Genomic DNA, 72,089 nt, shown 5'->3' on the forward strand with positions numbered 1-72,089 from the left:
TTTTTACTTTATTTTGAGAGTATGATATTATGAGTGTGGAAGGACATCACTCACCCTTGGCAGAGAAGAAGTGGCCTTTGGGTGAAGGGGTTGGTTAGGCCCATCCTTGGAGTGCAAAGTCTCTTCCCTAGAAGGAAGAGGGATAAGCATGTAGTATGGGTTGCATGTGTCAATACATTGTTATGCACTTTGTGGGTGATAAAGGGAGAAATTGTATAAGAGTTGGTATTTATTTTGTATGCCTTGTGAATGCAAATTTGGTTTTCTATATTTGGCTTCTCCTCGGGGTTTTTAGGCACAGCTTCACCCATTCTATTGGTTTCTCTAGTAACCTACTGTGTAAACTCAAAAAAAGTTAAATATTATATCATGTATTGTTGATTTATGTGTTTGTGCTTGATTGTTACCCAGTTGGTTTTGGTTCCACAAGCTTGATGGGTGGTCTCATAAAGACCTAGGCTAGGAGGTGAGCTCTCCATGGTTTTCAGAGTTTTTTTGTATAGGTTTCTAAATGGATATGTATTGAAAAAAAGCTTGGAAGATTTTCTTTTTCTATTGGAGATTTGAAGATGATTTATTATGAACATTTGTAAAAGTTATGTATTGTAAAAAAATCAAAAGCAGAGCTTCATGTAATTTTTTGTTGTAAGGATCCAATTATGACTGTAATATTTGAAACAACTTTTCAATACTATGAATATATTTTAGTTTAAATATTTCTTGAAAATGAGTAAAAATATTTGTAAAATTGTAGCAAAATAATAGCTTAATAATTTGATATGATTTATTAAATTGTTTTCAAGAATTAGAAATTGAATATTATGTATGTGTCTATGCATGGGTCTTGTTCAAATTTTGGGCATGACACAAGGTCACTTCTAATAGGGTGAACTAAATTTTTTAACAGAGTCCCACCTAACAGTGTATTTTGTAACGTTTATCAAGGTTGGCTCCTAACAAGGCTCACTTTAAAAGAGTGAAAAACAATAATTAGTTGCAATTTGTGATTTTTTCCAAATTGGTTTTCCAACGTTAAATCATGGTGTCTCTTATGTTCATGTTTTTTTTTTAATGATTTTGCAACTAATTTAATTAAGGTTAATCACACTAAACATCTTAAAGAGCAATTATTCTAATGTTTGTCAAATGGATAGTAAATCTTATTGTTGAGTGTTCTTGTGCTAACCAAGTTACAACAGTATTTCAGTTTTAGCAGAGTTTGGTTATGAATTGTATTGACATCTTAAGGGATCTTGAATTTATTTTTGTAGTAATTGATTCACCCCTCCCCTCTCAGTTACTCCTCTTATATTTCCAACACCATGGACGTGAAGGAAGAAACCAACGAGGCTCAGGGTATACAATCAATCAACAAAATAGACTTCTACCCGATACCGAAATGAAAGGAATACTTAGATGTTCATGCTACTCATGCCTCTGCATGCTCAAGTAACAGAATCAATTGGTTCTATATCAACTAAAACAGCTACCCCTGATCCCGGATCAACTACCTATACTTGGGGGTAATCAATCAACGAGCGGGAAGAGGTGCATGCAAAAGCACGCACGTTAAGTAATGTTCAGAGCAAATAGGAAAAGCTAACGCCAATAGTGAAAAGAAGAATAATGATCCAAGTGTAGGAGATAGGAAGATAGATACCAGTTACGACCAAGTCAAACTTCAACGATTACTGTGATTAGACACATAGACTACAAGACGGGAGTATTAAATAGCAACGATTCCTCCCAAAATCTACAGACATCCGTAGAGGATTTTCTCCCTAGCACAAAGACAGCGACGAAGATTAGTGAGGAAGTTCATAAATAAAGTATGATCTAGGGTGCTATTCTCAAATCCTGTATGAACCAGAATATCACGTGATCTAGGGTAAATACTCTATTTAATATACCCTAGGTAAAGACTACTATATTAAAGAGAATATCAGGTGAGAATGTTGAAGCCAAAAATTCGTCAAAAATTTGGCCAAACAGATAAATTCTTGATTTGAGTTTCAATCAAGAAGAATGGTTGGTTTATTTTTCTCACCAGTTCTCTCTTGTGAGCAGCCTCCCTTCTAGAAAATGAAAATTTGAAGAACTATTAGTGAATAGTTATCAATTGGGTACCGAGCAAACACGATTAGGTAAGTATGAAGGTATGAGTTCTAAATATTGATATTATATTTGATTATTTTGAAATATTTGTCAATGCAAAGGGATAAATATCTAATAAATATAAAATGCATATATATGTGGAAATATCTTTTAATTCAATAATTTGACATTATTAAATATAAAAGGATTAGTTGATATGCAACAATATAGTAATATAAACTTTATTTTGTGAATATAAGTGAATATAGATTAAAGTATATCTTTAATTAGATATTTATCTATTTTGCAACTTATATTATTATGCAAAATTATTTGGTATCCTTGAGTATTTTATTTAACAAATCAATGAAGTCTCTCTCTTAGTTGTATTTTTTATTACTATTTTTTATAAAAGCTATGTGCCTTGATTTTTTCCTTTGAGAAATTTTGTGTATGAAAAGAGGGAGATTGAGATTCAAAAGGACACTGGCATTCTAGGCAATCTTGAAAGAGAGGAAACATATAGATAATATGATTGAGTCAACCTCTGGAGATCTTGATCATATTAATTCAAAGGTAGTAAACCACGTTGTGATAGATTCACTAATGATATAAATTTGGAATACATAGATCGCAAGATGTTCACTCATGTGGCACAATCATACTTAATCAAGATATTGGCATATTGTGGATGAGTTAGATAAAATAGAAGAACATGTTCACTTGTATTGTTAAACTAAATGAATGTTTGAACCTTATATGGATGAAAAGAGTAGAATGGAACTTAAAAGGGAGTTGTCATATTTGATACAAAATTGTTCAACAATATAAGAAATTTTACATTATGTGGGCAATGATAGTCAACGTTCCTTTCCTGCTTGAACCTTATTTAGAGGGGAGATGTTTCATTCTCAAATAATCTAAAAAAATAATTTTTAAATCTTCATGTGTAGATAAGTATTTTTATTTGCTTTAATCTTTTCCTTTATATTGAGGATATTCTTACAGGAAAAGAAGGTTGGTACTTGGCATATGCTACCAAATATTGTGCAGACTCAATCTTATGATAGTACCTCTAAAGACCCTGATGATAAAGATTGATAAAGTGTGGCTCTTAAAGCAAACATCACTGATGATTGAGATTATGAATCATTAACAATTGAGATTATGAGATTCTTCTACATTAAGAGGGAGTATGACACTTTTTCTAATACAATGCACGAGCTTAGAAGATTGATACTCAGAGGGGATCTAGAAATACGTGTCTAACTACATGATTTTGATGGAGCCGCTCCTATGTATCATGAGGAAGTAATGATTTATCACCAAAATAAATTATTAATTAATTAAATAAAAATAATAATTAGACATCATATTCAAAGTGAGTCTGACAAGAATCCTTGGGTGAAAAGAGTTTCTGAGGAAATAACTAAAGGACCTAACTTCCTAGGATCAATGTTCAGATGGAGAAATTTTGAGATGCAATCCTTTGTGGATGATATATTTTCTATGAGGAGAAGTTCTAAGAGAATTTCTTTGTAATGTGCTCTCCTCTGTGAGAGAGAAGTTTGAGGTGAAAACCCTTGTTCCACCCTCTAATTGCAACTATGGTGGGTCCACCCTCTATTCTGGTTCATGGTGGATATCATGTGAGTTACTAATTGGTGATGTTGTGATTATGTCATGAAAGGTGACGATTTTTCATTGATGTATATATTTAGAGGGGAGCTATTGAAAGGTGACGATCTTATCAATAGTTGAGCTTGTTATCATTATTGACTACAATAAGTTGTTGTCCTGGAATGCCAAAAGTTTTGATAATGAACAGAAGGTAACTCTTGAAAGGTGATGATCTTATCAATAGTAGACCTATATCCTAACACCAAAGGGTGTTGGAGCAAGTGTTTTGGTTAAGGAAAAACTGGTTTTGAAAGGACCCAAAACCTTGTACAAAGAGACACCAAAGATATAGTAGTGAATGATCTTAACACAACTGTGGAACACCACCCAACAAACTAGAGGGACACACCATAGTTACCAAGAAGCATTTTTATCCTGGTTCTTTGGGCCAAATTTTACCGAACACCTTGATAACCAACTTATCATGATTCTTCAGAGCGGATTTTGCCGGACACTATGAAAGTTGTTATGGTTCTTTGGACCAGATCTTGGCAAACACCATAACTTAAATCTATCATAGACCACACTTAAGGTGGTGTTCAAATCTTGTAATCAAATTGCTTTAAATCTCTCTTTGTTAAAGAGGGAGTATTGAGAAATTTAGCCTCATGGTGAATTGAAACAAATTCCATATGTAATATATGTTAAAATATGTGTGTTGATAAATTTATGTTGATATTTATAAATATGTCATTCCAGGAAATGATATCTCCTCATATACTTAAGAGCATAATGTGTTCTATATCAATCCTCCCTGACTAAGAGGGAATGTTAATGAAACCCACAATAAAATTCATAATTTTGCAATAAATAGACAACTAACAATACCATATTATCATCAACTAGATAGGAGGGCAAGGATTAAGGCGTCCAATTTATCAGGCTTATTATATGAGGATTACATTCCAGCCAAAAGCAAGAGCCACTACTTTACATGCTACCTTTCAAGGGTAACAAATAGCTTTAAGTGGTAGACTTCTCAAGTTTTTTTGTGGATTACTTTATTGGGAATAGTAATTAATCCAATTGTTGCAATTGCTCAGGATACCTTTTTCTAACTGGAAAAAGTAAGTGCCTTGTATTCTTAAAATCACTGGGAATAGGCTGAAATTATCAGATGAACTTATAATCCAGACAAACACAAGGCAAACTCAGAATGGCTCATGAGGAACACCTGGAACAGAGGTTTCTCTAATCAAACAGCAGACATAAATGTCTAAGCCTATGACATTTTTGCTTTTTCACTTGTTTTAACATTTGGTACGTAGTAGAATGTATGAAACCAGCTCATCTTAGAGCCTCGCAGATTTTAACTCTGCTCATATTACACATCTCCCCATTTGTTCTCAAAAAAATCATAGCTAGCAATGTAAGTTGTCATCTGTGTGTTACATTAACATAGCACATATTTGAGCTATTTCACCTGCAACAAAGTAATAAAATTACAGTCATCAAAATATTAAAGAGATACAACTTACTTCCCCTAACATTGCTTAGTGGTTTGCACTTGCATCGTATCCAGTTCCAAACAGTAACACACTAATCTAGACAATGTTCAATCTTAACATAATGTTGTGTGCTTCATACACAGTAGACAGATAAAAAATACTTTAAACACGCAGAGTTGCATTCTTCATTTACCGGGATTTTTAAAGAACTTAAAACATATAAATCTAAGAAATTCTTATCGGCAATGTGATGTATGATTATTTTGGATGATAATATTGATGCTCTTGAATCCCCTATCTTGAAACTTTCATCCAGCAAAGCAGTTATAGTAAAACAAACAAAGGATGATTGTTATCATGGAAACTGCTGAATAAAGTATTAATGAAGTTGGTCTTTCTCAAACAAAAATACAAGTCATTGACAAAGTCATCATTATTGAAGTCTTCTCATTTAGTGATGAACTAGAAAATGTATCGATTAGAATATGACAAAATCAGTAATGCATATTAGCAAAGCAAAGCCCAGCAAATTTAAATAATTTATTGGCACTCTTGAATTCCCCATTACTTCTGTCTAATGAGCCAAACAAGCAAATATTGTAGTGTACACCAAACAATTAAAGACTAGTCGCACAAGACAATTATTGAAGCAATTCATGAAGCATATCACTCTTGTCCAAAACAATTAAGAATTTGTGTTCAGTTTGACCAAAGGTTATGTCCTAGGCTAGCTCATCTTATAGCTCAACAGGTCCTGAGATGCAAGCCCATCAAGATCACACATCAACCCAATGAATCTGTCCAATAAATACTTAATAAACATGGATAATCTCATTATCTTTTGATAAGTGGGAGATATTTTCCACAGCAAGTCAAATAGTGATATTGCTATCATGATTCAAATGTGTAGTTTTCTGAGTCAAGCTCATTGCCCCATGTTTCATGAGTTCGTTCACTTGAACCCATCTCTCATGAGAATGAATGGAGCACTTATCACTCATTACATCTAGGTGATACCCATTATCTTTGAAAAGTTTTGCAAGGATGTTGCTTGAAAGAACAGCTGAAGGGATGCAAGACAGGAGGAAAAGCATGTAAAAATTCCTTTTTTTCCAAAATTAAGCCAGGTCAAAATGCAAATCACTCATCATACATTTTACATGGGCTCCAATTGTACACAAAGGAAATATAATTAAAATTATATTAAAAGGGCCTGGAGTAAAATTAAAATATAAAGGTCCCTTGCAATTGAAGTTTACTTTTAACAATTCCTGTAAGGTCATGAAGGAAATTTAAAAAAGATGTCCTGTGAAAGAAAATAATTCCTCTTCAATATCAATCAAAGGTCATGAAAGATGATTTAATATTTTAGGAGTCAGCGGAAAATAAAACCTCAAATATCAATCAAAGGTCATGAAAGATAAGTTAATATTGTAGGAGTCAGCAGAAAATAACACCTCAAATATCAATCAAAGATCATTAAGGAAATTTACTATGTATTTTGGAGGAAATCTCTATTTTAAGCAAGGTCAAGCAAAGAGGGGCCATGTATTGCTAAACCATTCTATTTTCTGATCTCTACTCCTTGCTGGAGCATTCGACTTTTGTTCAATTAACCTTGGGATGAAACCACTCTGTCTAAAATTGGAAGAAGAAAAAACCATGATTACTTGGAGTTATTTCACACATATCAACATTGTGTGGATTTGATTGATCTTCAATTTTTAATTTAAAAACCTATATCAACTGCTGCAGCACTTTAAAGGAGTTGTCACATATTTCTGTTGGTATATCATCTGTCTTGTATCCCTTCGCCTTTACGAGGCTTTTCCTATAGTTTTCATACAATTCTGGGAGAATTATCTTTATTATTTCGTAGGATATTGTACACTATTCAAAGTGAAATCCTATTGGATCGCAGTATGTTGAGGGATTACTACTTAATGTTGGATCGCAGTATTGCTGCTGAACGATAAGCCTACTTATAATTGCAGCCTGAGATACATGAATTGTATAAAATCAAGGAGGACTTGGATTGGTGTTGTTTGCTGGCCATGCATAAATAACATATGATGCAACATTGTTTGGCTCTTTGAGCACTGTCAATCCATACTTACTGGAACATCATTGCATTTTAGTGACATTACTGCAGCACCATACACATTTAAATGTTGATCAGGTTGTGTGAAAGCAGCAGTATGTCACCTTTTAATTTCAATAAAATTTGATGAGATTATTTAATATATATCAGCATGGATGTAAGTGCAAACATTGGTTATTTTATTGAATAATATTTAATCGTGTTATTGTGTGATCTCAATCATACAGGCAATGGAATACATTCAGTATTTGTTGACAGCGGATGATACGTTTGCATTTGTAATTGGCTTGTGTACATTTAATGGGGATATGAGAATCGTCAGATAATTATCTGCTATGAATACATTCACTCGGCACATTATTATTTTTGGATTGCATCAGTAAACAATAAACACCTTGATAACATGGTGATATTATATATAAACGAATGTGCAGTTGTAATTCTCAGTGCAACTAGCTTTAAGAAATATTACAGTTCACAGGTCTGATTGGCAAAGAAATGCTTATCTGTTTGCAAATACAGGTTGATTATTCAAGGATTGATTCTACAATTATGTGCCTTGCCACCATTACTCATAACTTGATTAAATCTGATTGTGACTTCATTTCTGATTCATGAGACTAGTTACTGAATGTCAGTGAAAAGAATTTGACTAAATCAGGAGAAGATCAAAATATTCCATTCAGGATTCTACATAAAATAAATTACATCAGGAGTAGATCAAAATATTGATATTCGATCTGGAATATTAAAAAGTCACAACATTCTTTACAACCCACTTAAGATGTTCAGCTTCATTCCAGTTTCAATAGGCAAAAAGTCCCTAGAAATCCCAAACAATCTCAGAAATGAATAATAGGCCACTTCAAGTCTCAAATACTTCCTCCCACAGCAACAGAACTGTTGCAGCAGTTCCTTTCCCACATGAGGAGCATGGAAGCCAGAGCCTTTCATTCCAGATCAAAACCCACTTCCAATTATCTGTACATCATCTTCACAGAAATTTAAAATCATTCAACTCTTCTCACGTGAATGGTTATTCAGAAGCATCAGCAAGCTCCCCAAAAACTTTGATCAGAGGTGTAAATGCACTCTCCAGCTCAAATTCTTTAAACACACCACACTATCCACAGCCAGTTTCAATTTTCCAATCCAGAATACATATATTGAACAACAAAATCCAGAGGGAATGCCAAAGAAAATGCTAGTTTTGGTCACACATGGATGCTCAGACAAGCACAATGAAATGTTTTAGCTAGATCTCGATTCTTTCTCGTGCAATGGGCATCAGATAGTCAACTTTGAATGTCCTAAGAACCTCTCAGAACCCTTCTCCTCAGTCAACTTTGAATGTCCTATGAACATCTCAGAACCCTTCTCCTCCTCCCTGGGCTGCAGAGGGATATCTTGTTCAGCTGACTTTAACAAGACTTTATGCTACACCACCTTGTTTGCAAATTATATTTTGACCACTATGCAGATGTCCAAATCAGCCACTGTTGACCTCAGAACTCGGAACCAAATACTGTGAATTTGACAATTAATGTCAACCAAACACAATCATCTCTTCCTTGGTCACTGTCAATTGCTCTAGAAAAGACTCACGGGTTAAAGTGTTAAGAGGATAAGAAGAATATGGTCATGTGAATGGCTATCAAGAATACTTCAGATTTCTTTACATCCACCAGCGAGGTCAACTACAGAAATTCTGAAATATACCGAACTAGAATATTATTTCAATCTGATTTGGGTTTTCAAGTTTTTTCATGTTTTGCTTAATTTCATCGCAAAATAACATGCAAAGGAAAGGATATAGATTTCCAAGGAAATAGGCAATTACAAACACAAATCTATTGATAATGTTTTGATATAAACATGCATGGCTGTTACATCAAATATATTGTTGTTACAATGCTAAAACATGCATGAATTTTCCTCCAAAAAATGTTTAAAACGATGCAAATCTGCTCAATGATGAACCTTGAGTGAGCGCACCTCTCAAGTAGTGTTGGGTTTCCATCCAACCTACAAAAATCCAAGGGTTTCCATCCTCAAATATGGCTGCTACTGTCAAACAAGCAAGAATGGACAAATTATTCAAGTATCAAATTAACATATCGTAATAGAATTAGACTCAAATCCCCAATCGAACCTTTCATAAAAATCCTTAGCCGAAAAGCTATCATTTCCTTGCTCTCATTCTTTTATTTAGCAACTTAGGCAAATAATAATAATTGCCTCGTTTAATAATTCACCTCAATCTATGTCATAAAGTTCAAATTTGACAACAATGAAATTCAGATCAAGTTAGACGAGGAAAAAAAAAATTTCAATAAAAATTGCCCTACATAATTTTTTGAGTATTAAAAATATAATATTAATACATTCAATTTTTTTGATTTAAATATTATAAATACTAAATATATTCAATTAGATATATTAATAATTAATAGTGCAAATTAAGCATTTCAAAATGTTAAATTTTTACTATATTAAAATTTAAAACAAAAAATATTTTAATATGTTAAACTTGTAAATCAATAAATTAATAAAGGGGAAAGAACAAAACATAAAAATGAATTGAAGATTACTTAATGCCTATCGAGTCATGGAAGCAACTCTGATCTCTGGGCTTTATTCAACTGCCGGATGGGCACATATGTATTCTTTTTATTTTCAGGAATGTTAGAACAAAACATGAGAGGCATATGCATCATTGAGAATCTACCTAACACCTAAGAACGCAGAGTCATGGCCAACGTTTATAATCGAGAATTGCAGAAGTCCATAGGATGAATTGTGGAAAATCCCAAAAAAAGCCAGCAATGCATTTTTAAACCTGAAAAATATAGCTTCAAGCATTTTCTTAAAATATATTCTGTTAAAAATCCCCAACCCATTTAACTGTATGAATTTTAGGCAAACAGGAACAAATTTTGGGGGGTTTTTGAAATCTGTTTGATTTCAAATTTCATCCATGAAATTTGTCAAACCCCTGTGACATAGACCCCCATGACCTAAGAAGAATTTAAGTCATAACTTAAGTTGGCCCTTTTTTAATAAATTAGCAATAACTATAGCTTTTTCCTCCTTTTATTTAATTATACACTTAGAACCCTCTATAAGCATAATGCTTTAGCTTGTGGAGAGAATGGATAATAGGCTAACATTAGTTTTCATTTGTTTATTGACGTGCTAGGCAAAAAGAGAACATTACAATCCTCCCTTCTAGGAGATTGTTTGCCCTCAAGCAATCTGCACTTGCATGTTGAAACCAAATGCATGGATCACATATCAACTTCAAGAACACTGCTCCAACAGTTCTGAAATATCCCAAATGGATACTGACCCAATTTTCTTTCTCAAGATAACATTCAGAACATAAACATATGAAGTTGCATTATAAAAACCAGTAATATAAACCTTAGGAAATATCCCCAATAGATATTTACCTGGTTTCTTCTTGAATATAATATTCAGAACTCAAACATATGAAATCATGTTAGAAACCAACAGTATAAAACCAGTAAGTTCTCATAAAAGTCCTCAAAGCATGTTATTGCATTATACAACAGCAATACAATAACCAGTATTCAGAGTCCAATCTTAAACACAGTTTAACAGTCAGATTGGCACACTAAGAAAAGAACCTGTAAGCACATGTGAGACACCTGACATGACGTCTCCACGGACAATGGGTTTGCGTCCACTGCCTGCCGACACGAGCGGCTACGTCCTCACACTGGCTCTAAGCTGAAGCTTTATGAATAACTCTCACAAGAGAGAAACTGAAATCTGAATCATAAACCCACAATGTCAAATGAATGAGTCTCTTCTTTTATCCTCACAGTTACTCTTCAACTCCCTTCCTAAATTTTCATCTTATTAGCCCACTTTATAATATTAAATTGACTTTTTATAATTTGAATCTACACTCTCATAGTCAATTTTAGTATCATATGAATATGTACTTGAATTTTCTAGTGTCCAAAAAGGGGACATTACAAGTTCATTGCACTACTCTCATAATAATGTCAATACACCACAAACCTTGAAGCAACCTAATGGAATCCATGTGAAACAATACACCCAACCAATCAATACCTGGATCCCAAATATAGAACCTATGGTATGAGATAAAGTAGAAATCATATACCAAGGAATCACATCAGTCATCCAACTGTACATGTAGACCAACCAAAGGATGTGATAGGCAACTCTCACATATCTAAAAATCAATAGACTAGACCACCACATATCGCACTTATATCTCAGACTAGCAACAAATAGGATGACAACATTGTCATCATACCAAGGCAAAAGTAAAAGCCTTGTCACATGAGACTTTCCCATCAAGTAATCGTGTCTGTGGTTCCAATGCATACCTGAAGCTGATGTAGACCTAAATGAACAGACATGTAGGGTAGTCAATTGTCACTAAACAACCTGTCATTCAGCTCAAATGCCGACCAATATGCAGCTGAATTGTCACAAGAACTAGGTGCCAATATCAAATTTGGAATGTAGATGACATTTCCAACACCCAAAGTCAACTCATGAGTGGCTAGTTCACTAATGATAACTTCCATAGAATCATTATGTCCACCAATAATAATAATTTGTTGTAGGGGAAACTTGCCATGTTGGGCTATCAAATCAGCTTCCTTTGCCTTCTCAATCCAACTCTTCAACATTTCTTGGAACTGATTTAGTGTTGTTGTTCCAAGGTCCGCAAATTCAGTCCTCTTGGAGGATGCATCATCAACCCATGTCTCATGACAATCTGCCCAAATTTGAATGCCAAAATTAGGTGACTCCATAACATTGTCTTCTCTATAATTATGGGCTGCTGTAATGGACACCCTTGGATGTCCCAACTAACTAAACCAAATTGCTAAAAGGAATTATGTCAAACAGTTTGCATTCAACTTCTTAAAACCCCTTATAACTCCGGAAATCAAAAGTTTATTTGTTTGTTGTGTTTCATGCATGGAATTGGTATCATACAACATAAACAAGAAAGAAACTACAATAATATGCAAAGTGGAAATGAACTGCTGCTAATAAAATGTTATTTTCAGAATTCATAAAACCAAATACATGGCAGATTTATCAACTCACTAATTACTTCAGCAATATTGTCATAATACTCCAGCCCATGCTTACGAACTTGCTGCTACAATACTTTGTCCTCCAATCAGTCCACTACCTTCATAATACCATTCCCTCCAAGCGGCATAAGCGTCGGACAAGTAGTGAAGAAGATATGAGCAAAATATCAAATCTGCCTGTAGCCGGAAATGCAACTAAACTGCCTGATAATGAAGCCAATAAGAAAGAATTCCAAAGGCCAAACCCCAAGGGAATGACGTCTAGAATGTTACAAGAGAGGATAGACGTCCTCCAATGCCAAGAACAAAGCTGCAACTCACACACCAATTTCTTCTCATATTCAACCTCTCTAATGAAGCCACAAATGCTTCCTTTCTTCTATTTCCAAGGGTCCACTCAACTCATATGGGCAATGTGGGATAAAAGATGTGTAATATATAAAACATATATTAAAATACCCCTTATGTCTCCCTTGGGTACACATCACCATAAAATAAATATTAAAGTAACACTTTAATATTTTACAATTAAATTAGACGTTACTTTAATAAAACTTCAGGCATTAAAATGTATTAGCAATCGAACTCCGAATAATGTGAGTGATAGCTCATCGGAAAGCTCTCACCGAGGAGTATCGAATCCAATCGCCAAAATTGACCTGCACTGTGTCCTGCTGACTTACTAAAAATAGTAAGTATGCCTGAAACTAAGTAAATCAACTTCGTTTTGGCCCTAATTTTTTCTTATCCTCCACTTAGACTTTGGAGAACGTGAAGGCCAAAAGATGGGATCATTACAGCTGCATTACCTTGAGGATGATGAGATATACCACTGATGTTATAACAATCAACACAACTATCATGCATTTGTGCAGTGCCTTCAACTCTTACAAGCACCTCTTTATTGGAAACTTCATTCTCAACATTTGAGCTTTGAATGCCATGCTCTGATTTTTCTTCATTTTTATGAATTGTGTCATCATTGGAATCAACAAAAACACAAGAAAATACATTGTGGTCACCCAAAGAATCCATATCATCATTATCCATATCAATCTCATGCTTAACATCAAGAGAAATCAGGTTAATCTATCTTCTCGAATCCTCTTTACTATGGCTGAAATGAACTTCTGGGTTCTTCTCCAAATAAAATATCAGCATTGGAATGATATATATGCTCATCATCATTGACTTCAATGTGCTCATTATTATTATGCGTCTTATCCAACTTTTAGGCTTCTTCCAAAAGCAATTTCTCTTACAGTAATAACACATCCAATTGATATATTTGAGATGCTTCAAAGAAGTCATTCGTACTATTCATAAGTCTTTCCATATGTTGATCATTTCTTCGTGAACTTTCACTATTTTTTCTATCCCTTTTTATAGTTGGTAAGGCAAGAAGAAAAGTAGGTAACAATCTCCCATTTCTCACTTTAACCATTTATGTAACCTTCTATACGCCTGTTGTACATGGCTAAAATTCATAGTTACAGGACTCAGACTCGCCTCTGACTCAAAAAGTCAAAATCCAACTCGGACTCGAACTCGGCGACTGGATTCGGCAAGGACTCGGAAAATCGAAAAACCCATGAAATTCAAAGATTTTTAAGGATTTAACGATTTTCAGAATTAATATACACTGAAAAAAAACACCTTCCAAAAATTTTATCTTTTTAAATTTTGAAAAAGAAAAAAAATTTGGAGAGTCCTGGGCTCAGGACTCGGCAGAGTCCCTGGACTCGGCGAGTCCACGTGGACTCTGCCAGGACTCGGCCGAGTCAGAATCCAGAGGCCATTTGCCTCGGAAAGGCTGCCTCTGCCTCGGACTCGCAGAGTCCCGTTACACTGCAGTAAAATTACACTAAATTTGTTGTTTCCTCTGCTCCTTGCAATATACCTCTGAGTTCATTCACTATCATGCATGAGTCAAAATATTAACATGCAAAAGTAAACCCACCTTCTGTAACTGATCAAAACTAACATGCAATCAAACCCAACAATCTGTATTGCATGAAAACAGCATGCAAAAGAAACCCATTTCATTAAACTAATTTAAAAGTAATATGCAACCATCTGGGTATCCACCAAATTGTCATGCAACACAAATCCACTAACTAGGACTGCTCAGAAATAACAAGCAATGGTAACCCCCTTCAAAACTTGCTCCTAAACTAACATGCAATCATCTGAGTATTCACTAAATCTGTGCAATAACAGCCGTCACATGCAGTTGCAAACCTGATATGGAATTGAAAAAAGTTGACATGCAAATGAAAAGCTTGGCATGCAACTTGTTCAGATTTTAGAAGCAAAACAAAATAGCAGATATCAAAACAATGCTTCCAAAATCAAATTAAGTTTTCACCCGAACTGGGCAGAGCGGTGGTACACAGAGATGGATGTTTTGTTTCCAACCAAGCAGCGGAAACAATTCAAATGGAGACAATAAAATAGTGCTGAAATATGCAAGAAATTCTTGCTTTCTATTCAATAACTGTATTCAATAACTGAAACTAAACAAAATACAACTGACAAACATCTACAGCCAGTACTCTACCACTGTTACAAATCAAAAGACTACAGCTATACAGGGCTTATACCAAACTGTACTTGCCTGGAGCAATCACTGCTCTACAGGGCAATACATTCAACTAAGTTCAATACCAAAATCTCTGATAAAACAGAGTATACAAAAGAAGGGCTATTTGCTGCTGCAAATCTGACTGCTGTATATGCCCTGTAACAAGCTTTGTTCTGAGCTCTGACTTAGATTACATATGCATCACTTTCTGCTTGTGTCTCAAACTGAAAAACATTCCTTCCTATTATATATTAGGAAACTTAACTACTGAGTTAATGACAGAGCAGCTTCAAAGACTCAACCACTAAGTTACGGAGGAATAGAAGATGAGATTTCTGGACAGGAATAAAGATTATCCTGCTGACAACCTTCAGCTGCTCAAGCTACTGGAAGCGCCTGAATAGTCAATGAGCTGCTTGGAATGAGTCTTACAGATCTGGGCAAATATGATTGACAGAATCAATAATTCCAACACAGCTGACATCATTGACATGCAAGTGAAATCCTCACAAGCTGGCAGATCACAGTGCTCTGATACCACTGAAATATCCCAAACTAGGATATTATTTCAAGCTGCTTAGGGTTAACAATTTTTCACATGTTTTGATCATTTCGTTGCAAAATAACACACAAATATGCAAACTAAACATAGAAAGGAAAGGATATAGGTTTCCAAGGAAGTAAGCAATTACAAACACAAATCTATTGATAGTGATTTTGATATAAAACATGCATGGCTGTTAAATCAAATATATCGTTGTTACAATACTAGAACATGCATAAGTTTTTCTCCAAAAAAATGTTTAGAACAATGCAAATCTGCTCAATGATGAACCCTGAGTGAGCTCATCTCTCAAGTAGTGTTGGGTTTCCGTCCAACCTACGAATATCCAAAGGTTTCAAGTAGTGTTAGGTTTTCCGTCCAACCTACGAATATCCAAAGGTTCCCATCCTCAAATATGGCTGCTACTGTCAAACCAGCAACAATGGATAAAATATCACGTATCAAATCAACATATTATAATAGAATTGGACTCAAATCCCCAATTGAACCTTTTATAAAAATCATCACTCAAAAAGCTATCAATTTACTTGTTCTAATTCTTTTATTTAGCAACATAGGCGAATAACTCAGATACTGATGCGACCTCTTGAAGGCTGGAGGCTGGAGGCTGGACGCAGAAGCGGATATAGACGAGTGTTGGATGTGACCAAAAGCCCTATGGATGCTTGCCAGAAGCCATCCATACGCTCTCAAATGAGTCTGGAAGCCAATGCATCCGAGAGCCTATGGATGGCTTTCAGGAAGCATCCACAGGGCTTTCGGTCACATTTGGCTTCCTGATGCATCCGGGAGCCTATGGATGGCTTCTAGGAAGCACCCACAGGGCTTCTGACCATATCTGGCTTCCTGACGCATCTAGGAGCCTATGGATGGCTTCCAAGAAGCATCCACAGGGCTTCTATTCGCATCCGGAGGCACCCGTGGGCCCAACACCCAAAAAAGTTTTTAAAAAAATAGCAAACAACTTAAAGTTTTTAATTTGCATGTGCTATAAAGTGTTTTTTAGGTCTTTTTTTTGCAAGGAAACCCTAAAATGACCCTAAAAATGAATGTTGAAGCATTCACAAGTCATTTTGTAACTTTGTTTGCACCTACTTCTCATTTGGTCTCCATTTTGCATTGTAAAGGCAAGTTGAGCATTTTCGATGAGGATTGATCGTAGGGCGAGAGATAGCTTCCTCAAAGGAGTTTTAAGCATTTAAGGTAAGTGTTTGATCCCATTTGAGTATTTTGATGATTTTATTTGAGTTTTTAACTTTTCAATGAATTTTTTCATGTTTTTGAAGAAATCTTCAAGTTTTTTTCCAAAAAAAATTTAAAGAAATAAAGAAGCAAGTTTGGGTATGTATTTAGTAGTTTTTTCACTTGTTTGCACTTGTATGCTTGATGTTCATAGTTGTTTTCCTAATTAAAATTTATTTATTTTCTTATTATAGGTTGCAAATAACTAGATTTTATTGTACTAGAATGGTCACCAGTGCTAGTCAAAGGTTCAATGGGGGGTAAGGAAGGCAAGTGACTAATAATTTCAAAATTGATATAGGATCTCCTCTGTGGAGACATACAACAAGGGTATCACAGGTTTCAAGAGGTGGCTCATACTATTGGAAGTGCAATTATTGTGAAAGTAACAAAGGAAAACTTTTCAATAGCTCATATTCTCAGGTGAAACTCATTTTATGGGCCCTGCTAGCAACAGATTTGGAATGTGCAAAGACAAAAATGGTACTAGGATGACTAGTGCAAAAATAGCTTCATCTGTACGAGAACAACAAGTTGTTGATGCATTGGTCAAAAGATCCAAAAAAAGCTACTATCAACCTCCATCCTCAAAGAGCAAGATGTGTGCACCCACTGAATCAATTGTATCCTCCCAACACCCATTCTTGCAAGTAACTATACAAGGAGAGGATGAGGAAGAAGTGGGAATTTCAACCCGGAAAAGAGGCCCATTGCACACCGCATTTAAAATGGAGTCAAGAGACTGTGTTGATGAAACTAGTGCATGTTGCCTCTATGTTAATGGGCTTCATTTCAACTTGGTGAGATCACCATATTGGAACGAAATGGTGGCAGCAATTAAAGAAGCACTAGCTGATTAAACAAGCTCGGAGTATGAAAAGGTGTGTATGACTCTATCACAACAAGAGAAGACACATATAGAGAAAGACCAACCAATCATATAATCTTGGGAAACTTCGAGAGTAACTATTGTGTGAGATAGTTGGAAGGATACAAAAAACCGACCATTAATTAATTTGATTGCAGTGTCCCCCAAAGGGGCAATGTTTTTGAAGGTGGTTGATTGTGAGGGGGATGTAAAGGATTCCCAATTCATTTCTAGAATACTCATCAAGTCTGTCGAGATGGTGGGTAGTGAGACTGTGGTATAGGTGGTCACAAACAATGCCAAAAATTGCAAGGGTGTCGATGCTTTGGTTGATAGTAGGTATGACCATATTTTTTGGACCCCATGCACCGTATACTCCCTTAAGTTGATCATGCAAAAGATTGGCACTCAAATAGATTGGGTAAAGAAAATATACCAAGAGGGAGAGCAGATACAATGTTTGTGACGAACCACCACATGTCACAATCCATTTTTAGGACATACTCCAAATTGGAGTTGCTTAAGGTAAATTTATTTTTTTGAAATTACTAAATTTTGAATATTTGTAGTTTTGTTAAAATATTAAATTTATAATTTTATTATCAATTGTCAATTGACAAATTGTTAACTTGCTTAGGTTGTTGAGACCCATTTTACATCTCATACAATTGTTATAAGATAGCTCCTCAAGGTGCAAGATGCATTGAGCCAAATGATCATCTCTACTCAATGGGGCATATAAAAGGCCTCAAATTCAAAAAGAGCCAAAAGGTGAGAGCTTTGGTCTTGAATGACAATTGGTGGGTTTGTGTAGCATATGTATTGGATTTCATCGAGCCCATCATGACTATGCTCAGCTTCTTGAGAAGGTAAAACATTTTATACAAGCACATGAGAGTGACTCCACAGAAAGCGAAGCCTTATGCAATCAAGTAGAAGCAATAATCCACCATCATTGGGAGAAGATGACTACCCCATTGCACCTCCTTGCATATGCCTTATCTCCTAGATACAGTAGCAAGGAAGTACTTGGTTTGTCGAGTAGGGTTGCACTATTTTCGGATGAGGACGTTGCTGATGGGTGTCATAAAGCTCTTACAAGACTCTTCCCAATAGAAGAAATGCATGAAAAAGAGGCTAGAATCAGGGCTATTTGCTTTGAGAGTAAAGCATTCTCCATTTACAGTAAAAGACCATAATAGAATGGGAGCTATCACGTGGTGGTACATGTATTGTCATCCTTTCAAGCTTCAAACTCTTGCAATCAAGTTCCTATCACAAGTTTTTAATTTTTTTTGTTTTAAGTTTACGATTTGCATTCTAGAATTTAGTGTTTCACACATTCCTTAAAAATTAAAACTAATTTGCTTTTAATTTGTATGTTTTGTGATCACTATCTAGGTTGCTACTTCTTTTGTTCCTAAAAAGAATTGGAGTACATAATCCTTTATCCATTCAATGAAGCGCAACCGGTTGGGCTCCAAGAAAGCTGAGGACTTGGTCTTTGTCTACACTAACTTGCATCTTTTGTCACGTAAGAATGATCATTACAAGGAAGGGGCAACAAAGCTTTAGGATGTAACCCCTGAGAGTGAATTTATATGCAACATTTCATGATCTTACTATACTCGAAGATGGTGATAATGATGATGATAGTGTGGCACATATTGCATCTAGCACAACTAGAACCATTTATGGTTAAAATGATCTTTCAGCAATTGGAAGAGATGATAATAATGTGGATTTTCTTGCAAATCCTTATGATTCAGACTCTGATTGAGATTAGTTGATTGAATCTTCAATCATTAAGTAAGTTTTTATTTTGTTGGAAACTTGAACAAAACTAATTGGTTATAACTTATTGTCTAAAGTCTAATGTTGAACAAGCACATATTGATATGAATTTTGATAAAGGGTGAAGTATCATAGTCATACTATCAAATGATCTTTTTTTGTATATTTCTTGCATTTCTTTGCACATATATATATATATATATATTCATGCTTCCTCCTGCATCAGCATCCAAAACAAATTTGTTTACCCGAATCCTGCATCTACTTCTCGAATCCGCATTTGAATTGATAACGTAGGAAAATAATAATATTTGCCTTATTTAATAATTCAACACTAACCTACGAAAGAATTAAGTCATAATTGAAGTTTGTCACTTTTTAAAAATTGTCAAAGAATAAGTAAATTTAGATTAGCAATAACTATAGCATTTTCTTCCTTTTATTTAATTAAACACTTAACCTCCTTTGGTAACTTAATGCTTTAGCCCATGGAGAGAATAAATAACAGGCTAGCATTAGTATTTATTTATTTATTGACATGCTAAGCAAAAAGGGGATATTACAAATTATAATCAGAAAAGGACACCATAGGACACAATTCCCAAAGTCTATGATATGTGAGACATGGAACTGGTCCACACCAAAGAGTATAGGAAGGGATAAATTTTGTTCACCCTGTGCTCAACAAGTCAAAAATTAAACTTTTATATATGATTCATTATTTGGCTAATCAAGATGAGCGTTTTGTAAAAAGCATTTTCTAGATTGGTCATCATGTGATTTCAGTCAAAGGACTTCCTTATAATTCTTGTGGTGAGTTGGTTCTTCCTTACGAATGTCGTGGTGAGTTGGTTGACATGTCTCTCATCGTCACAAGCCATGAAGTTCATCACGAACACCCAAGTCTAATTGGCCAGTGCAACTTGATGATGTTGAATTGAATCTCAAGTGTTAGATTTACAAATCACCCATGTCCTATTTTGATTGTGTAATATTTTTGAGATTGCCCTAATCTTTGCCTAAATATTGCAAATAATCTATTCTTATGAATGTTGTTTTGAGGAAACCTGAAACAATACATGTAGTGGTTGTATGGGTGTGTGCTCTTGATGCATGATGAACATAGTCTTATTAACCCTTTTATATTGTTTGGCAAGTTTCCTCTAAGTACCAATGCATCTTGTTAGGTATATTTCAAATGTTGATAAAAGGAATAAAAATTATCATCACTTGCTTTGTACAATACTGCCATCATACACACAATGCTGATAGTTTAAGTTTTATATAACCAGAGGAGAAAAATCAATCAGGAGTTTAGTTTATTTTCTGAAGTCACTTGAAACACCAATAGCAAAGGAAAATTAAATATGAATCGGTATTTTGTGCAACTTAATAGAGTTGCTGATTTAAGTTATGAAGAACCTCCAAATTATACACGCATAAAAGGAAATCAAATTTTGTGATAATATTGTTTCACATTTTCTATTTTAATGGGTATTTGGCCAAGTAAAGTTGTTCAAAACACCGACAGAACAAAACTAAATAGAATGTAACAGTTTGGGATAAGTCAGCATTTTCGATATTTTACCCAACAAGGAAAACTTACCGAAGGGGAAAATGTTATGTAAGATTTGATATCTTCATCTGCAATTTCAACAAGTTTGGTAGCTCCCCAAACGGCCCAATAGCAAAAAAAAGCTTGGTAAATTCAAGCTTCTCAGCAACTTCAGGTAGTTTGGAAAGCCTTACGAAAGACCTAAAGCTGAAGCAACAAGGTAGTCATCCGAACTACCCAAAGAAACTAACACCCGGGAGAAAGATAAGATGCAATGAAACATAAAGCAGCAGCATAGATAAAACAAAATGTCTGACAGAATGCCTTTTAAGTAGTGTCGCTTCATGGAATGCATGATTGCATGGGGTGTACAAAATACATCTGGTGAAAATGTGATTGAAATTTCCAAGCAAATTCAATGGTGGGAGTGAAGATAAATTCCACCACCTTTGTTGTCACCTTCCCTAATTGTGCCCATGACAAGAATATTGTTTCAGCTTATTGGTGACTGTTGAAAGTACAAAGGATTAGAGGTTTTCGTCAGAGTACAGCAAGCATCAACACACATTCAAAGTGTGGAAGCCTAGATACAGCACCTAAACTATTAAACAGTGCGGCCTCAAGGGAATAGCATCCCATATAATGAAATGATTGCAAGATTTGCAGAAAATAATTTGTTGATGAGCTTTAGAAACTTTCAAGAAAATGTAATTTGCAGATTTAAACTGAACTACACAACCACCCGCATACTTTCTACGTGTGATAATATGAGAGCTTCAAACAAATCTCTTCATTTAATGTTATCTCAAATATTATCATAAATATGTTCCTGGCTATAAACACAATACATAGGTATTATCTCAATTTCAACATATAGCAAAATCAGACATAAAGATCTCTTTCGCAGCTACAATCTTCAACAACTTGGTTTGAATCATGAATGTGATATGATAATGTTGAGGCTTGTTGTCCTTCCATTATTGCATACCTAAACTCATCTTGTTCTCAAACCCCTTTGCAATTACTATCAATCATGAAATCTTACTAGCGTATGTATGTCTACCAATAAGGATTCCACTATCTATTTCTTTTAGTTTTGTCTTGTCTCTTTTTTGTATTTTTAGGTGAAGAGTATGCAAACACTATGAATACCCCTGTCATACAAGGAAGATTATGATATGATTGCAATCTCTCCAACTGTTGGTGTGTTTGTCACTGTTCTTTGGGAAAACAGAGTCAATTTCAAAGAAACAATCACAGTGACAGATGTTTACCAACAAGTTCAAGCTTCATACTGATGATCCTTCCCTAGGTTTGGATACTGCAGATAAGAAACAGCATCAACTAGGATGAGGGTCTTGGATGACCAGCTTAAATCTTCTTCTTCTCATCCACTGTCATCTAAATTTTTCCATAGAGGAAGAAAATCTCAATCATCGACACAAAATGATCATTCTAGCATGCACAGAGTCCTTTAAAATTTGTACTCAATTCAACAAGAACTCAAACTATAATTATTAACCAGAAAATATTGAGAAGTCAGGTAAATATATGCACAGGAAAAATATTAGAAATGCTTGGAGACATGCTGAACATAATGCTAATGGGTTCGTCTGGGTGACCAAGACATCAACAGTAGAAATGCATGGCTGGAAGATGTTTCGTGCATGGCTGAAAGCTAACTTAAAGAAGAATATCAACCTGACTCAGGAGACAGAGACCTGCCGGAAGAAATTATGAGCTGTCTGCATCTGAGGAACAGGCAAAACAGCCTGCAACCAGGTCCTGAAGATGTCAATCAAATTTTCCCCTAATAAGATCTCCCAAGATATCATGGTGTATTGCGAGTGTGTCATTACTTCCTATTCTATTCATATTGCATTTAAGACTCTGCTACCATTGTTTGTACAGCATAGTTTTACCAGAACCATTTTCCCTTCAGAAAAGGCAATCTCTCCATAAGGTAGTTCTCTTGTTGACATTTTCATGGATGATTTTTCTGATCTATTTTCTAGTTTCAGGAAGATTTCTTTTCTTATCAAAAGTATTATATTATGGCAAGAGTGTGTATCAGAGTTCCAAAGGATTTGTTTGAGAACCAACCCTCTCAAGCAAACAATTTGTAGTGTAAAAATATGCGGTTGGTTTGAGCAGTATAGTATTGATCCTACATCAATAGTGTGGCTTTAAATGAAGTAATTTAATTACATTTCCTGATAAAAGTATAACTGCATATTTTACCTCTTAAGGCCTTAATTTGAAGACTATTTCAATTCCAGATGTCCTTTATACTATGAGATACATGGAAGATGCTATTGCCTGTTTAAAGACTTTCATGTATCCTTAACAGACTGTTATCCATATGATATCAACTTGGTGTTGCTTTGTTTGTGTGAAAATTTTCTACTTCAACAAAGAAATTCTGAGATTGATACAACTTACATTGCCTGTCCTAAGCTTGTCACCTACCACCATAGTCTCTGAGAGCCTCAAGCTGCAAGAGATTTTTAAAACAAGCTTTAAGATTATTCAGACTAGGTGCATCATCCCAGATTGAACCTGCTACCAATTTATTGTCAACTTTACATAGTAAGGGAGCAGATGGTGCAATAGCTTTGGCATTGGAGGTAATTCAACTAATACTCCCTGTTCTGGTTTCTTAGAATATATATATCTTTACAACAGGTCTTTGTCTCTGTAAAGAACTGTCCACCTTGGTAGTTTAACTAACCAAAAGGATATTTTCCACAAAAGCTTTACAATGCTGCAACTAGATGCATTGTGCGTTAAAGAAAAATATGTGCTAAAAGACTCATTGAGTCAATCAAGAAGCTGTGTATCAACTAGATTGAGAAAACAAAACTCTACTTACGATATTGCTATTAGGATTCAACTATGTAATTTTTTAGTCAAACTCATTGACCGATGTTCATGAGTAGTGGTTCGCATGAACGCATATCTCATGAGAATGAATGGAACACTTAGCACTCATCAGATCTAGGTGGTGCTCACCTAAGTTACCAATGCGTCTGGGAATAGGGGGATGCGGATGCAAATGTGTTCTAGTGCGTAGAGGCGGTAGGATGTGCAGGAGATGCTGCCAGGAATCACACCCTTCTCTTGCAGATGCGCGCAAGGTACTTGGGAGAACATCCTGAGAGCACTGGTTGAGCATCCGAGCACATCCTATGAGCATCTGGATGATTTGAGTGCCCAATCACTTAAGTGACTTATTAAAAATGTGTTTAATAGGTTTTTTATTATATATTTTTCTCTTATTTGCCTCAACCCTAAAACTGGCCTAAAAGAGGCCAATCATTGCCCATTCTTCCCATTTTGTTTACAGCTGGGCTCTCTTCTCATTTGGTCTCCATTGCGGCATTTTAAAAGCAAGGTCATTAGTTTTGAAGAGGATCATTCGTAGGGTGTCTATTGAGCTTCCACAAAGGACAATTAAGCATCTAAGGTAGGCATTTGATCCATTTCATGAACTTTTTTAGTGATTATTTTTAGATCTTCATGAATTTTCCAAGTTTTGGAAGAATTTTTTTCAAGTTTTTTCATTTTTTTTAAGAAATGAAGGAACAAGTGTAGCCATCTTTTTTTAGTATTTTTGTATTGTATATTTGCACTCGTATGTTTCATGTTCATAGTTTATTTAAACATTTCTAAGTTAATTTTTTTCTATTTTCTTATTAGATTCGTAGTTTCTATTGTGCAAGAATGGCCACTACTAGTAGTCAAAGTTCAGCAGTAGGACAAGCTGAACGAAGTGATAACTTCAATATTGATGTGGCATCTTTGTTATGGAGACACACTACAAGATCATCACAGGTTTCTGGAGGTGGGTCATACATTGGGAAATTGTATGTCATAGTAAACCATTCAACAACTCATATTCTCAAGTCAAAGCTCGTTTTATGGGCCCTACTGGTAAAGGAATAGCATTGTGCAAGGGAAGTAAAGATGGAAAAGGGTTGAGTGATGCACAGCTAGCCGAATTTATAAAAGAACAAGAGGTTGTTGATCGTTTAGTGAGCAAATCAAAAACAAGTTTGTACAAACCTTCATCTATAAAGAGCAAAGTGAATGTGTCCACCGATCATGTTGCATCCTCCAAACATCCATTCTTGGAAGTGGGAGAGGAGGATGATGAAGTAGAAGTTATTATCCACGAAAGAGGTCCGTTGGATCAAGCATTCAAAATGGAGGCAAGAGAGATTGTTGATGAAGCAATTGCACATTGTCTTTATGCCAACGGTCTTCCTTTCAATTTTGTAAGATCGCCATATTGGAAGGAAATGGTTGCAGCCATCCTTACAGCGCCAGCTGATTACATTAGTTCCGGGTTTGAAAAGGTGCATACTACTCTTTTGCAAAAAGAAAAGATTTCTATAGACAAAGCTCTTCAACCAATTAGGACATCTTGGAAAACTTCTGGCATTACTATTGTGTCTGATGGATGGAAAAACACAAGAAACTGACCATTGTTAAATGTGATTGCAATGTCCCCCCAATGGGCAATGTTTTTGAGGGCTAATGATTGTGAAGGACAATATAAGGATTCACAATTCATTTCTTGAGTTCTCATTGAGGCAATAGAGATGGTGGGTAGTGAGAATGTGGTCCAAGTGGTCACAGATAATGCCACGAATTGTAGGGGTGCAAGTGCTTTGGTTGAGTCTCGACACAACCACATTTTTTGGACACCATGTACTGTACGCTCTCTCAACTTGTTCATGCAACAAATTGGCGCCCAAATAGATTGGGTGAAGCAAATATACGAAGAGGGAGAGGAGATACAAATGTTTGTGACAAACCACCACATGTCACAATCTATATTCAAATCATTCTCCAAGTTGGAGTTGTTGAAGGTAGATTTAAAATTGTAATTTGGTAATTGAACATGAATATAAAACTTATTCAAAATAAATAAATAAATGAAACTAAGAGAATGACCTGAATATTGTCAACTTGCTTCTAGGTTGTTGAGACTAGATTTGCATCTCATATTGTTGTTCTGCAACGACTCCTCAAGGTGCGATAGGCATTGGATCAAATGGTTATTTGTAACTAATGGGCTACATAGAAGGCTTCAACGTCAAAGAGAGCCTTGAAGGTCAGTGGTATGATCTTGGATGAGCATTGGTGGACTCGTGCAATTTGTATTGGATTTCCCCGAACCTATCACGACTATGCTACACTTTGCCGATATAGATGCACCTTGCTTGGGGGATGTGTACGATGGCATGGACACCATGGTAGAAAAGGTAAAGCTTTCCATACAAGCACATGAGAGTAACCCCAATCAGTCTTCCTGGATCCCAAATGTAAATCTGTGTATTATCCCAATCCGCATCATACTTCCGTGGAGAAATCATCAATACCAGTAGCTGAGGAACTGTACTCAACATCCAAACAACTGACAACTCTGATGAAATCATCTGAAAACCAACTGTAGATATCAGTAGAAGAAACCATTCTGCGGAACTCAAGCCAACTGAAACATCAACTCTATCAAAACTCAAACCCCTGTCAAAATGACACTTGCACCCAACTGCACTGTAGATATGACAGCAGCCATAGGTACCCGAATCACTACCATCAAATCCAATCTCTGAAAAACTGCTCCAGGTGTGTTGATGCTGCAGGCTGAGTAACTTGCTACTACCAATTTTATTTTCAAAAGATGGTGCCAATCTATCCCCTAATGGATGGTAAGAAACTGGAGCCAATCTACATCTGCGTGAAATAAAATCTTCTACCTCTGTGTCAAAAGAGAAATGATGAGCGTACCCTACCGTATAATGCCAGTAAGAACCTCCAAACTCTGCTGCTGGCTCATCATCACTAAACTGGGAATCAACAGATGGCTCCATTTTCTGACTCCAAGTGACTGTAGGCTGGCTAGGATCCCGTGCATTCTGCTCAACAAACCCCTCCTCAAGGTCCTTGTGAGGTAGCATAGTAGAAAGGACCCCTATAATCTTTTCAACCAATCCGCGAATAACACTAGTATCTCGGACAAGAACACCTTCTGTCACCTTATGCGAGTCTAACTGAACACATGCACTATCCAGCAAATACTCCATGAACGGTTCAGTGCAGTAAAAATTATATGAGGAAACATTAACATACTTCCCTTTACACCACAACTTGTCCTCCTGTAAGGGTGGCATATTCAACTGTACCACACTATCAACTATCTGAGAAGAATCAATCTGAAAACTTGACTCTACCGATATCCCAAACTCATTAAGACCAACTTCCTCCAAACCCCGAACATGTGTGTCAGTCTCAACAATAAGCTCCTCAAAAGCAACTGTAGGAGTGTACTTACCGTCATCTACCTCAGTAGTCAAATGAACTGGGTCTGGGGCTGGTTTTGACCGCAAATGCTCCAACTCCACGGTCACCTCCTTCAACTGAAACTGCGACTTCTGTAGATCTCGCTGTGTGTCCTCTAATGCCTCAGTAGTCGCTATGAGCTCCTGGGAAAGTTCACTCACCTCCTCTTCACGATCCAAAAGTGCCTCATATGCTGTACTTCCCCACTCAACCAAGTGATCACGGTCGGCTACCAATCGTAAATAATCCTGCTTCAAAATCCGAACAGCTTCACGCAAGGCATGAATCTCTGCCAAAGAAAAGTAACCACCGCTGGACTCATCTGTCATAGCCGTACCCCAACCAGTAACAGCCAGCAACTGACGAGCATTATCAAAATGCTCACAAGCGATAGCAATGTCTCGCTCACTAACTTTCAACTGGCTAACCACATGATGGCTCTGGCTAGATTGTCTTCTATAAACTCCTCTTGACACATTGTCTGGAGGAATGTCTTCAAAGTTACTGGTCTCTGGATTATTACCATCTATATTTTTCGAATCAACCTCGGAACTCATATCAACATCCAGAGTGTCAAAATCTGTAGTTCTGCTGTCAAGCTCTTCTGTACCCCAAGAAACCGTCAAAGAAGCTGTGTCTTCAAAACTGTCCATTTCATCCTCCTGGATGTCATCAAGGCCAAAATGATCCTGGGACTCATCCGTACACACTGGCGAATATGAAAAATCTTCAACACCTTTCAGCAAGAAGGGTCGTCTACATATATGAACCAAGCCCAATACCGGTGTATAAAAACTAATACCAACATCGGATGTTCTGCTGGCACAAGGAAAGATAAAACCGAATATTCTGCTAATCAAATCCATGATAGTACTCAAACAATCATAGTTATCATAAAGTGCTAAAGATCTTCGGTTGACTGAATCCCAGCTGCTGAAACATTCCCGAATCCATATGCAAGAAACAACTGGTAACTCAAGCAAACTACTTACCTGAGTAATGTGACCAATACCAGCTAACTTCACATACCTGTCTGCCATTGTCCTTGTATCCTGGATGTGAATGCAAGATGAACTCATAACATTATCAGCTACCATATATGATCCATCTGCTGCAGGGAGCTGAATGTCAGGCATGTAAGATGAAACTAAGCCCAGCTCCATGCCATGCTTATGTCTCTCCCAATCCTGTAATGCCAAAATTGCTCGAGTGTCCTCAAGCTCGCAAGAAAGCTTGACAACTTCCTCCTCCTTCCTCCTCAAGGCATCTGAATAATCTTTGGTAAGGCTTAGAAGATGATCACGGTCTGATAGAAGATGCAAATAGCTCAACTTCGTCGTTCCCATTCCTTCACCAATTGCATGTAAGTCAAAGCAAGAAGAATTCGCCTGAACTCCCTTATGTCTTCCTTGTAACTGAATCATCTGGATGTGCTCTTCTAACATCTCCCGCATCCTGTCATGATGAGATAAAGAAGCCACAATACTATCTTTGCTTACCTTCAGCTGGCTGGACAAATCATGTGAAGTACTGCCATTCTCATCCGCATGTGACGAAGCATCTAACTGAGCCTGGTACTCTCTCTCAACAAAGTCATAAATGCTCGATGTCTGCTCATTTTCACCAGGTATCTCATCACCATGCACAATGACATCATCATCATCTGAACTCACCTTACTGTAATCATTGCTTGTCAGAACCAAACTACCTTGAGTATCTGAGACATCACCCTTGGAAAGCTCGTATTCAACTGTCTCAACTTGAGTGTCAGGTTGACAGTTACTATCCATCAGAGTAATGTCCTTCACCGCTTCTTCCTGTGACCGAACTGAAGCTTCTGACTGGTTGCACACTTGTTTCTCGAACTCCTCATTAAGGTTCCTCGTAACATCTCTCATTGTATCTGTCAACTCTTCGTGAGAAGATCTGCCAAAACGAAATCCAGTTGATTTATTCACCTTAGCTGGGACGGACAGCCTGTCAAGCATACGGTGGTGTTTAACCAACAGTTCAGACATGTTATGTTTGATCTTTCTGAGCTCATCCTGAATACCTGAATAGTCCTCCTTTCCACATTTCCGACTCTGAATACTCTGTCTATTACTTGTCCGAGATTGTGTCCTTGGAGACTTTGTGCTGTACCTGTCCATCTTGTTTGAAGTAAAGCGCTGATCACCCATGTAATTCGGTTCTCACCCCACAGGATGGCAAGAAAACCGCTCTGATACCACTGAAATATCCCCGACAGGATTATTGCTTTCTCCAGCACCAAAAAAAAAAAACTAAATCCCAATATTGTACTGTGGCAATTCGTCAAATAATTTGCAAGGACAGAAATGATGATACCAAAACTCACCCGTTGGACTAATGGAACTAATTCAATAGGAAGAAGAATTTCTATTTAGAATAGACCTGAATAACCAATTCCCCTTGTTTCAATGACAATCCATCTTGGAATGAATACTACAAATTAGTTTGGAAGAGGCATTTCCTATTTTTTAAAAATAATCAGAGGAAACATCAAAAGAACCTGAAACTCGAGCTATATCTGGAGCGTTGTCAGCAACCTTTCTCCCTTAAATCGGATTCAGATTATATAGTGACTAAATCAGAATGGGGAAGTCAATGCTTCTGCTTATTAGTATTGGTTGATAGATGGAAGAACTAGTCTGCAGATTTCACAGTCTGTCCTTGACTAGTTCCATCATTCCTTCACACTGCGATCTCCTGCAAATTCACACCTTCTCCTGACGTGGCAGAGCATAGATTGGATTGGCAATGATCTGATAATCGCCTTTTCCTTTAATTCTTGATATATGTTTGAAACTACCGTGGCCTGAATTCGGAGGATATCAGATGCGAAATTTTGATGTGATTCGCAACCTGTACTGCAGATTATAATGCTTGAGGTTAGTATTATCCGCTGCTTCCTGTTTCGATATCCTCTACGTGCTCTTCTTCAATCCTATGCTTAAAGTCGGTTTCTGCACTTGCAATTACTTCACCTTTTTTGATACCCGTTTGCACGATTTCCGCTAGATCCAAAGAACTCGTATTTATTCCCTTAACCTACAGAATGTTCCTGCGATTTCCGATTAATATTTTAACTCCCAAAGGGTAATCGGATACTGACGACCTTGATTAGTCTTCTGTCCCGCTTCCAATCCGTCCATCCTTGTGCGGTGATCTCTATCCTTCAAGCGGCGCCCCATCGAATCCAACTGTAAGGGATGGCGCTATGATTCTTATGAAAAAAACGGCGAGGTAATTGGTATTGTTTAAAGTGCCTTCACTGCCCGGATGCTCCTCTTAACCCGTCGTACGGACCGGTGCGATTTAAATACTTTCAGATTTCCAAAACAGAGCCCCCAACCTCTGAAATAATCGAATTTGCAGAATCGTGTCCCTAGAATGAATGCTTCAAATTGCTACATGGAACACCCTTGCGATATTCTCTTGCTACCAAACAATGACGGAATAGAAGAGTCGCCTAAACCAGATGGCCCGAAACTTGCTTGCTGGAGATGTATCGCTGCTTGTAATCCCTTTTCAAAATTCGAACCCTCTGCCCTGATGATCAAATCCTTGCTTGACGTTAATTGAATCCACCCTCACTGATCCTTGCAAGAACCACAACTTTGGCCTTAAGCCACAAATATTCACCCTGATGAAATGACTGAATGTCACCTCCAATCTGCAATGATTCAGATGATATTTCACACCCTCAAAATTGCGTACCGATTGAGAGTTATCGTTCTCAATGGCCAACTGTGACAATTGCGAAAACCCTAGGTTTCACAATGCACCTGTGATTGAATCACGACCTGAAAAACAAAGAGAGATAATCAACTGCCTGATTCGAATGGAGCCCCGGGGTGCCTATTTATTCTTTTTCCTCCATCCTCTCCAGAGACTTATAGAACCTTTTTGATCTTATCCCTCTAGTGACTTTATTAAATATTTTCCAAGTCACTTTATTAAATACAAGGTCATCTTTTAATATTTATTTATTTAATTAAAATAACTAATTAGTCGTCCTTGGACAACCATTAATTAAATTAATTAAATCGAACTGTCACCAGAAAATTGGGGACATGACACTTATCTTCAAGGTACTAGCCAGGAAATACTTGCTATGTCGGATAGAATTGCACCATATGTGGATGAAGAAGTTACTACTGGGTGCTATTATGCATTTCCAAGACTCTTCCTAGATGACGAACTGCACAAAAAGGTGAGGCTAGAATTTGGCTTATTTGCTTCGAGATCAAAACTTAGGCTAGAATTTGGCTTATTTGCTTCAAGATCAAAACTTACTCCATATGCAATAAAGGACCAAAATGACATGGGAGCTATCACATGATGCTACATGTATGGTCAACCATTCAAGCATCTACAACCTCTTGCAATCAAGATACTCTCACAAGTAAGTTTTCAATTATTTATTTATTTAGCAATTGTATTCTACACTTTAGTGTTTAACATTCTCTAATTTGCTTTTCATTTGTATGTTTAATTTTATGAACACTATCCAAGTTGCAAGTTCTTCTACTGCTGAACGGAATTGGAGTACATACTCCTATATCCATTCAATTAAGCGCAACCGGTTGGGCTCAAAGAAAGCTGAGGACTTGGTTTATATACATACCAACTTGCGTCTTTTGTCACGTAAGGAGGATGGATACAAGGAAATGTCAACCAAGCTTTGGGATATAGCTCTTGAATGTGCATACTTGGATGCAACACTTTAGGATCTTACTATGATGACAGATGATGATGTTGATAACATCATAGCATGTGCATCTAGCACAATTGGAACCACGCTTCGTTCAAATGAAATTGCAAGTGTTGCAGCAGGAGGAGATGATGAGAATGTGGATTTTTTTTGAGAATCCTTATGATTCTGATTGACTCAATGTGATTTGTGAATCCTGAGACTAGACTCTCGATTGATCAACATTGAACCATGAACTATGTTTTAATTTTGCAATTCGAATTGCATTGGAATTTTGAACTTGAATATTTTACTAATTAGACATTACTGTTATTTCAATTTGGTTATGATAATGATTCAATAAATGGTTTATTTTTGTATATTTCTTGTATTTATTTGCATACATAAATTATAGTTCACAACTTTATATATGTGTGTGTGCGTGGACACACCCAAAAGCATCCAACATCCCCAAAAGAAAATTTGTGCATCCACACATCAGCACCCCGCACTCACATCAGCATCAGAACCAGCATCGGTAACTTAGGTGCTCACAGAGGTGAAGCATTCGGACTTCCCAGAAGGTCACCTATCCCAGTACTACTCCAGCTCAAACGTGCTAACTACAAAGTTTTCTTCCATGTTTAAACCCACTCTGCTTGCTAACCCATAACCTTCACCAAATGTATTTGTAGATTATTCCTCAGGTACAGATAGACATACGGACTGGATGTTCCCTATTTACAGTATTCATGATCAGAAATTAAACCTTAAAAGACTCTAAAAAGTGTGCCAGTATAACATTCATAACTGAAATATGAAATTTCCATCACAAAAATTGCATATAGATTATAAGGAATGTAGGAACTCGGGAAAATTATAGATAGACAAAAAAATGCAGGCAATTTCACAAAAAAAATCCCCTGTTGCAAGAACCCATTGGCCATATTATTTTGCTGCAGTTAGTTCAGCTGTTCAGCATGCTCTTGTAATTCTCGCTATATACCTAGATCCTTTTGTTAACTAGTTTGCTAATTGCAAAAGCACTACGAAAAATGCATAGCACGTCACATTGACAAGGGATTTACTGTTTACAAAGGGATTCAAATCAATACAACTTAAACAAACAAAAGCATCTTATCTTCAAAGGTTAAATTATTTTGATTTAGAAATTAAAGAACATTGACAGATCAAAGTATATTAATAAGTAGTTGGAATGACCAAAAGACACAATTTATGGTAAATCTTAAAGAATTTAATGTTCAAAACACATGACAGTTCTCGCAGTAAATCATTAACTCTGTCAAACTTTCAGAAATATTCTTCCAAACAATATAAAGGCTTCATCGTAAATACTTTTCAATAAAACCCCTAAAAATACAACGGCATTTTCGAACAAGCAGTTGCTGTGATAAATTTGTGAAGTTTGAACAAAAACCGTAATACCTCTTTCAGAAAATCACCAGGAGAGAAAACAACATGTAGATCAAGCCGCATGCATACGCCACCAATTTGTGGTGTTCATCTCCATGAGACGCGAGAACAAGCAGCAAGTTGCTACATGCCCTCGTGCACCAAACCACAGTAACCGCTGCCATGACAAACATTACAGCCCCTTGATGTGGGACAAAGAGAGCGAGTGCCGAGAAAATCACCATGGGCAACATACAGTAACCCACTAAGCTAAGACACCGGTACAGATCCAAGCTGCCATTCTTCCCTGCCAGCATGTTGAATACAACATAGAGGTATAGCGAAGCCACAGTAATCCAGCCCAAAATCACCCCAAAATGAAGCTTCCCCGCCAGCAGTTGAAAGATCCCAAATGCAATACAGAAAAGAAATGGACCCGAGAGGTCTGCGTTCTCATGCAAATTGGGATTAACCCTGATGGGATTAAGGAGGTTTAGAGTCTTCTTTGTTATGAGGCGGGTATTGATACCTAATTCTTCCAGCAAGGGAGGCTCGTCTTCGAAGGCGCCAAAACTGTTTCTGGAGTACGCAGGAGGGGGTGCAAATGATGTAGGGGCAGATCCAACGTCAAATGACATGAATTGAAGGTTTGTGCTAACAGGAGGCCTCACCTGTGGTTGAAATGGAGGGTTTATAGACCTTCTTGGCTGTGACACAGGGATACCACCACCCAAATCCATCGGAGGCACATTGAATTCTCTGGCGCCCATTATTAGAAATGCAGCTTGCCGTATACCCAGATGCCTGATCAATTATCCACAAAAAGTTTGCTAGAACGTTTTATGGGCAACAGAAAAACGGCCCAAATGTGAGGACAAATCCGGATCTGATGACGGAAATAATTCTGCTCCTCCACCCGGCTTGGCTGTGATCTTTTGGCCTATGTCAACTCCAGGGTTTCTTCAGAATTTATCCAAGTAGCAATTCCGATATGCCGTTTTCACCTATATTGTTGTTCTCTTTTCCGCCGCTACATTCAGCTTTTCCTTTAGAGAGACATAGGCACATGAGAGTACACCTTTATGCGGGTGTAATTTCGTTGTTTTTATAATATTTTTACTTTAACAAGAAGCATTTTTAGGGGGAAAAACCTTTTCTTCTATCTAAAGGAGGAGATATATATAATTTTTAACTACTCTTAGATTATAAAACTATAAATAATTCCAATCTAAAGTTAATTTTATGTCTAATTAATTTTAATCTTAAATATAATCATTGTGCAAAATATTAAAATAATAAAAATAGAATAAAATACATATTATAACAAAAATAATTAATTCATAAAATAGAGTAATTTTTTATTAAGTATAAGTTAAAAATCATCAAAATTACAATATTAATAGTTAACGGGTAGTCAGTATATATACAACATATAGAACCTCTTATCCAGGAGGTGAGTGCATACACAAGATATAGTTCATAGCTACATATATAACAAAGAGAGTATTAGATCAACTTAAACTAATATTACTATCAAAATTAAGTTGTCCATCTCATTGGACCTTCGGACTATTCGTGAGTTTTTCCATCTCTGACAAAGATGGTGAATGGATTAGTCATTTTTGAAATCTTGAGAAGTAGGTCGCCAATGGGAGGGAGGTTTGCAACGGAGGCAGCATGTGTTGGAGTTTGATTACTTTGTTTTTCCTTATCTTTATTCTCTCCAATTTGTTGGCTCCTGATTTAACAAATTTGAACGACCCAAGGATAAGAGCAAATATGTCTAGGGTGTAGCTACTCCCCATATTCAACACACCTATTCAGACATCAGGGCCAACTATAAGGCTAAACTCTTTCTTCACTTCAGGCTCTACAAAACCTAGGGGGTAGACCTTAGATTCCATTATGTTACCAGTGCATAAACCATAAATCTAAATCTATATTAAGTAGATTAAAACCCCAATTTCTTCTATGCTCATGCAATGACAAAGGCATGAAATACCTAAAAATGTAATAACCCCAACCGGTTATAACTTCTTCAGACACCAAATTCTTTTATACTTCAGTTGTTTGACATTTTGTCAAACACTTAACAAAAAAGAGGTATATTGCATATCTAAATTTTGATTGGTTTCTAAATGCCAAACTTTAATAAATATGCTTGCAAAGAACACACCAAACATCTAACAATGAAGATGCAATTATTTTTTAATAACATTGGAATTGCTCCCAAAATATGAATTTCCTATTGCAAATCACTGTAGTAGTGGTATTGTAGCAGCCAACAATAAATGTATTCTCTGATTTAAGCACAAATAGAACTTCAAAATGAAGCTCTCCTGAATGCCAAATTCAATGGATATTTCACCACTCAAATGGTTGCAACATTGAAGAATCGACGCTCTCCAATGGCTAGTTAAAATCAGAAACCCTTAGTTTCTTCTCCCAAGTTCATATCGAATGCAATTCACAATAATCGGATGATTAACAATGGAGCTCTCCCCTCTATTTATTCTTTTCCTTCATCCTTCTAGAAAGAAATAAAATATTATTTAATTGCATTCTCTAGAAGCTTCCTCCTTTCCAATACAATAATTAATTGTATTTTTAGAAAGTCTGCTCTCTAGAAGCTTCTCCCTTGTAATACAATAATTAATTGTGCTTCTAGAAAATTAAATTAATTAAATATAAAGTCACCTTTTAATTTTTAATGACTTTATAAGAAATTAATTTTATCACTTTCTCCTTATTTCTTCACTTAGCCTTCAGAGAATGTAAAAGCTAAGAACTCCACTAAGATGCTAAAAAGATGGAGATATTACAGTCCACCCTCCCTGAACTTGCTTGTCCTCAAGAAACTTCAAGTCTAGATGCTACAAAATCTCCTCATTCTCCCATGTCGCATCCTCTACTGGCAGGTCCTTCCATTTCACCAAATACTCCCATATAGTACACTGCCTCAAGTTTCTTTCCCTAAAATCAATGATAGCCTCTGGCACCAATACCAATTTTCCCTAATCATTCAAGAGTGGAAGCACTGTAGAAGGAATAATTGTTGGAAATATTCAGGATAAGGTAGGTTACTGAGAGGGGAGGGGTGAATCAGTAACTTATAAAACTTTTATCCTATTCATCATTTTAACCATTCACCATTCATTCATCTAAACTACTGCATAACTGAAGAAACAAACATTCATTGCTCATGTACACAGAGATTTGGTGACCCAGAAGCCTTCAAAAATAGAAATTAAAACTGGGGTGGGGATGATACCCACAAAACTTCAATACTATAGTATAAAGTTGGCCTGTTAAGGCTTACAATGATCACTTCTGGTGATCTGCCCTGTTAGGAGCAAGTAGGACTGCTAGATCCACCCTGTTAGAGGATTTACAAACATACAGTGAAGTATGCACTCTATTAGGAGATTTACAAAGAAACTATTAGGTCCACCCGGTTAAAGGATTTATGAATTGATTCACCTGTTAGGATGAAATAGTGGATCTGCTTCCAACTGTTTGCTGATAAGATCCTTGTTGCATTGATCACCTGATGTGATAGGTATAACTTTTCTGCTCCTATGTTGACCTTGCTATATTCCCTTTTATTCTGCTGTTGATTCGCTTTTACTTTTCTCAAAATATATCAATACCTTCTTCATATGCGAATATTACTCTTATTTCCACACATCATACTACTCTACAAATGATATCATACATTTCATATATACCATTCCAATATTTACAACTACAAGGTCGGCTAAAACATAAGTGAACAAAACATTACTGAGTCGGCCAGATAGTAGAAAACTCGGGTTCCTCAAGCTGACTTGGTGACCTTCTGATACTCGGCATCTACTATATTACTCGGCATCATCATGCACTCGGTAGAAGTAGAGGCTCAGTTCATACTAGCCACACAATACTGCTTGGGACTCGGTAACCATTGGTGACTTGGTAGATATAGTGTCACTCGATAAAAGCTAACTTCTTCGTTTACCTTGCTGTGCTCAGTGAACACTGATTCCTTCATTTACCTTCCTGTGCTCGGTGAACACTAAGTTCTTTATTTACCTTCCTTTGTTCGGTGAACACTGAGTTCTTCATTGACCTTGGTTTGCTCAGTGAACACTGAGTTCTTCATTTACCTTGGTTTGCTTAGTGAACGCTAAGTTCTTCATTTACCTTGCTTTTCTTGGTGAACACTGAGTTCTTCATTTACCTTGCTTTGCTCGGTGAACACTGAGTTCTTCATTTACCTTGCTTTGCTCGGTGGACACTGCTGAACTGCCCATTCACTCGGTAACCACTGGAATGCTTGGTGAGAACTGTTTACCTGCTGAACTTATAAGGTAACCACTGAATGCTTGGTATATACTGTAGACTAAGTGATGAGCTCGGTAAGCATTTAGAACCGAATAAGTGTTTGCACTAATGATAAATATATCATAATTCCAACAACAATATGATGTCATTGTGCCTTCTTGAGGCATGACACATGAAAAACGTTGTGCACCTTGCTCTCCACTGGTAAATCTAACTCATAAGCCACCTCTCCCACTTTCCTGATAATCCTGAATGGACCATAGTATCATGGCTTAAGTTTCTCGGCACCACTCTTCTTAAGAGTGGATTGACGGTAAGGTTGCAACATAAGATACAACATATCTCCAACCTCAAAAGTCTGCTCAATCCTTTTCTGGTCTGCATACTGCTTCTGTTGATTCTATGCCTTGGTTATATTATCCTTGAGAGTCTTAACAATGTCTTTACTCTCCTGTGATAAATCACCTGCACTGGGCACTCTATTGTCACTCAAAAGTAGATCCATAAAATTGGGTGCCTCATATCCATTCAAGGCCATAAAGGGTGACATCTAAATAGACATGTGATAAGTGGTATTGTAGCAATCCTCACAGAGATAAATCCACTTTACCCATGCCTTTTGTTGCCCTACTATATAATTGTTGAGATATCCCTCCACCCATTTATTCACTGTCTTTGTCTAACCATCTGCTTGAGGGTGATAGCAAGTACTCAGAGTGAGCTATGTCGCACACAACCTGAACAGCTCCTGCCAAAAGTGACTCATAAACCTGTTATCTCTGTCACTCGCAATGCTCCAAGGTAAACCATGTAATCTAAATATCTCCTTGAAGAACAACTTTGCCACCTATGTAGCAGTGTATGTAGCAGTGATCGAAAAGAAGTGTGTAAACTTCGTAAGGCAATCCACAACCACATACATGCAGTCCCTGCCTTGGGCTCTATGCAGTCCTGTGATGAAGTCCATAGATAAACACTCCCACTTCCTACTAGGAGTCAGAAGTGGCTGAAGTAAACCGGCTGGATAGGAGTGTTCATGTTTATTTTGTTGGCATGTGGCACACTCCCTGACATACTAAAGTACCTCTGCTTTGAGCCCTTTCCATGTAAAGCACTCTCTAATCTGTTGATATGTCTTGTAGAAACCAGGATGTCCTGCCATAGGTGAATCATGAAAAGATTTCAAACCCATCCTCCTCACTATTGAGCCTAGAACCAAAAATATTTTCCCTTTGTAAATGATGAGCTCATTCACAAGGGTGTATCTATTGTCCTGAATAGTTCCATCTATGAATTCAGTTGTCCATGCATCCTTTGCATACTCTACAAGGATCAATTGTCTCCAATCCTCTGATATATCTATCAATAAGCTCAAATGGGGCCTGCATGATAAAGCATCAGCAACTACATTTTGTGTCCCCTTAAAATATGTAATACCAAAGTCATAGGACTATAGCTTGCTCACTCACTTCTATTGCCTATCATTGAGATCTTGCTGCCCCAAAAAAGTGATTTAGGCTATTATGGTCAATTTTGATACAAAATTTGCTACCTACCGAATATTGCCTGAATTTAGGCAAAGCATGCATAATGGCTAACATCTCCTTATCATATGTGTTGAAGCTCTGCTCTAGCCCTCTTAATTTCTTGCTCTCATTAGCAATAGGGTACTTCTCCTGCATAAGCACCACTCTAGTGCCCTCTCCAGAAGCATCACAGTGTAGTTCAAAAGGTTTGCTAAGATCTGGTAATGCTAACATTAGACAGGAAGTCATCAATTCCTTAAATTTCTCAAAACACTCCTATGCTTCAGGAGTCCATAAGAAAGCTCCCTTTCTCATCAGATTTGTTAAGGGTGTTGCATGCTTAGAGTATCCATCCACAAACCTCCTGTAGAAACCACATAATCCCAGAAAGCCCCTTAATTGTGTAAGGTTCACCAGTGAAGGCCACTCCACAATGGCACGAATCTTTTCAGATCCATGCATATGCCTTCTGCACTGATGATGTGACCCAAATACAACAACTTTGTCATACCCAAATCACATTTTGAGTCTTTTGCATATAAGGACTCTCTCCCCAATAAATCCAACACCATGTCAAGGTGAACCAAGTACTCCTCCCAAGATTTATTATACACCAAGATATCATCGAAGAAGACAAGTACAAATTTCCTCAACTAAGGATGGAAAACCCTATTCATTTTTGCCTAAAAAGTAGCAAGTGCATTAGTTAGCCCAAATGGCATAACTACAAACTCAAAATGGCCATAATGACATCTAAAGGCTATCTTCTCGATGTCCTATTGTCTAACTCTGATCTTGTGATAACTTGGTATCTTATCTATCTTTGAGAAGAAGCAAGCTCCATGAAGCTCATCTATCAACTCATCGATCCTGGGAATGGGGTACCTATTTTTAATTGTCTTCCTATTGAGCACCCTGTAATCAATGCACATCTTTAATGTCACATCCTTCTTCTTCACCAACACCACTAAAGAAGCAAAAGGAGACTTACTTGGTCTAATGTGGCCCATAGCAAGTAACTCCTTTATGGTTTTTTCAATTTCATCCTTCAACCTCTTCAAATGTCTGTAAGGTGTAATCATGATTGGCTCAGTCCCCTCCTTTAACTCAATGATGTGTCAATACCCCTGTCTGGTGGTCTACCTGGTGGAATGTCACTGAACACCTTAGAGTGTTTAACTCTAAGCTCTTGAATATCAGGAGGATATTCAATCTTTTGTTGTCCCGCTTGTGATGGCATTAACATGCACTCTGTTGCCCACTCTACCTAGTCATGTCGAATCAATCTAGCCATCCTCTGGAAAGAGACCATTCTAAAATCACTATCCCTGATTGCCTTAAGAATCTATGTCTTCTCATTCAGTTTAAACCTCATCTCCATCTCCTTGAGATTAAGAGTGAACTCACCAATATCATGCAACCAACTCATCCTAAGGACTATATCTGTATCTTCCATAGGCACAACATAGAAATCTGCCTTAAAGGCATAATTATTAACTTCCAATGGGAGTCCAGTGATCTTACGATCACAATTAAGGGAATAGCCATCATCTACCCTCACTCTAATTCCCCCAAACTCCTCCATTTGTATGCCACACTTCTCCACCAACCTAGCATCAATGAAAATATGAGTGGCACTAGTATCAACCAAGTTATAACTTGTTGTCCGGCAAGTACTCCTCTCATTTGAAATGATCCTTCTTGCTTAATACTAGTGAGACAAGCTTCCCTAAGTTGCCTATCTCCTTCCCCATCCATGGACTCCATTTTAGACAAGTTTTTAGCCTTGTCTTCCCTTTTTCACCATCTATTTCCTCTATGTCAAATTGTTGGTCTAAATTATCTGATTTTGATTCCTCATAGTATGCCCACATAATTCTGTTAGCTTTGCCCTTTGGTCCAAGAGGACAGTCATGGTTTGCATCATAGGGTCCCTTATAGTAGAAACATAAATTTTTCTTCCTCAAATCATTTAATGTTTCCCTGTCAAAAGGTACTGGAGTTTTATCTTTAAAATCATTTTTAAAATCAGTCCTCTTTGGATTTTTATAAAATGGTTTGTTATCCTTACTAGAAGATGCTCCTTTGGATTGAATTTTGTTTGTTGGGACTACATGTTCCATACTTTTTGCCTTTTTCATAGCTTCTTGTAAAGAAATGGAATCAAATGCCTTTATCCAACCTCTCAGTGGTTCGAATAGGCCCTCATTGAAAAGAACTCTGAAATTCACTAATGAAATACTCCAAGTTGCTTGTTTGTTTCAATTGTGCTAATTCCTGGAAGTAAACCTCTGGATCTTTTTTGTCAAATCTTTCAACCAACCTATCCACGAAGTCCTAGTACTCTGTCACCTGATCATGCTGAAGTGTTGTCATACCATGGTACCACCAATCATATGCTACTCCCTCCAAATGTAAAGTGGTGTATTTGATAACTTCACTATCTGTCATTGGCCTCAATGCCAAGAATGTTTCAAGCTTATGAAACCAAGCTTGAGTTATCATCTTACCACTCCCATCAAATGTAGGCATAGCAAGCTTGCTTGTAGCCCTCTTCAGCTCACTATTTTGACCCCTAGGCCTCCTATCCTGTCTAAGTGACCTGTAATGTTCTCTCCTTTGATTTATAAAGCGTTCAAAGGTCATCTTCTCCTGAACTTGTGGTACCAATAATTCCCATTCATCATTTGCAACCAGTAGGATATCTACAAATGTCTCATCCTCAACTTCCTCTATTGGTTCCTCTACTGGTCCTCTCTAACAAAAGTAGGACGTGTGGGCCTATTTGTTGTTATGGAAAGAATTCTATGAGTTCTAGGTGATCCCAATGCACTCATGTTATCCCCTTGTTCCAAATTATGTTTGTCCTATAGGTTCATGCACTCAACCATGGTGTTGAGTGCCTACAAAGCCTGAGCCATTCACTCTTGTCCTATAACCATTGCTCTGAAAAATTTCCTAGTCTCATGATCCTCATTCCTATTGTCTCCTGGTGGGATACGCTCTTGCCTTTCACCCATGGCGTCTGGTTGCCTGATAAAATCTTGTTCCCTATCAAACAAAGCTCGCCTGATAGTGAAAAATATGTGAGAGCCAACCCCAGGTGGCTTGTGCTTGCTAAACCCTCAAGATGGTAGGATTTAGCTTTGATACCAATATAATAACCCCAACCGGTTATAACTTCTTCAGACACCAAATTCTTTTATACTTGAGTTGTTTGACATTTCGTCAAACACTTTACAAAAAAGAGGTATATTGCATATCTAAATTCTGATTGCTTTCTAAATGCCAAACTTTAATAAATATGCTTGCAAAGAACACACCAAACATCTAACAATGAAGATGCAATTATTTTTTAATAGCACTGGAATTACACCCAAAATATGAATTCCCTGTTGCAAATCACTGTAGCAATGGTACTATAGCAGCCAACAATAAATGTATTCTCTAATTTAAGCACAAATAGAACTTCAGAATGAAGCTCTCCTGAATGCCAAATTTAGTGGATATTTCACCACCTCAAATGGTTGCAACACTGAAGAATTGATGCTCTCCAATGGCTAGTTAAAATCATAAACCCTTAGTTTCTTCTCCCAAGTTCATATCAAATGCAATTCACAATAATCGGATGATTAACAATGAAGCTCTCCCCTCTATTTATTCTTTTCCTTCACCCTTCTAGAAAAAAATAAAACATTATTTAATTACATTCTCTAGAAGCTTCCCCCTTTCCAATACAATAATTAATTTTATTTCTACAAAATGCACTCTCTAGAAGCTTCTCCCTTGCAATACAATAATTAATTGTGCTTCTAGAAAATTAAATTAATTAAATATAAAGTCACCTTTTAATTTTAATTTTTTTAATGACTTTACAAGAAGTTAATTTAATCACTTTCTCCTTATTTCTTCACTTAGCCTTCAGAGAATGTAAAGGCTAAGAACTCCACTGAGATGCTAAAAAGATGGGGACAAATTACAAAAAATATGATCAATGAGATTCACAAGCTAAGTGTGGGTATCCTTTTCAGCTCTACAACATGAAAGGCAAAATGATATTGATTATAAATTGATATCAACATAACCCACATATAAAACAAGAAGAAGCATGTAGATCCTATAAATGATTAGTGCCCTATCCATTGGGTATTCCACATTTCACAACATACATAAAGATATTAGTGATATATCCATTCACTTTGTGAATCAGATATCTATGTTCAAACTTAATCTCATACTCATCAAATCCTTCCATGAAATATACAACCCTGTTAAGATACATCAAGCATTTACAAGTGATTCTTTGAATCCATGGAAAAACACATCAAAACATACAACCCAAAACAAGTTGCAACTAAGATCTATGTTCTTTGTCCATAAACCACAAAAGGTTACAAACATTAGAGATAGGAGACAAGAATCAGAATGAGAGTAAGTTCATTTGTTGCCTTTGTATTCATTTCTTTGAAGCAAATAAATTCAAGATGCACGAAAATAACTCATAAACACCTAATAGATCAGAACTAAATACTATGACTTCATTATTGTTGTTCATGCAAGAGAGAATGTTGAGAGAATGGTGGAATCACAGCTAGAGCCTTGCTCCGTAGACTGGAACCAACCATATACAATAAAGAAGAAAGAAAAGATATGGGAAGTAGAAGAATCTTAGATTTGATCTAAAAGTGCCAAATGTCCACTTGAAATTCTTCCACCTATTGTTGCAAAGCATCCCTCATCTCTCCTCTCCCAACTGCATATCAAATCTCCATCAGTTGCCCCAACAAACTGATCCAAATATCTCCAAATGATGAAAGAATAAATTGCCAAAAGATACCAGATTTTCCACTAAAAATTGTGCCAAAACTTCACCAAATAGTTATAATAGCAAAATAACCAGGTGTTAAAATCATTCATGCCAAATATGGAGAAAACCCACTTGACAGTTTTCTCTAAAACTGAATTTGAACCTTTTATGACAAAGACAAGAAAACCTATTTGAGAATGCCCCTATTTTACAAATTTGCAAATAAATTTTTACTTGTAAGACATGTACACAATTTGATTGCAAAAATGCATTTCTCATCTTGAGACATCTTGAGACCTTTCCAATGATATATAATAGTTCCATATTTGCCTCTAAGACATGCCCTGGGCATTCATTTGAAAATGCAAGTCTTGAAAATGAACAAATCTTTAAGATATGTAAAACATTTCATTTGATGATGAAGTCTAAACATTATCATATATTTAAAGTTTTATTTAAAATTTCTCCATATGTGTTCCAATTGTGAGAGAAAAACTATTTAATTTTACCTTAATTGTGTGTTTTCCTTCATTTTCTCACATAGTCAAACTTGGTCTACTGTTGACTAGATGCCACATGTCACATTCTAATTGGTTGTTTCAAGTCCATATTTTCTTTGTCATCATGTCACCTCGTTATCTAGTCATCACCACATCTTCTCCAAGTGGGGCACACATGCCACTTGTCATCCACTCATTGCTTCAAGACCCTCGAGCTTAACTACACATAAAATGCTGAGAAGTCACAACTAACCACAAGCGATTAGTCACAACCTTAGGATGCCAGATGTTGACTACCCATAAGCCTTGCGATCTCACACACAAACCATGAATAACCTTGCTACCCCATCCACTAACCACATGCCTTAACTTGTGAAGTCTTGATCAACCATTAACTTCACCTCACATGACCTCACAACCTTTTGCTCTAACTACTCGTGTTCATTGACAAAGTCGTGGTGAACCTTGGTCTCATCTTCACAACCATTTTATGTTATCTACAATGTTGACTTATGAAGCTGCACACATAGTGGAAATTGTTCCACGTGGCATTCTATAACTCGCAACCTCCTTATCATATCACTGCTCCTATTATTAGGCCTGTCATTCAAAATTTATCTTTAACATGCACATACCTAACCACTAGGTCTTGCACAAATACAATGTCACATGTCACAAGCCTTTCTTGCTTTAACAAGTAAACATCGATCCTTGGTACATAAAAACTGCCAAAACTTTCTTTGGGCAAACAATATGGGATAATTGAATGTGCCCTCTCTTCATTTTAAAATTGCAAAATTCTTTCCAAATTATAGTAGAGTGACGAATCTCATTAACCTGTTCATTGATACCGCCATTGGCATATATGCTCTACTACCAATTCAACATCTCTTGATGTAACCTCACCTCCCTCCATTGTGTGCATCACTTCTAGTAGATGTTTCTCTTTAACAACAAATCATGAGACTCCACTCTTCTGCTCAAGACATGTCCAATTTGGTCAAAGATTCTTCCATCAGATCATGTCCTTAATGCACTCCCCTTCTTTATATTGTAGATGCTTCTCACTACAATGATGATCAGGCCTTATGTTAACCAGGTTTTGAGGAAACTGTCACCTCAATCATTTATCACATTTACAACCACCTATTAGTTTGCACAATGTCTCACCATAATTCAAACAAGTTGCGTAGGCTTCAAGAAAAATAATGGCTTGTCTTGGTTCATGGATGATAGTTGAAACAATCCATTCATTTTGTTGTATATTTGTCATAGATTGGGGATGAATTTAATCATGGAAGTTCTTATCACAATTGTAGTCATGGAAAACATATATGTGCAACTATCCGCTGGATCCAGTTCCCCTCACTAATGAGGATCTCAGAATTTCATCTCACCATTGAAATTTTTTTATCACTTCTCTTGCAACAAGTAATGGTAATGGTTTCACATAAGATAAACATTTTGTTGGAGTAATATTTACCATGAACGAATTTTGGGTTCTCTGTTATGCTTGATTTCCTCTTTTTATGTTTTTTGTGTACATAATTAGCGTGCATCCACAATTGGCAGTGAAAATGATTTAAACCAAGAGCCATCATGTTGTATGATAACATGATTCTCCCAATTCATCTTTATTAAATCAATTAATTTCTCCACAAATGTAAATCTTGTCAAGCTCATTCATTACATGGAGCAACCATACTCAAACAAACAAATTTCTCTTCATTATATCATAATCATGCTCAGGTGCTCTTTCAAGTGTGCACATCAAACTAAAAGAATTCATTTTTATACTAGCAATCAAATTGATCTATGTTTATCCTTGATTTTTTAACCCTGTACTGCTAACATTGATTCCAAGTATTGAGCACCAACAATTTATACACTACTAGATGGTTAAGTAGCACATTGGAATCATTCAGTTTGCTAATCAAGTATTAATTCCTAATCCTTTAATCAATGGATACAATGTTCAATACTACAAAATATGAAGTTAATCTTGAACACATTCATTAACCAATTAGGTATGATGTCAGGCCATTAACCAAAAAGTACAAGCTGGTAACTAATCAATATCTTTCACATTCAGGTTCCATCCCACTTCCCAAAACGAGTTCATCCTTTTGATTCAATCATGCCATTATTCTTGACACCAGCTCATCACTCTCATAAAAATTATTCGAGCCCCACAGTGGGTCCGACTAAAAAAAAATTAAACTCAAACACTTGACCCCTTAAATTGATCCACTAATTGATTTCCTTAAGATGATTAAAACCAATTTTGATCATTGGTTGACAATTTAAAATTTATTTTCAACTTTTCTCAACAACTGCCAACCTAGTGTTGAGAGATCCTCAAATCGGCCTTAAGAACTAATGGAAACACCTAACCAAGCCCTAACACTTGACATGCTTATTCTCTGATCCACATACTTTCACCCTGTAAATTTTCATCTCATGATCAAAAGATATCAGTCTCTGAAGTTGCATATTCAAAATTGATCCTACAGTCAAACATGTTAGAAACCAAAAGTTGTATTCGGATTTGACTTTAAAAACTAGTCAAACATCCACTTGGGGAGATGAAAATTGGGGCATTGGTAGGATCCTATATAGAGAGCATGAATCTATAATTTAGGCTCATGACAAAAAACTAGGCAAATTTGGCAAGAATGCAAAGTTAGCTTCTGGAATTACAAAAAGGGGCAACTTAATAAAACAAGGATTTTTGCATATGGAATAGCCTTAGGAAAGTGTGCAAATGGACTCATAAAGACTTGCAAACTAGAACACTTCAATTATTTCTAGTATAGAGTATAGAGATACAATAAATTTAGCTTCACCTATCATGGGTTCAAAATTATAACATCTCGAATAGGCCTCCTGATCAATTTTCACATTTGGTTAACAATAAAAACTCAGAAATTGCATTTGGAATCACATTTGAAAACTAGTCAAATGGATTTTTCATAAGATAAAATTTGAAAGATAGCATGTCTCTGACCCTTAGAATACAATGGAAAAATAATTTTCTCAATAGGGTCAACTAGGTCAAAGTCATGATCAGTCAAACAAGACTATTGATAAACTATCATAAAAGACAACTAAGCAATTTTAAAATTTTGCAAATGGAATTGGCTTGGGAAACTCATCAAAAAAATTCATTAGACCTTGAATTTGAAAAAATAGGATGTCATTTACCACTACAACATAGTGGTATGACCATTTCTCCAAAAAACTTCACAGGTCACAAAATATTCGGTGTCAAACGTGGCTTCCCAAAATTATGAATAATGTGCATCAATAGGATTACAGTAAACAACCAACTTTAGGGAACTCAAAACCTTAATTATTTCCAGTATAAAGTATAGAGATACAATAAATTTAGCTTTACCTATCATGGGTTCAAAATTATAACATCTCGAATAGGCCTCCTGATCAATTTTTACATTTGGTTAACAATAAAAACTTATAAATTGCATTTGGAATCACGTTTGAAAACTAGTCAAACAGATTTTTCATAAGATAAAATTTGAAACATAGCATGTCTCTGGCCCTTATAATACAATGGAAAAATGATTTTCTCAATAGGGTTAACTAGGTCAAAGTTATGATCAGTCAAACAGGACTACTAATAAACTATCTTAAAAGACAACTAAGCAATTTTTAAATTTTGCAAATGGAATCGGTTTGGGAAACTCATCAAACAAATTCATCAGACCTTGAATTTGTAAAAATAGGATGTCATTTATGACTACAACATAGTGGTATGACCATTTCTCCAAAATACTTCATAGGTCACAAAATATTCAGTGTCAAATGTGGCTTCCCAAAATTATGAATAATGTGCATCAATAGGATTACAGTAAACAACCAACTTTAGGGAACTCAAAACCTTAATTATTTCTAGTATAGAGTATAGATATACAATCAATTTAGCTTCACCTATCATGGGTTCAAAATTATAACATCTCGAATAGGCCTCCTGATCAATTTTCACATTTGGTTAACAATAAAAACTCAGAAATTGCATTTGGAATCACGTTTGAAAACTAGTCAAACATATTTTTCATAAGAAAAAATTTGAAAGATAGCATGTCTCTGACCCTTAGAATACAATGGAAAAAAATAATTTCTCAATAGGGTCAACTAGGTCAAAGTTATGATAAGTCAAACAGGACTACTGATAAACTATCATAAAAGACAACTAAGCAATTTTAAAATTTTGCAAATGGAATCGGCTTGGGAAACTCATCGAACAAATTCATCAGACCTTGAATTTTCAAAATAAGATGTCATTTACGACTAAAACATAGTGGTATGACCATTTCTCCAAAATACTTCATAGGTCACAAAATATTTAGTGTCAAACATGGCTTCCCAAAATTATAAATAATGTGCATCAGTAGGATTACAGTAAACAACCAACTTTAGGGAACTCAAAACCTTAATTATTTCTAGTATAGAGTATAGAGATACAATAAATTTAGCTTCACCTATCATTGGTTCAAAATTATAACATCTTGAATAGGCCTCCTGAACAATTTTCACATTTTGTTAACAATAAAAACTTAGAAATTGCATTTGGAATCACACTTGAAAACTAGTCAAACAGATTTTTCATAAGATAAAATTTGAAAGATGGCATGTATTTGATGCTTAGAATAAAATAGAAAAATATTTTTCTCAATAGGGTCAACTAGGTCAAAGTTATGATCAGTCAAATAGGACTACTGATAAACTATCATAAAAGACAACTAAGCAATTTAAAAATTTTGCAAATGGAATCGGCTTGGGAAACTCATCAAACAAATTCATCAGACCTTGAATTTGCAAAAATAGGATGTCATTTATGACTAAAACATAGTGGTATGACCATTTCTCCAAAATACTTCATAGGTCACAAAATATTCAGTACCAAACATGGCTTCCCAAGATTATGAATAATGTGCATCAGTAGGATTGTAGTACACAATCAACTTTAGGGAACTCAAAACCTTATCAAAACATATCAAAATGACTTGAAATATAAAAAATAGGTTCTTTTATGTGCATACTAGATAATCCCAAAGTGGCAAATCATGACACTCGATCGGGTGCAATATATTCAAATGCAAACTAACCTTCTAAACTGTGTTTGACACTTGGAAGGAAAATGCAGATTTGACAAGTGCTCAAAACAACAGCTCACTAAATAATTCAAATCTTCAAACTAATGAGCTGAGGTGCATGAATATACTAAATGAATGATAATAAGAATTTGAAACACATCCCATGACTCAAAATGACAACCTACCACTTAAGCACAAAAAGTATTTATAGAGGTTCATTTAGCCAAATTTCTAAATATGGTACTCAAATTTCACTTGCAATTTTGACTCCCATCACAATCTACATGAGAAAGTGTTGCAAAGTTATGTCAAAGTTGTTTTATTATCAATTTTTTTTTCTAGTGGTGTACCTTTAAACCATTTCTTTGTTGACTACCTCTACAAATCTATCATGAATTACCTTCAAGAATTTATTGTCCTTCATCTTGACGATCATTGTCACTTGCATGAAGATATTGTAATATATGAATCTTTGAAGAGGCTAAGTAGGCATGTAACTCTACCATAAAAAAAAAATCATCATTTCTAGATTTCCAAACATGACATAAAATATGAACAAAGAATATAGACCACAAAGAATTATTACATTCGTTAAGACTCAAGAACTTTCCAAACAATACATGGTGGATATCAAATTGTTTTTGAAGGTCAATCCAAAAATCCTCCACACTTCTTTGGAAAAGAAACAATAAGAAAAGGTTCACTAGTTCACAACATCCGCAAAAAGTTCATGTGTTAAGTTCCTTATCAAGTTTATTAACTAGCAACCTATGGAGAAGAAGACACCACATGAAACAAGAAATTTTAGGTTCAATAGGTCTTTGCCAAAGGTGCATCAAATTTTTTCTCCCATAAGTTGATTTTACATTCACAGACTAAGAATATTGCAAATAAGTGTCATTTTTTTAGAGAGAAAGTCACTAATAAGGAAATCAAATTGGAGTATGTTAGCGCAAAAGAGCAGGTAGCATATATATTTACTAAACCTTTGGCTAAAGACACCTTTGAGTACCTCAGAGGTATGCTTGGGGTAATGACCCCACCCTATGAAGAGTAATTGATGAAAATATGCATTAATCTAGTATATTCAAAGCACATTCATTCATATGGAGGTGATGCTTGGTACCACTCCTTAAGGAGTGTAGTTGCATGGTGTGGAGCTACTCATAAAGTAGGCTATTTATTGGATCAACGAGGATAGTGGTTGATAGAATTAGATATGCAAGCCTACTTATGTATAGTGGAATGTAGACATCATTTATATGTTCTTTATTATTTATGTGATGTTTTAGTTAAGTTACAAATTATTTAATAAAGACTAGTAGCAAACTAGTGTACATGAAATAATGATAAAGACAAATGCATGTATTTTTGCTATTTCTTATTGACAAATAGGAATTAATGCTAAAAAGCATGGAAGATGGTAGAAGAATTGTTTGAGCATGTAAGTTCTGAAGAGTGAGGCATTTGGATTATTCTAGAAAGGTTGCTAGCATGTAATGTGTGATGTATTTTACTAGTTGTCGACTATGCTAATGTAACATGTGGTTTATCATTGGAAAAATGTAATATGATCATTGTATTGTGTGGGAAACTTAATGTAGTGGTTTTATTGATGCTTATAAAGGCATGTATGCCTTAGCATGGTCATATGTAATTAATTGTATACTGAGGAAGCTCTAATAGGCCAACCTAATTAATTACTTGTAAATGGTATAAAGGAAATTTATTTTCTTTGTTTGGCAAGGATATGCATAGAATCAATGGTATGTCTTGATACATATGATGTGAACCTTGATGTTGGATTAGTAAAGCATAGAAAAGATTTTTAGAATTTGTATTAAAAAATATAAACTAGAATCTAATGAAAGACATAGATTAATCAAGAGGAAATAAAATTGTCAGAATAACAATACAAGAAAAATCTCTAATGTAAATGCTTAAAGGAATAATAGCATAAATATTTCCTAATATGTAATACATAAGAGCTAGCATGTTTATATAAGCAAGAGCTAGGAGGATACTTGGACAAGATTGAGACAAGTGTCTCAACTTGGAGGAAGTAGAGTTCTTATGGAATCAACCACCTACCATCCACCTATAATCTAGAAGGGTGGTGTTTAAATTGGAATTAACCACATGTGATATCTTAGGAATAGTTAGAGTCAAAAGGATGACTCACAATATCCTCCTAATATTAATATCCAAGAATATATAATTCCTCCTAATTTATGAGGTCACCTAAGTAAACTTAATATAAGAGTGAAATTGTGAAGAACCATTTACTCTAACACCCCCCCTTAAGTTCAATTTAGGGAGTACAATATAGTCAATGGGTCCTGGCATCAAATCCATGTTAGGTAGCCATGTACAACTAAAAAGCATCCTCTCATAACTAGAGAAAAAGGAGAAAATCCGGTGGGAAAAAAACACCTCTCCAAAAGAGAGTAGAAATGAAGCTAAGAAGTTCTAGAAGAAGGCACATGTCACACCCCAAGCAAGGCACATGAGTGAATGAACTTATTCTCAGTGAAGGGTTTGGTGAAGATGTTTGTAGTTTGATTGGTGCAAAGGTCTTCAACAAAAATGTAATGAGTCCAACACTTCAATGTTTCTAGGTATCTCACACCTATCTTACCCTTCAAGGGTCTACAAGACTCCTTATAAAACCACTTCAATCTACCACAAATTCCAACACAATTCCTTGAATTTCACAAAGTGACTCTAAAAGCCAACCTTGGATCTAGGGACACAAACTTGAGAAATAGTCACTACCCAACTCCTTGACCCCAGCCAATGCTTGGGACACTTAAAGGGACATACAAGGACTAATATTCCACAATATTTTGGTTTCCCCAATCTACACAACCAACATATGCACTAAGAGGCCTAAAACTCCTAGTAGTACTTTTATGGGTTTTAGGGTAACAACTAAGAATTCTTCCAAATAAATTGGCAAAAAAATTATAGTTTCAGATACCCTTTTGGGACTTCTATCTATCCTCTAACTTCCAATTCTCCAACCTACTCCAACACCCCTAAACTCACATAGGCTTCTTAGGCCTAATTGGTCAAATTAGGCTTGGAACACTTGGTAAAGAGAAATAATGTGTTCATAGGTATAATAATTGACTTGGAATGTCTTATCTTACTTATTCCAACTTGAAATAATCATCCCCCAAGTTATAGGCTTCCATCTCCTTGTTTACCCTATAAACTCTCACAAACTTCGTTGAATACATATGGATATTCAATCTAGGGCTCAACCATATGACCTTCAAATCTTTTGAGACAAATCTACAATTTTGGAATCTATTAATACATGTCCTAAACTTGAAAAATCTAGGAGGCCATTGAATTCCAACCACGAAGTTGCAAGTTAGGACCAAAAACCCATTGAAACCCTTAATTTCAGGGTTTGTTGACCCAATCACAAAAAAACAACAATATCTCCCTTCAAACTTAACCAAATGGAACAAAAAAAAGTGAAATGGAATAAGGATGCACAAACCTATTCAATCATGTCATTAATTTTACTCTCCTAATCTGTACAAGTAATAAATGCTCAAAAAATCTATTTATTCCTCCTCACAACTGGTTTGTCTGTACATCATATCACACCTTTGAAAGTGTCAAGGTTGTTTAGGCATAAATACATCATTCCCAATGGTTACAACTGATATTTGAAAGGTTGGGACCATTGGTTTAAAAAATGCAACTTTTGACAAAAAGTTGTCAACAAGAAAAGTTGCTAATAAGCAACTTTTACAACATTTCGCCTAAAGACCTTTATACTTGAACTTTTAGTATTCCACAAACCTTATCAAGGCACAAAGACTTAGAAATCATAGAAAATTCCTATTATAACTCAAAATATGCAATTTTAGGATCCTTTTGGACTAAGTGAACTTAGGTTTATATGAATACCTCAAGTTCCTTGACCATACAAATGGATAATTGCTTATTACACACAAATGAAAACTAAACAATCTTATGATATGAATCATCACCATATGCCTTGTTCCACCTTGTTATTGGTTATGTCACCTTGGTACCTTGCACCATTGGTTGAATGATTGGCAGTACTAAAGGTCAAGAACTTTCTCATGAATCATCTCCCAAATATAGTGCATGTGAATCTCAATGTGCTTGGTCCTTTGATGATGGGTTGGACTGTGAGAAATTTGAATAACATTTTGATTACCATAGAAGACGATTGTTAGATTTTGGAAAGGAATGCCAAACTCGATAAGGACATGTTGAAGCCAAATAGCCTCAGTGGCTGCATTAATTGCTCCTCGATACTTAGCTTCAATGGATGAAAGAGCAATAGTAGACTACTCCTTGTTTGACCAAGAAACTAGACTAGAATCAAGAGAGAAGTAATACACAGAAGTAGACTTACAATCTTGAGAATCATTTGCCCAATCTTAATATGTATAGCCCACCAAGTCAATATTCACACCTGTTGCATAATGAATCCCATATTTGTGAGTACCCTGTATGTAATGAAGAATCCTCTTAGCTTCTTTCCAATGCAACTCATGTGATTTCTACATAAACTGAGAGACCATGCCCATAACATCTGAAATATTAGGCTTCATGTGAGTCAAGTATTTGAGGCTACCAACCAATTGATGATATGAGTATAATCAACTAATGGTGAAGAACAAGAAGCCTCATGTTTGACCCCTGACAGAAATGAAGTTGGTTCAGACTTGCAATCGACCATGTGAAATCTGGAGAGCATATCAAGATCATACTTAGTTTGGCCAATAAATATACCAGAAGGTGGCTAAGAGATCTCAATCCCTTAGAAGTAATAAAGAAGGCCTAATTCAAATATTAAGAATCGATCATGAAGGGTAGTTTTGACTGTCGTGATGTGAGATGAGTGACTCCTTACGATCAACAAATCATCAACATAGAGGAAAAGGAAGGTGAGAGTATCATCTTGCTATAAGATGTAGATGTTTGGATTAGAATGACACCAAGTAAACCCAATTGATAGAATGAAGGGGTCCATCTTGGCATACCAAGCTCACAGAGCTTATTTAAGGCCATATAGGGACTTTCAAAGATGACAGATATGTGTAGGATTTTTAATGAACCCTTGTGGTTGCTCCATATAGATCTCTTCATAAAGGTCATCATGAAGAAATGCGCTCTTCACATCCATTTGATGAGCTTCCTAATGATGAGATGCAACAATGGCAAGAACAAGTCTGATAGAGTTCATCTTTGCAACCAGTGCAAAGGTCTCAAAGAAGTTAATTCCAAGAACCTAAGAGAATCCTTTGGTGATTAGGTGAGCCTTATACTTATCAACTAACCCATCTACTACAAATTTTATTTGATAGATCCACTTTCATTAAACAAGTTTTCTTCCCTTAGAAAGAGGGACTAAATCCCAAGTATGATTCCTCTCCAAGGAACTAAACTCTTCTTGCATAGTAGTATCCCACTCAGGAACACTAGAAGCTTCTCAATATGTTTGCGGAATAGAATTTGTAGCAATAACAAGATATTGAGCTTGCTCAAACTGAGACTTTGTTCTTCTCTTATTTGAAGGATCACCAACCCAATTGCCTATTGATTCTAATGTTTGTCGAGCCCAATGAGGCCTAATATTTGGAGCATGTAAAGAATCTAGAGGAGAATCATTCTCTAAATAATGACTGGAGGAAGATGGATCCCCATAATCATCATTTGAAGTACAAGAAGACTCCTCATCTTGATTAGGAGGATAAAGAACTTCAGAAGAACTATCATCATGCAATCACAATGTCTCCATAGGAATAAATGATGGAGAAGTGATAGGAGAAGAACTAGAGGTATCTTCCTCAAAGAGAACACTCCTCTCAATGAAAATCTCATGTGTAGTGGGATAAAGAAGCCTATAGCCTTTGACACCATTTTTATACCCAACAAATATACAAAGCTTGCTTTATAGATCCATTTTCTTGCATTTCTCTATTGGAATATGGGCCCATGTAGGAGACCAAACACTTGAAAGTGTTTGAGTGCAGGTTTTTGGCCAGTCTAAGCTTCGAAAGGAATTACTCTCTTTACAACTCAATGAGGAACCCAATTCTGAATGTAACATGCACAATTAATGGCCTCTGCCCAATATTGAGGTACTAATGATTTGGAATGGATCATACTATTGGTCATTTCCTTTAAGGACCTATTTTTCCATTCTCTAACTCCATTATGTTGTAGACTATAGGGAACTCTATGTTGAAAATCAATTCCTTCTTAGATACATAATTGCTCAAACCTTTGGTTGACATATTTCCCCCGATTATATGTATGCAATACTTTGATGAAATTCTCGGTTTGTTTCTTTATGAAAACTTTGAACTATTAGAAATAATCAAAGACTTCATAATTCTTTTTAAGAAAATATAAAAATGTGTATTAGGAAAGATCATCAATGAATGGTAAAACATATTTGGCTTTGATAAAAGTAGGATGTGAAAATGGTCCTACCAAATCACTATTTACTAGCTCCAAAAGTTGCGTGGCTCTCCATGCTTTCCCTTTGTCAATTTTTTCTTCAAGATACTTGCCAAGATTTCATCCTTTACAAACTCCATTATAAAATCAAATAGAAGGAAACCCTATAACCATATCATGTTGACCGAGTTGTTGTAAGTAGCGGTAGTTCAAGTGGCCAAACCATTGATGCCACAAATGATTCACTTCATCTGAGTGAGTGAGTAATGCAAGTGAAGGTGAATTGGTAACAAAGTGAGAGAAGTGATACAATCTTGATTGATGTTATGCCTTTCCCACTGCAATTATAGACTCATTGCTCATCTCACTAATAACCACCATATCTAGAGTAAATTCAACTCTCTTGCCAGAGATTAGGTGACAAAGATGGAATACAAAGCACATCATGAAATGTCCCTTCACTCATGTCAAAAAACCCTCTCCAATGCACTTTAGCCGGAGGGTCATCACCCAAAAGAATGGATGGCATAGAACATGCCTCTAATGAGGAAAAACTTTATTTTGATGAAGCCATGTGGCGTGAAGCACCCAAATCAATAATCCATGAATTTGGTTGCGAGGCAACAACTATTAGGGCCTTACCTTCCTTTTCCTTTACTTGATTCCTTGGAAGATTCTTGGGATGAATTTGATTTTCCAGAATCAAGCACTTTGATATTATTCCTTTCAAGAAGATGGGACATGCGATCAATTTGCTTCTTCAGGCATTTATGTTCATCATGACTAAGTTTTTTTACAATAGAAACATTTTGTTCTCTCCTTCTTAGGCTTATTTCTTTTTGAAGAAGATGCATTATTTACTGCTCTTGGAGTAGAAAAATTCTTTTCTTGATTCTTTTTTGCTTGGTACTTTTGTTTCTTTTCTTGCTTAAGAAGCCCTCTTTGTTCTCTTGTGCCCTAATTTGCAATGAAGGAATGAGACATAGATGGCTTGATCATGCCCATATGGATCAACTTATCCTACTCCTTTGTGAGTTCATTTGCAAACTCATCAAGATAAGGCATTGTGTAGTTTTTGCCTAAGGCATTTTTAGTAGCATAGAAGGTAGAGACAAATATATAATATGTAGGACTAATCTTAGAAAGAATACTTAGAATTAATTTTGAATCTTTCTTCTCAGTTCCACATTCTTTTAACTGCAATCTTAAAACTTTCAACTTAGTGAAGAAGTCTTGAATAGTATCAAAGTTAATGGATTTAATCCTATCAAATCATTCTGTAATTGATGCCCTCTCAATTCATCTTGATTTCCAAATAATCCTTCTAATTTTGTCCATACATTATTAGGAGTTGTAGATGATTCCACATGAAAGATAAGATGTAGAGATATAGACATGCACAAGGTAGCATATACTTCATCACATTTGTTGTGCCATTTAGGCTTTTCTACTCGTAATGTTGGTTCAATTTCAAAATCGATTGTTACTCTATATAACCCTAACTTCTTAAGATAGATTATCATTTTAGACTTCCACCCATAGTAGTTATAGGGTGTGAGTAATGGTATTGTTGATTGATCCATTTTAGTATAGAAACAAAGATTATTGTGCAAGATGAAAGAGAAGCAAGGTTAACACAAGAGAGTAATGAGAGTACAGGAGAGTACACATGAGACTACCCCCCTTTTTATTAGATCAAAAATCACCCCCCCAAGATGCAATGATTTTGGCACTTTATAATTCAGTGCTTGTACAATTGCCACTAATGCAAAATATGGATCAAAGTGGACTTGATTTTGCAATTAAAACTTCCAATTTGAAGTAAATGAAGACTTATACAATCAGAACAAAGGATTTCTATGAATCCAAACTATTACAAGTGCCAATTTTGGCCAAAGGTTGAAAGTACATTTTTTGTCCAAATAAGACTATCCTTTATAGAATATTTGGACTCTTCTCAAAAAATCATGTACTTAAAAAAAAATGACACTAAAAAATCTGTCCATGTGAGCCCGTATGATGCTTTAGAAGTTGCAAAATGTAGTATTACATAGGTACAATCATAAAAACCTTCAATTTAGGATTACCATCTGCATCCAAAACTCAAAACTAACACCACCATTACATTATCTAAAGAATCCTACCTCAAATTAAAAAAAAATTGTATCCAATTTGGAGTCTGGATGACCAAGTTATGGTCATTCAAAGTTGGACTACCAAATAAGAAATAAAAATGAAGGGTAAACCAAAAAAATATGGTCTTAAATTTGACGAGACTATGGTCATCACAACAAAGAAAAAACGTAGATTGTGATGGTCACAAGGACGTCAAATTTATCCAAGTCTATCCGCAACATTGTGCAAAAAATTTTGTCCCACATTCATAAATGTTTAAGTTGTTGAGGGCTCTCTCTTGTAATGTGAAATGTACCCTAGCTGACCTTGTATTTGTGCACGTGCATGTAGAATTATTTTTTCTTCAAGTGGGCTGGCCCATGCATATGCTTTGACCAAGGCGCACACACATGTGTATATTTAAAAGATATATTTGCTTCTACCTTGGTTTGCATGCCAAATATTACAAATTCCCCACAGAGAGCTCCAAACTCCAAAATAGGCTGATTAATTTATGAAAATTCATCTTTGAAGCCTTCTAAATGCAATGGTAGGGTATGTTTGGCTTGAAAATGCTCTATTTTACATGTCATCCTTCATATTTGAGCTACAAGCATGTGTTTGTAACTTATGCAAATGAACTCCTATTTGGATGAAAAAAAAGTCAATTTTGACTTTTTTGAACCTTCTGGATGCAATGAAATAGTCAGAATGTCTTTATACCAAAGTGTTACAATCAATAAATTAAGAAAAACACATATATGCAAAAGAGGAATTACTGGGTCTTCATAAATCCTTTATGGTTCTCTAGTTCATATAGAAACACACCAAAAGAGCATACGAGATTTTCTAAGACCTCTAATAAAAATAATCTACTCTTTCAAAATTTCTCAGATGCCATGTTAGAATTTGTATAAAACAAATAAAAGCCAGAATCTAATGAAAGACATAGATTAATTAAGAGGAAATAAAATTGTTAGAATAGCAATATAAGAATAATCTTTGATGTAAATGCTCAAAGGCAAAATAACATCAATATTTCCTAATATGTAATACATAAGAGCTAGCCTATTTATATAGGCAAGATCTGGGAGGATACTCAGACAAGATTGAGACAAGTGCCCCAACTTGGAGGAAGTAGAGTCTTGATGGAATCAACCACCTACCATCCACCTACAATCTAGAATGGTAGTGTCCAAATTGGAATTAACCACATGTGATATCTTAGGAGTAGTTGGAGTCAAAAGGATGACTCACAATATCCTCCTAATAATAATATCCAAGAATATATAATTGCTCCTAATTTATGAGGTCACTTAAGTAAACTTAATATAAGAGTGAAATGGGAAAGAACCATTTACTCTAACATAGATCATATTGGATGATTGAGTGAACTTCAAAGGAATTATTTTAGCAAGTTGCAAATCATTTAGTTCATGATCATTGGATATGTTATCCTAAAAGTATTATCCCACTTATATTGGAGCACTTAGTCAGTGGGACTATTTGTTCTTTAGCCTTTAACATGCTTAGAGCCTTCTAACAAGGGTTCAAAGTCTCTTAACAGGGAGTATTGTACTAAATGAATTGTAATTGATTCCTAATAGGTTCACTTCATAGTACATTATCTTGTGGATACCATTCCCACCTAGGTTTTCCTTCTGATCAAGGGTGTGTTATAGTGTATGGTTTCTTACTCTTGTGCATCATTGTTTTAATGATTGAAGATCAAATATATAAGTTTGAATTTAATTATAGTTGTTCACAACTGACTCACCCCCACCCCCAAGTTATGTATTGATTTTACTTCTTAACAAAGGGATCCAAGTTAAGCTTCCAAGTAGCATTTAAGATGATCAAAATTCTCATTGGAATCAATGAGAAGTTTGTAAATATATATTTTTCTTTAATCAAGGGAAACAAGGTACTGCAGGCCATTTAAAATTACTAGTCCTATTACCTCCCCTGCACAATGTCTAGGTAGGTTTAAACATTTGCAAGTCTCCCTAGACAAGGTATATGTCCTTACTGCATTTGGGGTACATCAAATATTTGCTCCAACTCTTGCCAACTTCTAAGTTTTCCATCATGAATGATATCAAAAAAATACATAATATCTTTATCACCCCATTTTCTAGAAGAGCGTCCTTGCAAAAAAGTAAGAGGTTTGCCAACATGATAAAGATTCCACCAAACAAACTTTCCCTAGATACATTGTTGTTAAAAATCATATGCCTAACAATGTTCCTTGTAATTAATGTGTGTGTGTGTATTAGCAATAACTTTTAAAAAAGATTATAGAATAAAATAATTAATATTAATATTTATTTGATTTTTTTCTTCTACTTATAATGCATCAAAACAAAATGGTACATTATTTCCATAGTTATCATTGTTTAGCATGTACAAGCTCCTTGTTGAGCTTCCAACCTATGAGCTACTAGTATAATCAATACATTATATGACTACCATATTATAGATTACAAATAATTTATATATGAATTATTACTAGCAATCTCACCCTTGTGTGCAATGGCTATGCCACAGATGTATGGAATGTTAATTAAGTATTTGTACCATTTTCAATCTCACCCTCTCATCCTCTCTATATCTCATTATCTCTTTACCAATCTATCTCTTCCTCTCTATCTCTCCCTATGCATTTCCCTAGATCTATTTCTATCTTTACTTCTTGATCTCTCTCTATTTATCCATCAATTTCTCTCCCATCCTCTCACTCTATAGTCATCTCTATCTATGTCTTCCACCTCCCCCTCCATATCTCAAAAAATCTTCCTCTTTATCCATCCATATCTCTCCATCACCCTCTTTCATATACCTTTAACCCTCTACCATATCCCTCTCTATCGATGTATCTTTTTTTAATTATCTCTCCATTCCTCTCTATCCCTAATATATCTCTCGTTTACATGGTCATATATATTTCTCTTTCTCTTTCACATAAATCTCTATCTTTTTCTCCCTCCTCCATCTATCTCCCCCCTTTTTATCTCCCACTCTTTACCTCCCTCTATTTTTTGATGTCTCTCTTTCTATCTATTTATCTCTACTTCCCTCATCTCCCTATACATCTCCTTTATATTTTTATCTCTATTAATCCATCTGACCATCTATATATCTCTATTTATACCTCTTCCTTCTTATCCCCCCCCCCCCCCTCTCTCTCTCTACATTCATCCATCCACCTCTCTCATTATTTTCCCATCTCTCTACTCATTTTATATATCTACATTTTTCTTTCTATCCCTTTCCTTATGAAATGTAATTAAAAAAATATTGACTAATATTTTTTATTTGTTCTCCAATATCCGACAAAGGTTTTTTTTACAATAATTTATTTTTTCCCAAAATTTTGGCTATCTAGGAAAATATTAACTCTTGCATTTTCTAGTGAATCATTGAAGTGACTAAAAATTAATCTTCTTAAGGGATCCCCATAAAAGTATTGGAAAAAAGGATTATATATTTTCAATGTCTATGTTTATGCCAAATTGCAAGTTGAATGCAGTCTAGCTCAATTATCTTGTCTATTGTTTACAAAAGGCAATAGAAACACTATTGCCTATTACATATATGTGAGAGTACACTAAGTTTTAAATAAAATAATTTAACATAATTAATACAAATTGTTCTTATTTATATGTTTTTTTATATTTAACATATAAATTTAAATTAAATATTAAATATTAAATTTAATTTAGAATGTAGAGTTGAATATAAAATATTGTACATATTATGAATTCCTTGTTGAAATCTGATTGAAAAGATCATTGTTGAAAAAAGGAAAACTATTGAAGAAGACTATGTGTTTCGGTCATTATTTTGTCATTGATGTCAAACCTGCTATTTGTTGGTAAGACAATTGCTTATAAGATTCAAGTAACTATCACTTAGTTGATTGATGAAGAGGATTTGATCAATAAGAGTTAAAAAAAGCATCTAGAGGAAAGGTTGAGTTATGATTATGTAATGAAGTACAAGGACCGATTAAGACAATGATGACATGATGTATTGATAATCTACTTAAGGTTACAAATATTGGCTACACTAAGAAAGTTTAGAAGAACAAGTTACACAAAGTTTTTCTACCAAACTTGACCAAGTGGATAGTAAGTATCGAGAAAAGTCAATGCAAGCCAAGAAAAAAGTTAGTTGGAGCTGAGTGAAAGCAAATTCTAGTGGATGTCGAGCAAGAAAATTGATGCTAAGTAAAGTTTAGTTGATGTTGAGCATCAATAAAATTTAGTTGATGCTGATTGATTTTATAGTTGATGCCGAGCAACACAGTATGTGCCAAACATCAGAAGTTTGATAATGCCAAGTTGCTACATTATGTTAAAGATTGAAGATTCACTAAATCTAAGCCGACAAGTTTGTTTTCTTGAAACTTGTGAACCAAGAGGAAGATAAGGTTGATGAGCTAGTGGCATAGAAATTGATGTAAACCATTTTTAGGAGAATTCTAATAGATTCTAGGAGAAGTTTCTAGAAAAGACAAGATATGGGGTAGATACATTGTATCCTACCTAATCCATCCAAAACCTAAAATTGGACGATGGAAAATGAGCAAGAAAATATCCTCATTTCCTATTTATAGGAATGTCTGGTCATGAAACAAAGTTGTCATGTGTGAGAACATAAGGAGGAGAAGGAGTTAAGGGTTTTGCTTCATCAAGTGACCAAGAGGAGAATCTACAATGGCATGTTAAGCAAGAAGGCTTAAGGTGATGAATTCTTGAAGGGTAACAAGCTGTCAGAGCTGCAAAGTATGAAGGCCAAGAAGAATTGAGGATTTAATAGAGATTTTTAATCTGCAAGAGAAGTTGTAATTTGTATTAGATCAAAGCTCTACTGTTACTTTCTAACAATTGTATCAGTCTAGGGTAAATCCTTTGGATTAATGTTGACCTAACAATCATTTGTAAATCCTTTAACCGGGTGGCATTCCAAGTGAATGGCCTAAAGTCCTATGACAAGGCTTACTTCTAATAGGGTGATTGAAATCCCTTAATCGAGTCACATTTAACAGTGTGTATTGTAACCTTTAATAGGGTTGGCCTTTCACAGTGCATCACTTTAGAAGAGTGAAAAGGAGTAGCATGTTACTGGCGGTTTTTCTCAAATTGGGTTTCCATGTAAATCATTGTGTCAAGTGTGCTAATGAATCTATTGTGTTTCATGTTTTACATTTCTGCAAATTGATTTAACAGTAACATACAAGTTTTAGTGATTGCATAATCTAGTAAGTTGCATGCATGGGTATGAATGTTTTATTGGTTCAATGGGTATGAATGTTTTATTGGTTCACAAAGTCATGAAAAGTTTTATTTCTACATTTGAACCTTGGATAACTAATTCACACCCCCCCCCCCTCCTCTCAATTATTCTAAAGTATTCCAACAATTAGTGTTAGAGCCATCTGCTTAAGAGAACTAGTTTCAAGGTACTAGAAGCACAAAGATCGAGATGTCAAAAAGAGAAGTACCCAAGCTCAATAGAGATAACTTTCCTATATGTAAAAGTTTGATGAAGCTACACCTTGGAGGACTTGGAGATAATGCACAATCTACCATTTATGTCGAACATGTTGATCCAATTGGAGCCTTAACTATTGAAGATATGAAGAAGAAGAAATAACACAATCAGGCGATCTTGGAGATTGCCTCTACCCTAAGCTATGTCAAATTTGATGATATCAAAGGTTGTGACACTGCAAAGAAAATGTGAGATGCCCTACACACTATCTATAAAGGAGACAAAAATGTTCAAAGATCCAAATATGAGAGTCTCAGAGGCAAGTTTGATGATATGATAATGGAAGAAGGTGAAAATATTGCTCAATATGTTGCTAGAATAAAAGAAGTTGTTAGTGTAATAAGAGGAGCTACTAGTCATATAGATGATGATATTGTACTAAGTAAAGTCATAAGAACATTATTGCCTATTTATGCTATTAGAGTTTCTACAATTCAAGAACTGAGATGCATTTAAGGAAATGATCTAACCCTTGAAGGTCTGGTAGGCAAACTCATTGCTTTTGAGCTATCTAACTTTGATAATTACAAACCTGAGAGCCTTGAATCTACATTCAAAGCTAAGCTATTATTGAAGGACTCTGATGAGGTGAAGCAGAAGAAGAAGAAGAGAAAGATAAAATATATGTCTAGTGACAGTGATACAAACGAGGACGATGTTGAACAATTTTAAGCACTATTGGCAAGAAGATTCTACAAAGGTAAAGGAAAGTTCAAAGGTAAGTTACCCATCATTTGTTTCAATTGCAATGAGGTTGGTCATATTGCTGCAAGATGTACATAGAAGAAGAAATACGGAGATGGAAACAAGTACAAGAAAAAAAGAGAAGATGATAGCAAAGATTACAAAGACAAAGGCAAGAAGTCATGCTACATTGCTAAAGAGGAAACTAGAGACGATTCTGACGAATATGATGATGAAATGGTGTATGTTAAAATGAAGGATGAATTTGATGAAGATGAGGCAATTTCACTTGTGACTTGTGTGAAAAAAAATGATAGATGAATCATTGACAGTGGATGCTCACATTACATGACTGGAGACAAAAGTAAGTTCATTACCTTGAATTGTTATGATGGAAATAGTTTAAGATTTGGTAATGATGCACCATGTTTGATAAAAGGAAAAGATTATATCAAACTCATAGATAAGATTTCATGTGACACTGCTTAATATGTTGAAGGACTAAATTATAACTTGTTGAGTGTGTCACAATTGAACAATTTGGGATGCAAGGTTGGATTTGGAAATAAGATTGCTAAGATATATGACACAAATGGGAAACTGGTTGGAAAAGGTGATGAAACTAGAAGTAATTTATTCTATCTTGATATAGAAGATGCTACTTGTCTTATTGCAAAATTTGATAATGTATGGCTTTGGCACAAGAGGTTATGTCATGTTAATTTTGATAACTTGGTTAGTATCAATAACATGAAGAAAGTTAGAGGTTTGCTTAAGTTGAAGAAATTTGATAATGTAGTGTGCAAACAATGTTAGTTAGGCAAAATGATGAAGTCAAGCTTTAAGAGTAAAGCTTATACCTCTAAAGAAATACTAGAGATTATTCATACTGACTTGTGTAGACAATTGAAGTGCAAAGCTACAGAGGAGATAAGTACAAAATGTTGTTTGTTAATGATTATTCTAAGATGATGACTCTTATGTTTTTGAAACAAAAAATTGATGCTTTTCTAATGTTTAAGTGGTACTTGGCAAGAGTTGAGAAAGAAACATGTAAGAGTCTAAAATGCTTGAGATCAGACAGAGGAGGAGAATTCACATCAAATGAGTTTGAGATGTTCTATAATGACAAAGGAATCACAAGATAGACATCTACTCCTAGGACCCCTCCACAAAATGGGATTATTGAAAGAAGAAATAGGTCTATAATGGACTATGGTAGAACACTCATGATGGAGAAGGATGTTGCTCTGAAATACTGGAGAGAAGCTATAAGTACTGTTGCATATACCCCTGAACCATGTGCAAATCAAGAAAGGTACTCATTCAACACCTTTTGAATTATGGTATGGATATTCACCCAATGTAAAATACTTTAAGGTATTTGGAAGTAAGTTTTACATTCTTAAAGATGTTAGGAATGGAAATCTTGATGCAAAAAGTGAAGAAGGTATATTCCTTGGCTACTCCACAAGAAGCAAAGCTTATAAGTGTTTAAATACTAACACTAACAAAATTTTGGAAAGTGCAAATGTGAATTTTGATGATTTTTTAGAAGTACATGAGGTTGAACCTATGAAAGAACCAAAAGAATAAAAATCATTTGTATACTTTTATGAAGGAATGCCTGCTAGAGAAGATGCTACAAATAAAGTTACAAACCAACAACAAGTTTCGGTGACTGCCGAGTCACATCTTGTGAATGCGGAGTTACATTCAGGAACTGAGTTGCATTCAGATGCTGAGTTACAAAATAAAGAAGATACGCATTCTGATTCTGAGAGTAGTACACATGAAATAGATGCTGAGATACCTGGCAAAGATGAACACAATGATTCTGAAGCTGAAAGACAAAATGAAGAAACAAGAGCTGAGCCAAGATTGTCCAAATATGTCAAACGACATAATCCTACTGATCAAATCATTGGAGATAAAAATGCTAGGCCAATGACAAGAAATAGATTGAGAAGTGAATCATGTTTGCTAAGCATGAAGGAGCCCAAAATAGTGAAAGATGCACGAGAAGATGTGGAAAGATACAAAGCCATGGAAGAAGATATTGAATAGATAGAGAAGAACAAAATTTGGAGTCTGGTTCCTAGACCAAAAGACAAAAATGTGATTGGCACCAAGCGGGTATTCAGAAATAGGCTAGATGAAAATGGTGAAGTCATAAGAAACAAAGCAAGATTAGTTTGCAAGGGATATACACAAGAAGAAGGAATTGACTATGGGGAGACATTTGCTCTTGTTGCAAGAATGGAAGGAGTAAGAACTCTACTTGCTTATGTTGCATACAAAGGTTTCAAAGTTTATTAGATGGATGTTAAATCTGCATTTTTGAATGACATACTAGAAGAAGAAGTTTACATAGAACAACCAAAAGGTTTTTTTGATGATAAAAATAAGAACATGGTATGTAGATTGCACAAAGTTCTGTATGGCTTGAAACAAGCACCAAGAGCATGGTATGAGAGACTTCATACTTATCTTGTGAAAATTGGGTTTAAAAGGATTGATGATAACAATAATTTGTACATAAAGATAGAGAAAGGCAAATGTATTTTGCTATCTGGAATATTTGTTGATGATATCATATTGGGAGGTGAAGATGCTTTATGTAAGGATTTTGCAAATTAGATGAAGCAAGAATTTGAAATGTCTATGTTTGGAGAAATCAAATTTCTTGTGGGATTGCAAGTATATCAGATAAAGTATGGTATATACATCACTCAATCAAAGTATATCAAAGAAATATTGAAAACTTTTGGATTAGAGGATTCAAAACTAGTAAGTACACCTATGGTGATAGGACACAAGTTGTCAAAGAATGATGATTCAACTGAGGTGAATCAAACATTATATAGGTCTATGATTGGCAAATTGCAATATGTAGTACATAGTAGACCTGATATTGTATTATCTATAGGGATAGTTGCAAGATTCTCTGCTAATCCTAGGGAGAATCATTTAATGGATGTGAAGAAAATAATGAGATATCTAAAAGGAACAAAAGAATTTGGTCTATACTACAAGAAGAATGAAAATTTTGAATTGAAAGCTTAGACTAATGTTGATTGGGTTGGAAACATTGATGACAAAAAGAGCACCAGTGGAGGAGCATTTTTCTTAGGCAAGAGACTAGTTACATGGACTAGCAAGAAACAAACTTGTACTTCACAATCTACTGCCAAAATTGAATATGTTGCTATTACTGTAAACTACATAAACATTGTATGGATCAAACAACTGCTCAAAGGAATGAGGAAAGAGATCATAGAATCAATGATACTTTATTGTGATAATACAAGTGTTATCAATATATCAAAGAATCCAGTGATGCACAGAAAGACAAAGCACATTGCAATCAAGTATCATTACGTGAGAGAGTTAGTTCAAGATAAAGAGGTGAAGGTGGAATATGTTAACTCAAAGGAGAAAATTGTAGATATCTTCACAAAACAATTACCTAAGGATGCTCATGAATATCTAAGAGGTAAACTAGGGGTGATACCCCTATCAAAGGCTATCTAAGCAATAAGAGGAGCACATTGCATCAAACAAGCTGATGTTCATATAATATAGGATCTTACTTTGGGAGATGCCTAAAGTAATCATAGAGCTAAAACTTCAAATTAGTTACAAGCAAGGTGATAGAGGGAGAAGCTAAAGAAACCGTAAAAGCTTATATCTGCATGTTTTAAGATGACAAGTTTTTGGTATATGTCTTTGGCATTGTTGTCAAAGAGGGAGAGATTTACTGACCAAGTGTTGCCAAAATAAAGAGGGAGAAAGTATATTAAACCGATCATTATTAGAAGGAGAGATCTGCTAATCTAAAAGGGAGAAAGATCATCATCAGAAGGAGAAAGTATAAAAGCTGAGAAGTGTTACTGATCTTAGACAGAGATCAGATAATTGTTGATGTTGCTGATTAGAAGAAGACACGTGTATGTAAGAAAGATTGAAGAATCTTGATCTACCTTGTAAGAGGGAGATACAAGAAGAAACTCAGAGGGAGTTATAATAAAGAGTTTTGTAACCTAATTAGAAGATGGAAGTTGCTGATAGAGGGAGAAATTTTGATACAAATTTTCTTTTTGGTATTGTCTTACTATTTTAACCTAGTCAGATTGGTTGAACAAGATGTTCATCATTTGATTGACTTGGTTGATCAATTTGGTTTGCCATCAATGCCAAAGAGGGAGATAGATGAAATCTAATTGAAAAGATCATTGTTGAGAAAGATTGTTGAAAAAAGGAAGACCGTTGAAGAAGACTATCCATTTCAATCATTGTTTTGACATTGATGTCAAAGCTGCTATTTGTTGGTAAGACAACTACTTATAAGATTCAAGTACTATCACTTAGTTGGTTGATGAAGAGGATTTGATCAATAAGAGGTAACAAAAGCACCTAGAGGAAAGGTTGAGTTATGATTATGTAATGAAGTGCAAGGATTAGTTAATATAGTGATGGCATGATGTATTGATAATCTACTTAAGGTTATAGATGTTGGCTACACTAAAAAAGTTTAGAAGAACAAGTTACACAAAGTTTATCTACCAAGCTCGACCAAGTAGATAGTAGGTGCTAAGAAAAGTCAGTGCAAGCCGAGAAAAAAGTCAGTTGGAGCCCACTGAAAGAAAATTCTAGTGGATGTCAAGCAAGACAGTTGATGTTGAGTAAAGTTTAGTTGATGTCGAGCATCAATAAACTTTAGTTGATGACGAGTGATTTTATAGTTGATGTCGAGCAATGCAGTGTGTCAAGCATTAGAAGTTTGATAATGCTGAGTTGCTGCATTATGTTAAAGATTGAAGATTTTCTGAATCTAACATAACAAGTTTATTTTCTTGAAACTTGTGAACCATGAGGAAGATAAGGTCGATGAGCTAGTGGCACAAAAATTGATGTAAACCATTTTTAGGAAGATTCTAATAGATTCTAGGAGAAGCTTCTAGAAAAGGCAAGATATGGATTAGATACATTGTATCCTACCTAATCCATCCAAAACCCTAAATTGGATGATGGAAGATGAGGGGGAAAATACCCTAATTTCCTATTTATAGGAATGTCTAGTCATGAAGCAAAGTTGTCATGTGCGAGAACCTAAGGAGGAGAAGGAGTTAAGGGTTTTGCTTCATCAAGTGACCCAAGAGGAGAATTTGCAATGACATGTTAAGAAAGAAGGCTTAAGGTGATGAATGCTTGAAGGATGAAAAAGCTATTAGAGCTGCAAAGTATGAAGGCCAAGCAAAATTGAGGACTGAACAAAGATCTATAATCTACAAGAGAAGTTGTAAGTTGTATCAGATCAAAGCTCTATTGTTACTCTCTAACAATTATATCAGTCTAGGGTAAATCCTTTGGATTGAGGTTGACCTAATATTCATTTGTAAATCCTTTAATCGAGTGGCATTCTAAGTGAATGGCCTAAAGTCCTCTAACAAGGCTCACTTCTAACAGGGTGATTGAAATCCCTTAACTGGGTCACATTTAACAGTATATATTGTAACCTTTAATAGGGTTGGATTTTCATAGGGCATCACTTAAGAAGAGTGAAAAGGAGTAGCATGTTATTGGTGGTTTTTCCCAAATTTGGTTTCCACGTAAACTATTGTGTCAAGTGTGCTGATGAATCTATTGTGTTTCTTGCTTTACATTTTTGCAAGTTGATTTGACAGTAACATACAAGTTTTAGTGATTGCATAATCCAGTAAGTTGCATGCATGGGTACAAATGTTTTATTGGTTCACTAAGTTGTAAAAAGTTTTATTTCTACATTTGGACCTTGGATAACTGATTCACCCCCCGCCCCCTCTCAATTATTCTAAAGTATTCCAACATTCCTAAATTTATGTGTTTATTAATTATTAAAATTTCATTATTTTATTATAATAGAATGGAACCTTACTTTTAGTTTTGAAATTTTTGATGAGTTCAAGTATAGTCTACCAAATCTTATTCAAATTTTAAAAGTTACATGATATATTCAAAATATATAGATAGATACATTAAAACAAGTAATGATTGCATATTACAACAAATTTTCCTAAACTTTGTACTAATTCGATGTTATAATAGTTAGGAGCTCTATTTGACCATTGTTGGTAATGGCCACATATTTGAGACTTTTAAACGTGCATCTTTACTACACAATAGAAATAGTTTTGTTGGAACATAACACACGCCAAACAATGTGGACTTGGAAAACATCAAAGGCATTCATTCACAGTGAATGACATAAATCTTAACACTCTTGAGCACAATAATCTCCAGGCTGTGTACTTCAATCCTTGATTTTTGTCAACTCTTGTAGAGGGAGTTATGGGTGGGGAGTCATTGTTGAGGAAATGAAAGGCAATCCATTGCAAAGCCTATTTAACTTCTTTGTTTGTTATCATCAATGCCATTTGATTTTTGTTCATCCTTTATTTTAATTTGAGTTAAATATATAGAAAAAAGAGAATACTATGGTCAGACATTATGAGCCAGACTCAATTAATTTTGATTACAATGTTTGTGAACAAGTTTGCAAATGGGTTGTGAGTGGTCATCTGCAACTTGCCAAACATTAGACTATGAATGATAAGCTCTCGGATATCATGCATCATTCACCAATCAAATTTTCATTGAGGGAATTGAAATGAAATGAGTACAATTAGATTCAATCAAACTTTTAACCTTATTCACAAATAAAATGAGTATTAATAAATCCAAAAAAATGTGGATGACTATGATGTTTTGGATGGTTTTCCATCCTCTTTGTGCATTGTCAACCATCAATTTTGAAAATAGGTCCACTCACATTAGATAAGGAAACACCAATGACATAAATATTAAAAAAAACTTTAAAATGTAAATAATTAATAATTATATTTATGAGTACATGTAAATTATTATTATTATTGAAAAATAATTTCAAAGAAAAATAAATAATATTTAAATAATATAATTATGTTGAAAGCATTTCCTTATGTGAGAAGGACAAGCAATATTTTGAACTCTACGGTGGAAAATCTCAAAGAAGTGTAGACGACCATTAGAGAAATCCTGATTGTTCAAGTTTATTGTACTAAAAAATGAAGTAAAGCTTAAGGTACTCAATAGTAATGACAATCGATGATTCTAGAGTAGAAAAGTTGGATTTGATCATTGTAGAGGTAGGGGATGCCTTCTTGGATAAATAGGTAATTTTCCGTCTCTTCTAAAATAAAATCTTAGGTCAAGGTCCAAGGTTCGAATTGCATGTTTCTCAAGAACTTCTTTCCAAACTAAGAGCTTTTCCCAACAATTTTCTTATTCATAGCTTAAGTGGTTCAGTTCAAGGTGATCTGTGCATCCTTAATACTTACTTATTGGAGACCATACTATACCCATTACCCTCGGACAAATTGTGAATTATCTTTATCACCAATGAATTTCTCCATTAGAAGAGTCTATCAATTGTGTTGCTCAAGAAAAGGCATAGGAGTTAAGTGCATC

General features: G+C 35.5%; 1 protein-coding gene across 8 annotated transcripts; it reads right to left on the minus strand.

Annotated features, from left to right (window-relative positions):
• Positions 1–4,587: 4,587 nt before the first annotated feature.
• On the minus strand, positions 4,588–34,590 carry LOC149532100 (Integral membrane Yip1 family protein). Of its 8 annotated transcripts, none has more exons than XM_089810622.1 (2): positions 33,551–34,590; positions 4,588–5,197 (listed from the first exon to the last, which is right to left on the minus strand). In XM_089810622.1, exon 1 carries the CDS (start codon positions 34,285–34,287, stop codon positions 33,556–33,558), a length of 732 nt encoding a protein of 243 aa, XP_089666748.1. In that variant the 5' UTR covers positions 34,288–34,590; the 3' UTR covers positions 4,588–5,197; positions 33,551–33,555. The 8 variants fall into 8 exon arrangements, with proteins under 8 accessions (XP_089666748.1, XP_089666752.1, XP_089666753.1 ...); XM_089810626.1 differs by lacking the exon at positions 4,588–5,197 and adding an exon at positions 7,971–8,304; XM_089810627.1 differs by lacking the exon at positions 4,588–5,197 and adding an exon at positions 7,971–8,315.
• Between the last annotated feature and the right edge of the window lie 37,499 nt (positions 34,591–72,089).

Source organism: Cupressus sempervirens, chromosome 11 (assembly GCF_028749045.1).
Source record: "Cupressus sempervirens isolate cs-2001-9-10 chromosome 11, ASM2874904v1, whole genome shotgun sequence".
Lineage (NCBI taxonomy): Eukaryota > Viridiplantae > Streptophyta > Pinopsida > Cupressales > Cupressaceae > Cupressus > Cupressus sempervirens.

Bases quoted from the DNA above. Each gene is read 5' to 3' on its own strand.
- LOC149532100 (XM_089810622.1), bottom strand. From the start codon at position 34,287: ATGGGCGCCAGAGAATTCAATGTGCCTCCGATGGATTTGGGTGGTGGT.